The sequence below is a fragment of the Atractosteus spatula genome, chromosome 1 (assembly GCF_055471065.1).
Source record: "Atractosteus spatula isolate fAtrSpa1 chromosome 1, fAtrSpa1.hap1, whole genome shotgun sequence".
In the NCBI taxonomy this organism is placed as follows: Eukaryota; Metazoa; Chordata; class Actinopteri; order Semionotiformes; family Lepisosteidae; genus Atractosteus; species Atractosteus spatula.
Window position 1 is genome coordinate 59,949,140 of NC_142706.1, and position 70,396 is coordinate 60,019,535.

A 70,396-nucleotide genomic window follows, 5' to 3' on the forward strand; every position below is an offset into this window, starting at 1 on the left:
CCAGAGTATCTGTCACAGTGCAGTAGGAAGTGCACCTCTGTCTCTATTTCTCCCCGCTGGCAGTGGGAGCACAGCCTGTCCTCTCTGGACAGCCAGGTCTGCCTGTGTCGCCCAGTTTCTATGGCCAGGTTGTGGTCACTGAGCCTGTACTTCGTCAGGGTCTGTTTCTGTTTGTTATTTTTTATTTTGGTCAAATATTCAGCTAGTGTGTATTGTCTGTTTAAGGTTCTGTAACATTCCAGTTTATGTTGTGTCTGTGTGTGACACACTCTGACAGACACCTTGACACGCCTCTCACAGATGCATTGATACACACTCTCAGACACACAGATACACACTCACAGACACACTGACACACTCTCACAGACACACAGACACACACACACACTCTGACAGTCACACTGACACACTCTGACAGACACCTTGACACGCCTCTCAACGATGCACTGATACACACTCTCAGACACAGATACACACTCACAGACACACTGACGCAAACTCTTGCAGACACACTGACACACACACTCTCTCGGACACACTGACACACACACTCTCTCAGACACACTGACACACACACTCTCTCAGACACTCTGACACACACACTCTCTCAGACACACTGACACACACACTCTCTCGGAGACACTCTGACACACACACTCACAAAATGCACTTTATGAACAGGCTGACAGGGAAACTGTCACCACTTGACACTCTGCACTGCGAAGATATTTCCCTCTCTCCTCTCTCTGCCTGTGTGTCTCCCTCTCTCCTCTGGCCCTGTCTCTCCCATTCCTCCTGCCAGTGAGGAAAGAGGGAGTGGAACGAGGGATGAGTGGAATGGGGCCAAGGACACGGCTGAAGTGGCAGAGGGAGAGGGAGAGGGAGAGGAGGACAGAGGAAGTAAGAGAGGAGGAGCGGTGTGTTATTAGCTCTATTATACATGTATAAATATTACATTTTCACTGTGTGCTAATGTGTCTTGAAAATTGTATGCAGTTCTGGGGAAAAAAAGCTATCTGGAATATCAACACCACTCTGCACAGCGCTGATCAATTATTAACCAGCACTGATTAAAAACTCATCTGCAATTAACCTGTTCACCTCCCTAGCCTGCTGGGTCATCAATATCCCTCTATGTCCTTGACGGTAGTCTCACCTCCACACCAGTCCCATCCTACTCTGTCTGTCTGTCTGACTGATCGTCCCTCTCTCTCTCTCACTGTCTGTCTCTCTCACTTATCTTATTGTCAGCTGGGTGTGTGTGTGACGTTGGGCTGTGTATGCATGGATAGATAGATACTTTATTGATTCTGTGAGGGAAATTGCAGAAAGCTCCTTGTCAGGAGTAGGATTCGAACCCACGACTCCAAGGGAGACTGTGACCTGAACTTAGCATCTTAGACCGCGAGCCAGCTGGTCCGATGAGCCACTGTGACTCCAGAGGCACTGCATGCCTCTACCTGTACAATCTGTGTGTCTATGTGCTGCTGTGTGTGTCTCTGTGTGTGTGTGTGCTCTGGCATGCATGTCATGGTGTGTGTGCAGTTTAATTGGCGTGACGAGGTAAGATGTTGGGAAGTCATTAGTGCGTGGAGGATAATCGCTTGAGCGCTCTGGGGACTGGGCCTTCTGAGAGAGAGACGGAGGAGAGGGAGAGAGGGGGACAGAGAGGGAGAGACAGGAAGAAGGAGGGACAAGAGAAAAAGAGACAGAGGGACAGAGAGGGAGAGACAGGAAGAAGGAGGGATAAGAGAGGAAGAGACAGAGGGACAGAGGGAGAGACAAGGAGAGGGAGAGTCAGAGGGACAGAGAGGGACAGAGGGACAGAGGGAGAGACAGGGGGACTGAGAGGGACAGAGGGAGAGACAGAGGCACGGAAAGGGAGAAAGGGACAGAGTGGGAGAGAGGGAGAGAGAGGAACAGATGAAGAGAGAGAGTGACAGGTATGGAAAAAGAGGGGAAGAAAAGCAAACAGGATTGAAAAGCTGTGTGACCGACAGAGAGAAGAAATATGAGAGAAAGAGGCAGATTGTTATCAATGTCAAACACTGGTTCCTAACCTGGAATATTGCAGTAACAACCGTACAGCAACCCCAGGTGTTACTGGCTCCAGCTGAGCTGAGACCAGGACCTCGGCAGCGATTTCAACTTCCCACAATTCCCCACACTACCCCAGACGCTAACTGCAGAGATGAAAGGCACGTTTGGGCACGTTGGTCCCGGTCCGACCACAGGCTGTGGAGGGAAACGGGATCGAGGGGTCAGGAGGGAGGAATCCTGGAAGGAAGCGTGTGTGCTGGGAGAGGGGCTGGAAGAGGCAAGGAGAAGGAGACAGGGATCTGGAAGTGTTACTTGGGAGAGAGCCTAATGGGGGATTTGGGGAAAGAGAGACAGAGAAAGCAGGGGAGAGGGACTGGATTGGGCGAGCAGTGGAGCGGTTGGAATCTTGCCTGTCAAGGGGAGGAGGGAGGGAGAGAGTGAGGAAGGCAGGAGGAGATGGAGGAGGGGATGTCTCTCCTAGGGATTGTTAGTTTGGAGCATCTGTCAAAGACAGAAAGAGAGCAAGAGAAAGACTGCACACAGCACACACTGCACACTGACAGCACTCAGCACACTGCTGGACATTACAGGACCGGACAGGACAGACCAGGGTAACACAGGACAGGACCGGACAGGACAGACCAGGGTAACACAGGACAGGACCAGACAGGACAGACCAGGGTAACACAGCACTGGAGAGGACTGAACAGACCAGGGTAACACAGGACATAATTGGACAGGACAGACCAGGGTAACACAGGACAGGACTGGACAGAACAAGGTAACATAGAAGAGGAGTGGACAGAACAGACCAGGGCAATGGGACAGAGAATGGGACAGTAGAGGATGAGACAGGCCAGTAGAGAATGAGACAGGACAGTATGGGGTGGGATAGGACAGGACAGGATGAGATGGCACAGGACAGTATGGGATGAGACAGGATAGAATGGGATGAGAGGACAGGACAGTAGAGAAGGAGACAGGACAGTATGGGATGAGACGGGACAGGAGAGTATGGGATTAGATGGGACAGTATGGGATGAGACTGGGCATTATGGGATGAGATGGGACAGGACAATACGCTCAGACAACAGCTTTTTTTAACCCAGTGTGTGAATAATAAAGGCCACTTGTCGTTGTTTAAGAAAGAAAGGATCAACCGAGGGCTATTAATTCAAAATTCATGAAGAAAAAACAGTACGAAAGAGGAGAGAGTGACAGACAGTGACAGTGGGTACAAGATGTGACCTTTATGTTGAGCACAGAAGCACTTCCAAAAACTCTCAGTAATGAGAACATGAGCGAACCAGGGAGAGGAAGAGGCAACAAGGGAGAGGAAGAGGGGATCAGACAGCAGGGAAGAGGAGTGAAGAGAGAGAGGAGAGAGGGAATGAGGGAGAGGAGAGGGGATCAGACAGCAGGGAAGAGGAGTGAAGAGAGAGAGGAGAGAGGGAATGAGGGAGAGGAGAGGGGATCAGACAGCAGGGAAGAGGAGTGAAGAGAGAGAGGAGAGAGGGAACGAGGGAGAGGAGAGAGGATCAGACAGCAGGGAAGAGGAGTGAAGAGAGAGAGGAGAGAGGGAATGAGGGAGAGGAGAGAGAGGGAGAGGAGAGAGGATCAGACAGCAGGGAAGAGGAGTGAAGAGAGAGAGGAGAGAGGGAATGAGGGAGAGGAGAGGGGATCAGACAGCAGGGAAGAGGAGTGAAGAGAGAGAGGAGAGAGGGAACAAAGGAGAGGAGAGAGAGGGAGAGGAGAGAGGATCAGACAGCAGGGAAGAGGAGTAAACAGAGAGAGAGGAGAGAGGGAACGAGGGAGAGGAGAGAGGGAGGAGAGAGAGAGAGGAGAGAGGGAACGAGGGAGAGGAGAGAGGGAGGGAAGGCAGAGATGATACAGTGCGTGTGAGATGCATGCACATTTCTGTCTGAGTGAGTGCGAGTCCCCCAGCCTTCCCTTAATTAATTAGGCGGAATATTTTAATTGTTCTCGGCTGCAGTTGATGAGCCTGTAATTAATAAACAGCATGTTGCGTCTCTGTAAACATGGCAGGATGACATTTACCAGGCGCCGGCGCTCTCTCTGCTGACTGGCTCAGCGCAGTGCCAAAGCACAGGGGCTGCCCCCCGCCCCAGAGCGCCAGATCTCACTGGGGCAGAGAAACATCCAGACTTTCCAGATAACCCACTCTGGTAACAGCGCCAGCCCTGCTCATGGAGATCCCTGATCCTGCAATACAGCCCACCCGTCTCGAAGGATTACAGTCCTAACGGGTTCAATTAAATCATTGAGCGATGAGCTGGGATGAAAACTAGACGTATCTCTCTAGGGGGGCAGGACGTATCCATCTAGGACATACAACACTGATAAAATCCATTTCAAATCCAACCAAATCCACTCCAGATGTTTGCTACAGCCCTGTGCTCAATTATAAAACTGGAACATTGTAATGTAATCCAACCCATTAATGGTGGTGGCTGAGCCAAAAAAATAATTCAGGTGGGGAGCTGCGTCAGCATGCACAGGCTGCAAAGGAACAAGTAAAGGTCTATTCCATGCTGAAAAGAGAAGAAAAGAAACACAATGTTTCCGAAATGTTGTGTTTCCTTTCTTCTCTTGTCAGCATGGAATAGACCTTTCCTTGTTCCCAAAAAAATAATATTGCACTGCTTTTAAAAGACATTGCTAGAAGTTGAGAATCCTGGTGCTTTTTTTCATCGCTTTCGAATTGTTTCGGGGCCGATCTGTCATAATGAGAAGGGATGTGTGGAGAGCCAGTGTCTCTCCTGTTCCACACTCAGCTGGTGTCCCTGCAGGGGGCGCTCTGAGCCGCCCCAGGTCTCTGTTTCCGAAGAGTGGGAACGCTAGTGAGCAATGGCTCTATTTTTACAAGCGAGCACGTGCAGTAGTGGGAGCTCTGCTCTTTGAGTGCTGTTGGACTGGGGCTCTATGGAACCGGGCCTGGGCCCTGGAGGACTGTTCCTCCCTGACCCGATCCAGCTATGTGGCATGAGCACGACAAGCCTGGGGTTCCGGACCTCGCCCCCTGCTCCCTACAGTCCACAGCGCTGCACATTGAGAGTCCCACTTGCTTGGGCCCGGACCCCTGGTCCGGTCCTGCAGGGCTCATGGGAACCCAACTCACTGAGCAGCTGTGAGGCTGGCAGCTCAGCACGGCCTCTCGTTCTGCTTAGGACTCCGGTGCTCGAGGGGGGTCCGGCAGGGTTCATAACCTTCTCCAGGAAGAGGACAGACTTCATCTTGTCCAGTTAAGTTTTTAAGCAGATCAGTGTGGCAATTTAGGCTCAGCTGGAAGGCAAACCAGAAACCTCCAGAATAGGAGACCACCTCTCCTCGTTCAGTGCCTTGTTTATTAATGACTGGGGAAAGTGGGCGGTTCGGAGTCGCTGGCCCATCCGGTCAGCAGTAAGACTGGTCATTTCTAGTCCTCAGAAGCCTATAGGTGGAGGTCTTCATCTTACCTGGCTCTTAGCTTCTTGTCTGAAGTACTGTAAATGCTTGTTTCGTGGGCTCTTGTGCGATTACTTTAGCCTTTGACAACTGAACCAGCAAGGACCTGTGGGTATTGTACAAGGCCTGGACTGGAGTGGACTGGATTCTCTCTGCTATAAACAATCACTAAGTGGAGACCCAGGACACATGTGAATCGGGTGGTGCACCATTCCGCAAAAGTTCACCATTCCACCTCTTAATTACCTTTTCAAACTAATTACCAGCTGTACCGGGCCAATTACACAGTTTTCAAAGGCCGTTAGCTTTAAGAGACAGGTGACCCCGCCACACCGTGTCAGCTGTCGAGACGCCGGGAAGACTGGCTGGGTCTCCAGATCACACCACGTCTTGACTAATTACGGCGGGGCTTGGTAATTAAGAGATCCTCTGACGAGGATGCCAAAAGACCCTGCTGCTCTCAGACACACGACTGGAGACCCATGCCTTTACACAGGGCCGGTGGGGGCCAGGCAGGGGGGGGCGTAAGGGGCTCGTTTTGGACTCACAGCGCCACCTGCTGGACATGCCCTTGGGCGTGAGTCTGTGCCTGAAGGAAAGAGGGTTTAACAAGCCGGTGGAGCGGGCAAGGGGGGAGCTACAGCGCTGATGAAGATGCAGGGAGGGAGTGAGAGAGAGAAAGGATCAGAAAAGGTGTATTCCCTGGCCTGCGGTTCAGACTGAGAGAGGCCCAGGGATTGCCCTGTCAATCAAACCCAACATAATTAATGCCCCCCACCGCTCCACCTCATCACTCCCCCCCCCCCCCCCCGTCCCCCCGCTCTCCTGTAGCCCCTGAGACTCACTCTTCAAAATCAGAGGCAGGTCTGTACTGGAGATGTTCAACAGAGCATCAGAGACAGGCAGGGAGAGGAGGAGGAAAGACGGATTAAGCAGGTATTTAAAAACCATGCAACATCGCTCTCCTCTCTGGAATCACGAAAGGCTCCCTCTGTCCCTCTTCAGCTCCCTCCATCTCTCCCCCCCTCCCTCCTCTTCTTCTTTTCTCCTTCTGTGAATCTCTCCTTCCTTCCCCTCCTCCTCCTCCTCCTCCTCTCATCCCTCTCTCTCTCTCTTCAGGGAGCCCGTGTTTGTCAGGCAGGCAGCAGAGCGAGCCGGAGGCTCAGCACCGTTCCTCTCCCTCTCTCTCCCTCTCTCTCTCCCTCTTTCATCCCGCTGTCGCTCGACAGCTCCAGCCCCTCGCACACACCGGAGAGAGGGCGGCCGGGGCTCCCGGAGCAGGGAGGCAGGGAGGCAGGGAGCGGGACAGGGCCAGCGGCGAGCGGGCGTGCAGGAGAAGGACGAGTGGAGAATTAATGGGCTGGGAGGGATGGAAGGTTCTGTGTCCGTAATCAGAGACTGAGAGGCCCGGCTGAATTCCAATCAGGGAGGGATGGAGGGAGAGAGGGAGGGAACAGAGTTACTGAGAGAGAGGGTGGGGGGGAAGGAGAGAAGAGAGAGACTGAGGGAGAGATGAAGGGAAGAGAGCGACTGAGAGGGAAGAGAGAGAGTGGCTGAGGGAGAGATGAAGGGAGAGAAAGAGAGAGGAGAGAGAGGAAGACAGCAAGAGTGAAAAACAGGGGGAGAGTTTCTTCTGCTACTTTCACCATCATCCAGCATTTCAAATCAGGCATTGAGGAAAAAAAGATTCTGAGAACCGATAACCAACAGATAACGTTAATTCATCGAGCTGCAAAACCACCCCTGTAGGCTGCTCCATACCAGGACCTGTGCAGCCTTGTCTTACCCCTAACCTAACCATCGCCGCAACCAGCTCGTGACCTCTCACCTCTGTCCTAACCTAACCAACGCTGCACACTGGCTCGTGACCTCTCACCTCTGTCCTAACCTAACCAATGCTGCACACTGGCTCGTGACCTCTCACCTCTGTCCTAACCTAACCAATGCTGCACACTGGCTCATGACCTCTAACCCCTGTCCTAACCTAACCAACGCTGCACACTGGCTCGTGACCTCTAACCCCTGTCCTAACCTAACAACACTGCACACCAATTCATGACCTCTCACCCCTGTCTTAACCTAACAATGCTACACACCAGTTCATAATTGAGTTTAAAAGACTTGAACTCAGGGAGATTACAGAGAGCTGGGGTTCTGTAACTGGCTCCAAGTTATGCCCTGGGTGCAAATACAGCTGCTGTCTGTCTGCCCTGTATCTGGGTGAAAATTTCTCACTCCTAACTGCTAGCAGCTGGCACTGTGTCAGTGGAGCTAGAACTGGAGCTGGAATTGTGATGGATATTGGATTTGGAAAGAGGAAAAGAGGGCTAGGAGTAACAGCAGGGATAATAATAATAATAAAAATAATTTATATAGCACCTTTAAAGGCAGCATCTCAAAGCGCTTTAGAGTAGGTGTACAGAAAAGTTAAGAAAAGAGGTTAAAAGAAAACTTACAAAGATAAAAAATGACAGAATAAGAACATATAAGGAAATGAGTGGTTAGAGGCCCAGCAGAAGACACTTGGTCATTAGAAAATGGAGCAGACGCATCTGTGATATTCCTGGGGATAGAATTCCAGAGATGTGGCAAGAGAAGAAAGAGAGCAGTGCATGAAGGGGTGGAGAGATGGAGTAACAGGGAGAGGGAGAGGTCTGGGCCTCCAGCAGGAGAGCTGGCCAGCAGGGGGCAGCCACGAGTCCTCACACAGCTGCAGACTGCCCTGTTGCAGGTGTTGTTGGCTCACAGAGGGGCTCTTATCCAGACCCATCACAGAGGGGCGCAGGGAGGCTCAGAAACTCTCGGGGACCCCAGGAACCCTGTGACAGTGAGGACTCTGCTTTGCCCCCCAGCCCGCTCTCAAAGCCAGCCAGAGGTCTAAGACAAAGATGGAGCTGAGACATCAGTTTCCCCAGGATGCCTCTGTCCAGCCATCATTGCAGCTCCCAAGAAGGGACTAACGAGATCAACTGCAGCTTAATTGTTCTTATTTGGCCCTGTTTGAACCTCTTGCACTGCCGGAGAGCCCCAGGGGCTGGAGAGAGCGCGAGATTCTCCCTGCGCCGCAGCCCAGCTCCCAGACAGCTGCCCGAGTCTCAGACGAGCGGCGGTGTTCCTCCAGCGCACAGCTGTGTGTGAGGGAGCGAGAGACCGCTCCTCTCCCTGGAGGAGAGATTCTGAAGGCGAGAGACAGACAGCCTGAGTGCGGAGAGATGGGGGAGTATCTGTGCGGTGTGTGTGAGTGGTGTGTGTGGTGTGTGTGTGTGTGGTGTGTGGTGTGTGGTGTATGGTGTGTTGTTTGTGTCTGGTGTGTGAGTGGTGTGTGTGTTGTGTGTGTGTGTGAGTGGTGTGTGGTGTGTGTGTGTGGTGTGTGTATGGTGTGTGTGGTGTGTGGTGTGTGAGTGGTGTGTGTGTGTAGTGTGTTGTTTGTGTCTGGTGTGTGAGTGGTGTGTGTGTGTGAGTGGTGTGTGGTGTGTATGTGGTGTGTGTGTATGTGGTGTGTGTGTGTGTGGTGTGTGGTGTGTGGTGTGTGGTGTGGTGTGTGTGTGGTGTGTGGTGTGTGGTGTGGTGTGTGTGGTGTGGTGTGTGTGTGTGTGGTGGGGGATGCTGGAGGGTGCAATTGGAACCTTGTCACAGATCCTAAAATACTTCACCCTCTACATACACCCCCACACCCCCACACCACACCTCCCCTCTGGGGCTACTCAGCTTGTCCCTGTCACTCCCCAGCATGCTCACTGAGACTCCCCACTCCACTGGAGCATGTAGAGACAGGAGAGAGGAGGAGAGAGAGGGGAGAGGGGAGAGGAGAGAGAGAGGGGAGAGGGGACAGAGGAGGGACAGAGAGAGAGGAACAAAGAGGAGAGAAGGAGAGGGGAGACAGGAGAGAAGAGAGACGAACAGAGGAGAGAAGGGACAGGAGAGAGAGGAGACAGGAGAGAAGGAGAGAGGGGAGAAAGGAACAGAGGAGGAGAGAGAGAGGAGAGAGGGGGACAGAGAGGAGAAGGCACTCAGATCTTTCTAATCCATAAGAAGGAGGTTCTGCAATATCAACAATTTTCGAAAGCATAATCAATCCCATTGTCCTATAAGGCCATGAGGTGTGGGGTCCAGGCACAGACAGGACTGCACTAAACAAGACCCCTAGAAGCCCTGCATGCAGAGTTCTCCATGTGCAGAGAAACACACCTAACAACACGTCCAGGGCTGAATTAGGCCAATACTCATTGCTCACACACATACTGTACAGAAGAAACCAATCAGATATTGATTCCTCCCACCACAAGGCCCTGCTGAGCCGAAGGCTGAGCCCACCCAGAGAAGAGCCACCTTAGACAGCTGGCCCTGTCGCTCACTGACACCAGCCAGCCTCAGGACAATACAACTAATGCAACACAAATCAAAGTCAACCATACCTCCCACACTGCTAGCATTCCAGTCTGTGTGTGTGTCCAATACACCCTACGCAGATGAAGGACAGGCTGGTGACCACAGCCTGGACACAGACCTGGCTGCCCGGAGGGAACACTGTAATCGCTCTGTAAGTCTTCGGTCAGGCTGATGTCCCTCTAGAGAGGAGAGGAGGAGAGAGAGGCCCAGAAGGAGGGCAGAAGCCCTCTCTACTCTCCCTCTCTTTGAGAAAGTTAACAGAACGCCAGCGTCAGCAGAATAACAACACCAGTGGAGAGAGGAAAAAACCAGACAATTACCGGAACAAATTTCCTGCGATTTGTTTGTGTAACGAGGCTCTGTGGCGTGTGCGTTTAACGAGCGAGACGAGGAGCTCGTTAATAATGAATCCTGGGAACGAGGTAGGCAGAACATGGCACAGGAGTCTGGGCATTGGTTCCTAGCACACACAACCAAACACACACACACACAATCACACACACCCATATACTCACACACACTCGTAAACTCACACACACTCATATATTCACATTTACCCACATAATTACACACACCCATATACTCACACACAATCACACACACTCGTAAACTCACAATCACACACACTCATGCACTCACATTTGCACACACAATCACACATATACAGACCTACTCTTTAACCTCACACTCATACATTTACATACACTCACACATACTCATCCTCATAAACTCTGTCCCTATCACACATATCCTCACACACAGTCACTGTCACACACACACACCATCACACACAGTCCCTATCACACACATATCCTCACTCACACAGTCCCTGTCACACAAACACATCTTCACACACAGTCACTGTCACACACACACACATCTTCACACACAGTCCCTAACACACACGTATCCTCACTCACACAGTCCTTGTCACACAAACACATCTTCACACACAGTCACTGTCACACACACACATCCTCACACACACACACACACACACCCTCACACACAGTCCCTGTCACACACACACATATCCAACACACTATCACACACACACATAGTGACAACCCCCACCACATTCTGTCACACACACACACACACACATACATCCTCACACATAGTCTCATCACACACACACATCCACACACACTCTCTATCACACACACACAGCCTCTGTCCTCTCAGGCTGCCAATCAGAGAACTACAGTATCTCTTTTGATCCCTCTGTTCACCCATCTTCCAGTACAGACTCCCTCAGCCCCCCTGTCTCTGTACCCAACCGCCTCTCCCTCTTCTTCAGCCCCTTCTCTCTTCCTCCACCCTCTGCTTCACAACTGGTCTCTCCTCTGCGTCCCCGCTGTCGACTTTTCTCCTCCCGGGATCACTCCATTACAGGAGGCGAGCACACAGCTCCCTCTGGTGGCTGGAACACACTACTGCACCCCGTGAGCCCACCTCGGCGCCTCCTGCCATTTTCTGCACAAGCTCTCCCCCTAATGTTCAATACGCGCAGTACTATTCACGGTGTAAAAACGTGTGATCTTTTTAAAGAAAACGACCGGGATGTGCGAACGTCTTCCACATAAGTAGAAATTAAATTTAATTTTAAAAAAGGCACCGTCCTTCGGATGAGACGTAAAACCGAAGGCATTTCTCGGAAAGAGTAGGGGTGTATAAGAGATAAGATCACTTTATTACCCATATACAATTTCTTGCATTAGGAATTTGTCTTTTTCACATACCCCAGCTTGCTCTCCATGAGACACACAGACAGGGAGAGACGCTTGGGGTCAGAGCACAGGGTCAGCCATTGTACAGCACCCCTGGAGCAGTTGGGGTTAAGGACCTTGCTCAGGGGCCCAACAGAGTAGGATTAACACAGTAACACAGGGGCACCTCAAGGGACAGTTCTTTCTCCATTCCTCTTCACCCTCTATACTTCGGACTTTAAGTACAACTCAAAGTCATGCCACCTGCAGAAGTTCTCAGATGACTCTGCAATTGTGGGATGTATCAAGGGTGAGCAGGAGGAGGAGTACAGAGGACTGGTCAGCAGCTTTGTGGAGTGGTGTGGGGTGAACCACTTGGAACTGAATGTTACAAAGACAAAGGAACTGGTGGTAGATTTCAGGAGGAAAAAGGTCAAACCTACTCCTGTCTACATCCATGGGAGTGGCGTGGAGATGGTGGACTCGTACAAGTACCTGGGAGTGCACATCGACGATAGACTGGAATGGTCTAAGAACACCGAGGCCATCTACAAGAAGGGTCAGAGCCGACTCTACTTCTTGAGGAGGCTCAGGTCCTTCAATGTGTGTAGTAAGATGCTACACATGTTCTATCAGTCGGTGGTAGCGAGTGCCATTTTCTACGCAGTGGTGTGCTGGGGCTCTGGGATTAGAGCAGTGGATTCCAAAAGGCTGAACAAGCTCATCAGGAGAGCAAGCTCTGTCATTGGGTTTGACCTGGACTCCTTGGAGGTAGTGGCTGAGAGGAGAATGATGTCCAAACTAGAGGCCATCATGGACAACTTCTCCCATCCCCTCTATGACAGGCTTGCAGGAATGAAGAGCACGTTCAGCAATAGACTGATTCATCCACAGTGCGACAGGGAGCGCTACAGGAGGTCATTCTTGCCTTCTGCCATAAGACTGTACAACGCATCCACCTTGCGTCTTGGCAGAGGCAACATCGACAGTGACCTGTTTCTGGACTAAACGCATCTACACATCTACTGCTACATCTGTTCTCTTTCTTTTTCTTTTTCTTTTTCCCGTTTACAACCACTTTTTGTGCAATATATGCCAGGGACCTGTGCAATACATTTATATTTATATTTATATCTATAGTTACTCTGTGTTCTGTGTACTGTTCTGTTCTAGTTTGTTCTTGTGCATCCGGACTGTGAGTAACTCTTGTATTGTATTGTATGTATTGTACCATTATTATATAATTCGTTACACTGTGGCTGTGTTGTGTGTGTTAAGCTGCTGTTGCACTGCAATTTCCCTCACGGGATCAATAAAGTATCTATCTATCTATTCCTCTGCCAGCCATGGGATTTGAGCCAGCAACCTTCCAGCTACAGGCACAGACCCTTAGCCACAGAGCCACCACTCCACCCCAATCCCCATGAATCCCCATGTCATGGTCAAATTTCCCCCTGTCCTTTACCAGTCATGGCCTCCTAATAATCCCCATCTCTGAACTGGCTCCATCACTCTGTTCTCCCCACTGACAGCTGGTGTGTAGGGAGTGTACTGGTGCACTATGGCTGCCGTCTCATCATCCAGGTGTGGCTGCACACTGGTGATGGTGGAGGAGAGTCCCCATTACCTGTCCAGCTTTTTGAGTGGAGTGTCCACAAAAACACTATATAACTATGGATTTTTTTTTTTATTTGAATATAGTTATCAAAGTGATATTATTATTATTTAATTATCTAATCCATTCATCCATTTTCAAACCGCTGCAGTCAATTCTGGGCCGCAAAAGCTTTACTGCCCGGTCCCGTGTTTGTGCTGCTCAAGCGTGCGCTGCGCTGGTCCGGAGCGCACAGTCCGGACCGCCAGACGAGCACACTCACCGCTCTGCCTGACCCGCTCCCACGACCCCCCGCAGCCTGCAGCAGGGCAGAGGAGAGAAGATCTCTGAAGAAGAGGAGTGAACCAGACCTGTTACAAACGAGAAGAAGTAGCTCATTGAGCTGAGGATGTCATCATCCAGCTGCTTCCTGAAAGAAGCCAGGAAATTAGGGTCAACAACATGGCTGGACAGCTTGTTCCATACGCTCTACACAAAGGGTTGTGGGAGTGTGGAACAAGCGACCCAGCCATGTGGTTGAAGCTGATTCCCTGGGTTCTTTCAAGAAACAGCCGGATGAGATCCTCATATCAAGTGGCTAATAACTGCCACACGGACCAGGTGCGTGGATCTCCTCTCATTTGGAACTGGTCACATTCCACTATAGACACTACCCAGATCTGAGCATTAACCCCTCGTCTTAGTAAACCAGTTCCAAATCCAGACACACATTTCCCTGAAAGCCTGATGCCCTAATCTGGAAATTAATATTTAATGATGGAACTTAATCGAAAGCCTTCTGAAAGTCTAAATACACTCTTTCCTAAGCTCTGTGTGTATCCAGTTCTGCTGTTGCTTGATCAGAGAACTGTAACAACTGAGTCACGCAAGGCCTCCCTTGTCTAAGTCCTGTTGTCTGTTCCCATGGGTATTATTACCACATACTGCAGGCGAACCTGTACTTTGGGTCTGTTCTATATTCTTCTTCTGTATCTTTGTAGGTAATAGAGGTCAGACTTATTGGTCCATATTTACCTACAGGGCTCAGTCACCCTTCTTAATGAGGGGCGCTATATTGGCAGCTCTCCAGTGCCTGGGTGCGACCCCTCGCTTGATTGAGTGAGTGTCCGAAGAGTTGTGTCAGCAGCTTCTGAACAACATTTCTCATTTCCTTGAGTGAAATTGGTAAAATACCACTGAGTCCTGGGGATTTATTCATCTTTAGTCATTCTGGTACTAAAAAACACTTCTGCCTCTTCTGGAGGAAGACACCCACCCACTTTCTACCCACTTCATGAGGCGGGGTACACCCTGGACGGGACACCAGTCCATCACAGACACACACACCCACACCAGGGCCAGTCATGCCACAAGCCAATGCACCCACCCGCATAGCCTTGGACTGTGGGAGGAAACTGGAGCACCTGGAGGAAACCTACAGGAACACAAAGGAAACATGCAGACTCCACACAGACAGCACCCCAGGTCTGGAATTGAACCAGGACCCCAGTGCCACAAGGCAGCAATTCTGACCAGTGCACCAGCAAGCCACCCTGTACTGATTGAATTTAATAAAACTGTGTTCTTCCTCACTGTGTTACTGAGGCATACTGTTGACTGCTTCCTTCTTTAGGAGCCCGTTGGTGCAGCAGATGTCAACAGATGTTCTGTCTAGACGATTCAGGTTCCATACCGGCTTACGCCATAAGTTTTGGGTGGTGTGGTGGCTCTGCGCCTGTGGCTGGAAGGTTGCTGGTTCAAATCCTGCAGCTGGCCCTTAACCCCAGCTGCTCCAGGGATGCTGTACAATGGCTGACCCTGCGCTCTGACCCCAAGCTTCTCTCCCTGTCTGTTTGTCTCATGGAGAGCAAGCTGGGGTATGCATAAAGACAAATTCCTAATACAAGAAATTATATAGGGCTAATAAAGTGATCTTGTCTTGGCACATCAGCTATTTCCCTTGTGCTGTCAACTGTCCATTATTGTCCCTGATAACATATTACTTCATCCTTAATAGTTCTGTTACTGCTCTTCTGCATTCAAGGGGGACTATTGTATTTTTCACTGTTGTGCATCCACAGTCAATCATGTTCAGTCAATTATTTAAATGAAGACTGTCCTTTTCTAACCTTAAAACTGCAAGTCTGTCACACACTCACTTACACATGGCAAAAAAATAAATAGTGCTAAAAAGCTCGTCTTTCCTCCTCGTTCTGTTTATGATACCAGCAATCATTTTTTTTTGCCTATGATAAAATCCTCTATGACGAATTAATAAAGACGGTATTTCACGAGGAGAGACGACTTATGTGAGAAACTGCGCGGCAGAATGCGCCATATTGGATCTAACTCCTTCCTTTTTCCCTGTGGGGGACTGGCCGCGGTTCCGGAGCCAAGATGGCGCCAGTTTCGCCTCGACCTCCTCTCCCTGGACGCGGCTGGCCGCAAACCCGCAGTGCCGCCGAGCAGCCACCAGGTGGCGCCCGATCCCCCTCCCCCTGTTCTGTCTACAGGCGACCCAGCAAAGATGGCGGTGCGGAAGAAAGACGGCGGCCCGAATGTTAAATATTTCGAGGCGTCCGATACGGTTTCGCAGTTCGACAATGTCCGCATTTGGTTGGGCAAGAATTACAAAAAGGTACCTCTTCATTTTCCCCCCTTTTTCAATGCCATGTCTGAGTGTTTTTTGAAAAAGAGCTCCGGAGACCAGGGGGCTGGGTGAGGCGGGGGGAATTCTTGAATCCGGCTGAGCGATTCAGCCCAGACACAATGAGAGCCGCCCAGAAAACAAAAGAGACCCCGATGTTATTCTCCCCGTCATCCCGGCTGCAGGGGTGCGACCCCTCGGGCTGCCGGTCCGGGCGCGCGGAACGAATCGTCGTGCACAGCAGGGGCAACCTGTCGCGTTTGAGCCACGGCGTGTGTTTAGTGTGTTTGCGTGCGTGTCATTTCTTGATTTTGTCTGTTTTCGCAATTTAACTGGCAGGCGGAGATTTTCGCCAGCTGTTAACATCTGGCAGCCCCTGGCGTGTAGCGAGCGGTACTGCACGGCGCCAGAGGGAGCCGTGCGTGTTCAGAGATAACGGTTCTGACAGCCGGGGCCTCCTCCCCTCGCCCCGTCAACACTGCGGGGTCGTGTGGTGCGGGAGCTTCGCGTTTCGATGTTGCGCGACAAAACCTCAGCGCTGTCACGGACACACACACACACGCGCGCGCGCGCGCCCCCTCCCACGCGAACAGCGCCCAGCCCCACTCAGCCCCCGGCTTGGAGCGCGAGGTTGCCGAGCGGCCAGATGTGCTGCTGTATCGCAGCGCGTGTGGGCTGCGTGAAGTGATTCACGCGCAACGCGAAGTGGAGAAACGCACGAGAGGTCAGTGCTGTACTCTGCTATACAGTGCAACCCACTGCACACTGACAGACTGATATTGAAGATTGATCCAGAATGTGCTGTAGTGTTCAATCAGTGCCTCTGTACTGTAACTGTACTGTGTAGTAATGCGCTAAACTACAGTGTCCGTTAACATACTAGAGTATTTTTGAAGTATCCCATTGTATGACACTATAGGGTGATGTACTGTATAGTGCTGCGTATTGCTTTACGCAGTCAGTGTGTCTGTGTTAACCCCTCTCTGTCAGTGCAGTGTTAGTGTACTGGAGTGTCCAGTCAGTGTGTCTGTATTAACCTCTCTCTCTCAGTGCAGTGTTAATGTACTGGAGTGTCCAGTCAGTGTGTCTGTGTTAACCCCTCTCTCTCAGTGCAGTGTTAATGTACTGGAGTGTCCAGTCAGTGTGTCTGTGTTAACCCCTCTCTCTCAGTGCAGTGTTAATGTACTGGAGTGTCCAGTCAGTGTGTCTGTGTTAACCCCTCTCTCTCAGTGCAGTGTTAATGTACTGGAGTGACCAGTCAGTCAGTGTGTCTGTATTAACCCCTCTCTCTCAGTGCAGTGTTAGTGTACTGTAGTGTCCAGTCAGTGTGTCTGTATTAACCCCTCTCTCTCAGTGCAGTGTTAATGTACTGGAGTGACCAGTCAGTCAGTGTGTCTGTATTAACCCCTCTCTCTCAGTGCAGTGTTAGTGTACTGTAGTGTCCAGTCAGTCAGTGTGTCTGTATTAACCCCTCTCTCTCAGTGCAGTGTTAGTGTACTATAGTGTCCAGTCAGTGTGTCTGTGTTAACCCCTCTCTCTCAGTGCAGTGTTAATGTACTGAAGTGTCCAGTCAGTGTGTCTGTGTTAACCCCTCCCTCTCAGTGCAGTGTTAATGTACTGGAGTGTCCAGTCAGTGTGTCTCTATTAACCCCTCCCTCTCAGTGCAGTGTTAATGTACTGGAGTGTCCAGTCAGTGTGTCTGTGTTAACCCCTCTCTCTCAGTGCAGTGTTAATGTACTGGAGTGTCCAGTCAGTGTGTCTGTATTAACCCCTCCCTCTCAGTGCAGTGTTAATGTACTGAAGTGTCCAGTCAGTGTGTCTGTGTTAACCCCTCTCTCTCAGTGCAGTGTTAATGTACTGGAGTATCCAGTCAGTGTGTCTGTATTAACCCCTCTCTCTCAGTGCAGTGTTAATGTACTGGAGTGTCCAGTCAGTGTGTCTGAGTTAACCCCTCTCTCTCAGTGCAGTGTTAATGTACTGGAGTGTCCAGTCAGTGTGTCTGTGTTAACCCCTCTCTCTCAGTGCAGTGTTAATGTACTGGAGTGTCCAGTCAGTGTGTCTGTATTAACCCCTCTCTCTCAGTGCAGTGTTAGTGTACTGAAGTGTCCAGTCAGTGTGTCTGTATTAACCCCTCTCTCTCAGTGTACTGTTAGTGTACTGGAGTGTCCAGTCAGTGTGTCTGTATTAACCCCTCTCTGTCAGTGCAGTGTTAATGTACTGGAGTGTCCAGTCAGTGTGTCTGTATTAACCCCTCTCTCTCAGTGCAGTGTTAATGTACTAGAGTGTCCAGTCAGTCAGTGTGTCTGTATTAACCCCTCTCTCTCAGTGCAGTGTTAGTGTACTATAGTGTCCAGTCAGTGTGTCTGTATTAACCCCTCTCTCTCAGTGCAGTGTTAATGTACTGGAGTGTCCAGTCAGTGTGTCTGTATTAACCCCTCTCTCTCAGTGCAGTGTTAATGTACTGGAGTGTCCAGTCAGTCAGTGTGTCTGTATTAACCCCTCTCTCTCAGTGCAGTGTTAATGTACTGGAGTGTCCAGTCAGTCAGTGTGTCTGTATTAACCCCTCTCTCTCAGTGCAGTGTTAGTGTACTATAGTGTCCAGTCAGTCAGTGTGTCTGTATTAACCCCTCTCTCTCAGTGCAGTGTTAATGTACTGGAGTGTCCAGTCAGTGTGTGTGTATGAACCCCTCTCTCTCAGTGCAGTGTTAATGTACTGGAGTGTCCAGTCAGTGTGTCTGTATTAACCCCTCTCTCTCAGTGCAGTATTAATGTACTGTAGTGTCCAGTCAGTGTGTCTGTATTAACCCCTCTCTCTCAGTGCAGTGTTAATGTACTGGAGTGTCCAGTCAGTCAGTGTGTCTGTATGAACCCCTCTCTCTCAGTGCAGTGTTAATGTACTGGAGTGTCCAGTCAGTGTGTCTGTATTAACCCATTTCTCTCTCCCACACTGTCTCTCAGTATATCCAGGCAGAGCCGCCCACTAACAAGTCCCTGTCCAGCCTGGTTGTCCAGCTGCTACAGTTCCAGGAGGAGGTGTTTGGGAAACATGTCAGCAACCCTCCTCTCACCAAACTGCCGGTATTGACCCACACAGAACACAGAGGAACACACAGTAATACCACACTAATCACACAGTAATACCACACTAATCACACAGTAATACAACACTAATCACACAGCTCTAGGGTAGAGCATGCTCTGTATTGTTGATCACATTATTGGTAGAAGAGAATGTGCAGATTTACATTGTGTATGTTTGGGAGATAACAGTAGGTACTAATAGAACCACTGGATTGCACTGACACAATGGTAAATTACTATCATGTCTTATCCTGGACTCCAGAGTCAACTCATTTGACTTTTAGTTCATTGTTAATGTACATTGTGATTACGCTGATTGGTAGTTTCACAGCTCATGTGCTAATCATAAGCACCTGACAGCTGATCTAACTGTGCAAGACAGCGGGTGTCTTGGCTCTGATCTGTGTTCATCTTCCCTGCCCCTCTCCTCTGCCTCTACCTTGCTCCTGCCCCTCTCCCACCCTCCTGCTCTCTTCATCTCCTCCCCTCCCCCTCTCCTGCTCTTTATGTAGATGAAATGTTTCTTGGACTTCAAGTCAGGGGGCGCTCTCTGCCACATCCTGGCTGCAGCATACAAATTCAAGAGTGACCAGGGCTGGTGAGTCACACTGACGGACAGCAGAGTGGGCAGTATAGAGGCTGTACACAGAGGGTACACTGGGCAGTATAGAGGCCGTACACAGAGGATACACTGGGCAGTATAGAGGCCGTACACAGAGGGTACACTGGGCAGTATAGAGAAAGACCATACAGAGACAGCACACTGGGCAGTATAGAGGCCGTACACAGAGGGTACACTGGGCAGTATAGAGGCTGTACACAGAGGGTACACTGGGCAGTATAGAGGCCGTACACAGAGGGTACACTGGGCAGTATAGAGGCCGTACACAGAGGATACACTGGGCAGTGTAGAGACCGTACACAGAGGGTACACTGGGCAGTATAGAGGCCGTACACAGAGGGTACACTGGGCAGTATAGAGGCCGTACACAGAGGGTACACTGGGCAGTATAGAGGCCGTACACAGAGGGTACACTGGGCAGTATAGAGGCCGTACACAGAGGGTACACTGGGCAGTATAGAGAAAGACCATACAGAGATGGCACACTGGGCAGTATAGAGACTGTACAGAGATGGCACACTGGGCAGTATAGAGACCGTATACAGAGGATACACTGGGCAGTATAGAGGCTGTACACAGAGGGTACACTGGGCAGTATAGAGGCTGTACACAGAGGGTACACTGGGCAGTATAGAGGCTGTACACAGAAGGTACACTGGGCAGTATAGAGGCCGTACACAGAGGGTACACTGGGCAGTATAGAGGCCGTACACAGAAGGTACACTGGGCAGTATAGAGGCCGTACACAGAGGGTACACTGGGCAGTATAGAGGCCGTACACAGAGGGTACACTGGGCAGTATAGAGGCCGTACACAGAAGGTACACTGGGCAGTATAGAGAAAGACCGTACAGTGATGGCACACTGGGCAGTATAGAGACTGTACAGAGATGGCACACTGGGCAGTATAGAGACCGTACACAGAGGATACACTGGGCAGTGTAGAGACCGTACACAGAGGATACACTGGGCAGTGTAGAGACCGTACACAGAAGATACACTGGGCAGTGTAGAGACCGTACACAGAGGGTACACTGGGCAGTATAGAGGCCGTACACAGAGGGTACACTGGGCAGTATACAGAAAGACCGTACACAGACGGCACACTGGGCAGTATAGAGACCGTACAGAGACAGCACACTGGGCAGTATAGAGGCCGTACACAGAGGGTACACTGGGCAGTATAGAGACCGTACACAGAGGATACACTGGGCAGTATAGAGGCCGTACACAGAGGATACACTGGGCAGTATAGAGGCCGTACACAGAGGGTACACTGGGCAGTATAGAGAAAGACCGTACACAGACGGCACACTGGGCAGTATAGAGACCGTACAGAGACAGCACACTGGGCAGTATAGAGGCCGTACACAGAAGGTACACTGGGCAGTATAGAGGCCGTACACAGAGGGTACACTGGGCAGTATAGAGGCCGTACACAGAGGGTACACTGGGTAGTATAGAGAAAGACCGTACACAGACGGCACACTGGGCAGTATAGAGACCGTACAGAGACAGCACACTGGGCAGTATAGAGGCCGTACACAGAGGGTACACTGGGCAGTATAGAGGCCGTACACAGAGGATACACTGGGCAGTGTAGAGACCGTACACAGAGGGTACACTGGGCAGTATAGAGGCCGTACACAGAGGGTACACTGGGCAGTATAGAGGCCGTACACAGAGGGTACACTGGGCAGTATAGAGGCCGTACACAGAGGGTACACTGGGCAGTATAGAGAAAGACCATACAGAGATGGCACACTGGGCAGTATAGAGACTGTACAGAGATGGCACACTGGGCAGTATAGAGACCGTATACAGAGGATACACTGGGCAGTATAGAGGCTGTACACAGAGGGTACACTGGGCAGTATAGAGGCTGTACACAGAGGGTACACTGGGCAGTATAGAGGCTGTACACAGAAGGTACACTGGGCAGTATAGAGGCCGTACACAGAGGGTACACTGGGCAGTATAGAGGCCGTACACAGAAGGTACACTGGGCAGTATAGAGGCCGTACACAGAGGGTACACTGGGCAGTATAGAGGCCGTACACAGAGGGTACACTGGGCAGTATAGAGGCCGTACACAGAAGGTACACTGGGCAGTATAGAGAAAGACCGTACAGTGATGGCACACTGGGCAGTATAGAGACTGTACAGAGATGGCACACTGGGCAGTATAGAGACCGTACACAGAGGATACACTGGGCAGTGTAGAGACCGTACACAGAGGATACACTGGGCAGTGTAGAGACCGTACACAGAGGATACACTGGGCAGTGTAGAGACCGTACACAGAGGGTACACTGGGCAGTATAGAGGCCGTACACAGAGGGTACACTGGGCAGTATACAGAAAGACCGTACACAGACGGCACACTGGGCAGTATAGAGACCGTACAGAGACAGCACACTGGGCAGTATAGAGGCCGTACACAGAGGGTACACTGGGCAGTATAGAGACCGTACACAGAGGATACACTGGGCAGTATAGAGGCCGTACACAGAGGATACACTGGGCAGTATAGAGGCCGTACACAGAGGGTACACTGGGCAGTATAGAGAAAGACCGTACACAGACGGCACACTGGGCAGTATAGAGACCGTACAGAGACAGCACACTGGGCAGTATAGAGGCCGTACACAGAAGGTACACTGGGCAGTATAGAGGCCGTACACAGAGGGTACACTGGGCAGTATAGAGGCCGTACACAGAGGGTACACTGGGTAGTATAGAGAAAGACCGTACACAGACGGCACACTGGGCAGTATAGAGACCGTACAGAGACAGCACACTGGGCAGTATAGAGGCCGTACACAGAGGGTACACTGGGCAGTATAGAGGCCGTACACAGAGGGTACACTGGGCAGTATAGAGGCCGTACACAGAGGGTACACTGGGCAGTATAGAGAAAGACCGTACACAGACGGCACACTGGGCAGTATAGAGACCGTACAGAGACAGCACACTGGGCAGCATAGAGACCTTATAGAGACAGAAAAGACACAGCACAGGGACAGTATAGAGACCGTACACTGGGCGGTATAGAGAGTGTACAGGGACAGTGTAAAAACTGCACAAAGGCAATATAGAGACATCAAAGAGGCAGTATAGAGACTGTATACAGACCATACAGAGATAGCAGAGAGGCAGCGTAAAGAGTTTATGTTTAGTGTTGTACAGTATCATGCCTTTCTAGAATTAGTTTGGTAGCTGTATCTTGTTAATGCGCAGCCTGAATAGAGGAGATATGCGGTCAGTATAGAGCTCGAGTGATTGTAAAGCTGATGTAGGTTGGAGCAAAGGCAGACGCAGGCAGTGTGGAGCCTCTATACTGTCAGCAAAGAGGGTGAAAAACTACTATAGTGTTAGTACAGAAGCTACATGCAGCAGTAGAGCTTCATAGCAGAGTGCAGACTTTGCAGAGCTTTTACAGAGTTAATACAGTATCTTTATAGATTTGATTTATAACGTGTGGAGTTAGTACAGAGCTATTACTGAATCAAAGTCAAGCTTGTTCAGCTACGTACAATATTGAAGTATCGTACAATGAGTCTCTGTGACTCAATACCGGACCTGTACAGTGCAAGGGCAATATAGCCGTGGCCTGTCTAGATCTAGTGAATAAGCATCTGTGCTGTTAAATAGTGTCCATTGTAAAATAACAGAGAATATTGAAATAGCAGCTATACTGCAATCCCGCCTTGTCCTCCTCTCTCAGGAGGAGGTTTGACTTCCAGAACCCGTCTCGAATGGACCGGAATGTGGAGATGTTCATGACCATCGAGAAGTCCCTGGTCCAGGTGAGCTCACCTGCCTGTCCGTTTCTCCGAGTCGCTGCGTTCATGCTTCTCGGAGGAGTAACTGTCCCTCCCTCTCGCTCCGACAGAACAACTGTCTCAGTCGGCCCGTGATCTTCCTCAGCTCCGACATTGAGCCCAAGCTGCTGGGAAAACTGAAGGACATCATCAAACGTCATCAGGTACCCAACTGTCTCTCCCTCTGTACCTGCCTGGTCTCTGTCGCTCTCCTGACCAGTGTCTCTCTATACCTGGTGTGTCTCCCTGTGCTTGGTCTGTCTTTCTGTAGCTGTCCTGTCCCGTGTCCCTCTGTAGCTGGTCTGTCTCTCTGTAGCTGTCCTGTCCTGTGTCTCCCTGTGCTCGGTTTGTGTCTCTCTGTAGCTGGTGTGTCTCTCTGCACCTGGTCTGTGTCTCTGTATAGCTGTCCTGTCCCTCTAATCTCTGTACCTGGTCTGTGTCTCCCTGTGCTCGGTCTGTGTCTCTCTGTAGCTGGTGTGTCTCTCTGTACCTGGTCTATGTCTCCCTGTGCTCGGTCTGTGTCTCTCTGTAGCTGTCCTGTCCCTCTCCTCTCTGTACCTGGTCTGTGTCTCCCTGTGCTTGGTCTGTGTCTCTCTGTAGCTGGTGTGTCTCTCTGTACCTGGTCTATGTCTCCCTGTAGCTGTCCTGTCCCTCTCCTCTCTGTACCTGGTCTGTGTCTCCCTGTGCCTGGTCTATGTCTCTCTGTAGCTGTCCTGTCCCGTGTCTCCCTGTGCTCGGTCTGTGTCTCTCTGTAGCTGGTGTGTCTCTCTGTACCTGGTCTGTGTCTTCCTGTGCTCGGTCTGTGTCTCTCTGTAGCTGGTGTGTCTCTCTATAGCTGTCCTGTCTCTTTTTCTCACTGTACCTGGTTTGTGTCTCCCTGTGCCTGGTCTGTGTCTCTCTGTAGCTGTCCTGTCCCGTGTCTCTCTGTAGCTGTCCTGTCCCGTGTCTCCCTGTGCCTGGTCTTTGTCTCCCTGTGCCTAGTCTTTGTCTCCCTGTGCCTGGTCTGTGTCTCTCTGTAGCTGTCCTGTCCCGTGTCTCTCTGTAGCTGTCCTGTCCCATGTCTCCCTGTGCCTGGTCTGTGTCTCCCTGTGCCTGGTCTGTGTCTCTCTGTAGCTGTCCTGTCCCGTGTCTCCCTGTGCCTGGTCTGTGTCTCCCTGTGCCTGGTCTGTGTCTCTCTGTAGCTGTCCTGTCCCATGTCTCCCTGTGCCTGGTCTGTGTCTCTCTGTAGCTGTCCTGTCCCGTGTCTCTCTGTAGCTGTCCTACCCCGTGTCTCCTTGTGCCTGGTCTGTGTCTCTGTATAGCTGTCCTGTCCCATGTCTCTCTGTACCTGGTCTGTGTCTCTCTGTAGCTGTCCTGTCCCGTGTCTCTCTGTACATGTTTATTTCTGTGTGTGCCACTTTGACCCCTGACACTGTGTTCTGACCCCAGGGCTCTGTGACGGAGGACCGGGCAGCCAGCTCCCACATTGTGGTGCCCATCCCTGCCAGCCTGGAGGAGGGTGAGGGGCAGAAATCCGTCATACTGGGGGTGTTGGGCTTCAATACGAGGGGGAAAGAGAGCAATACTGAATGTGGCTGTTTGGGGAGGGGAGGTACTGTGAAACCAGTCCCAGAAGCAGAGTGTGCAGAGTGAGAATAGAGGGTGTAAAGTTTCTTTAGTGTGTGCTAATTGGTGTATGTATGTGTCAGTCTTATTCTTAGTGTGTGAACGTGACTGTGTGCTGGTCAGACAGCAGCAGTGAGGGTGTGTGAGGGTCAGACAGCAGCAGTGAGGGTGTGTGAGGGTGAGTGAGGGTCAGACAGCAGCAGTGAGGGTGCGAGGGTGAGACAGCAGCAGTGAGGGTGTGTGAGGGTCAGACAGCAGCAGTGAGGGTGTGTGTGAGGGTGTGTGAGGGTGTGTGAGGGTCAGACAGCAGCAGTAAGGCTGTGTGAGGGTCAGACAGCAGCAGTGAGGCTGTGTGAGGGTCAGACAGCAGCGGTGAGGGTGTGTGAGGGTCAGACAGCAGCAGTGAGGGTGTGTGAGGGTGCGTGAGGGTCAGACAGCAGCAGTGAGGGTGCGTGAGGGTCAGACAGCAGCAGTGAGGGTGCGTGAGGGTCAGACAGCAGCAGTGAGGGTGTGTGAGGGTGAGTGAGGGTCAGACAGCAGCAGTGAGGGTGTGTGAGGTTCAGACAGCAGCAGTGAGGGTGCGTGAGGGTCAGACAGCAGCAGTGAGGGTGTGTGAGGGTCAGACAGCAGCAGTGAGGGTGTGTGAGGGTGTGTGAGGGTCAGACAGCAGCAGTGAGGGTGTGTGAGGGTGTGTGAGGGTCAGACAGCAGCAGTGAGGGTGTGTGAGGGTCAGACAGCAGCAGTGAGGGTGTGTGAGGGTCAGACAGCAGCGGTGAGGGTGTGTGAGGGTGAGTGAGGGTCAGACAGCAGCAGTGAGGGTGTGTGAGGGTCAGACAGCAGCAGTGAGGGTGTGTGAGGGTGAGTGAGGGTCAGACAGCAGCAGTGAGGGTGTGTGAGGGTCAGACAGCAGCGGTGAGGGTGTGTGAGGGTCAGACAGCAGCAGTGAGGGTGTGTGAGGGTGAGTGAGGGTCAGACAGCAGCAGTGAGGGTGCGAGGGTGAGACAGCAGCAGTGAGGGTGCGTGAGGGTCAGACAGCAGCGGTGAGGGTGTGTGAGGGTGAGTGAGGGTCAGACAGCAGCAGTGAGGGTGCGAGGGTGAGACAGCAGCAGTGAGGGTGCGTGAGGGTCAGACAGCAGCAGTGAGGGTGCGTGAGGGTCAGACAGCAGCGGTGAGGGTGTGTGAGGGTGAGTGAGGGTCAGACAGCAGCAGTGAGGGTGCGAGGGTGAGACAGCAGCAGTGAGGGTGTGTGAGGGTCAGACAGCAGCAGTGAGGGTGTGTGAGGGTCAGAGAGCAGCAGTGAGGGTGTGTGAGGGTGAGTGAGGGTCAGACAGCAGCAGTGAGGGTGCGAGGGTGAGACAGCAGCAGTGAGGGTGTGTGAGGGTCAGAGAGCAGCAGTGAGGGTGTGTGAGGGTGAGTGAGGGTCAGACAGCAGCGGTGAGGGTGTGTGAGGGTCAGATAACAGCAGTGAGGATGTGTGAGGGTGTGTGAGGTTCAGACAGCAGCAGTGAGGGTGCGTGAGGGTCAGACAGCAGCAGTGAGGGTGTGTGAGGGTCAGACAGCAGCAGTGAGGGTGTGTGAGGGTCAGACAGCAGCAGTGAGGGTGCGTGAGGGTCAGACAGCAGCAGTGAGGGTGTGTGAGGGTCAGACAGCAGCAGTGAGGGTGCGTGAGGGTCAGACAGCAGCAGTGAGGCTGTGTGAGGGTCAGACAGCAGCAGTGAGGGTGCGTGTGTTGGTCAGACAGCAGCAGTGAGGGTGTGTGAGGCTGCGTGTGTTGGTCAGACAGAGGGTGTGTGAGGCTGCGTGTGTTGGTCAGACAGAGGGTGTGTGAGGCTGTGTGTGTTGGTCAGACAGTAACAGTGTGTCTCTCTCCAGAGGAGTGGGTTCGCCCGGTGATGAAGAGAGACAAGCAGGTGTTGCTACACTGGGGCTACTCTCCTGACAGGTACGCTGCCAGCTGCGTCCCTTCCTCTTCTCCCTTCCCTTCATCCCATCTGTAGCTGCTGCCCTGATTTTCTGTCCTGTGCTCTACCCCGTGTTTCATATCCAGTAGGATACCGTTTACCACACTCAGCCCGGGGTTTACCGCGTTCGGCCCCGTGTTTACCACGCTGTGCTGGGGGCTCGGCCCCGCATTTACCACTCTGCGCCCCGTCTTTACCGCACTGTGCCCTGTTTACCACGCCGTGCTGTGTGCTGTGCCCTGTCTTTACCACCCCATGGTGTGCCCTGTCTTTACCATACTGTGCTGTGCCCTATCTTTACCACGCCGTGCTGTGTGTTGTGCCCTGTCTTTACCACGCTGTGCTGTGTGCTGTGCCCTGTCTTTACCACGCTGTGCTGTGCCCTGTCTTTACCACGCCGTGCTGTGTGTTGTGCCCTGTCTTTACCACGCTGTGCTGTGCCCTGTCTTTACCACGCCGTGCTGTGCGTTGTGCCCTGTCTTTACCATGCTGTGCTATGCGTTGTGCCCTGTCTTTACCACGCCGTGCTGTGCTGTGCCCTGTCTTTACCACGCTGTGCTGTGCCCTGTCTTTACCACGCCGTGCTGTGCGTTGTGCCCTGTCTTTACCACGCTGTGCTATGCGTTGTGCCCTGTCTTTACCACGCCGTGCTGTGTGCTGTGCCCTGTCTTTACCACGCTGTGCTGTGCCCTGTCTTTACCACGCCGTGCTGTGCGTTGTGCCCTGTCTTTACCACACTGTGCTGTGTGCTGCGCCCCGTCTTTACCGCGCTGTGCTGTTTTCCAGTTATGACACTTGGATCCCAGCCAGTGAAGTGGAGGCTGCAGTGGAGGACCCACCCACTCCCGAGAAACCCCGCAAGGTACCGACACCCCCAAACACTGATACCCCAAACCGTCGCTTGATATCCCAGCAAACCGCTGCTCTGCCCTGAATGCCGACAGCCCGAAGCGGCGATGCACGACACCGTGCTGACGCGCGCCCTGCCCTCCCACTCTCCAGGTCCACGCCAAGTGGATCCTGGACCTGGACTCCTTCAACGAGTGGATGAACGAGGAGGACTACGAGGTGGGGGAGGGGCCGCGCCGCAAGCGCATCTCCGCCAAGACGCTGACGGACGAGGTCAGCCCCCCCGACGGCGAGCGCCGCGACAGGAAGCCGGGCAACGCCAAGAAGAGGAAGCGCTCGCCCTCCCCTTCGCCCACCCCCACGCCCGAGACCAAGAAGAAGAACGCCAAGAAAGGGTGCGGGGGGGGGGGGTGCGAGGGGGGGCGCTGGCGGTCTGGCGTCTCGGCCAGTTACACCACTGGTGGCGTTAATCCAGCAGTCCGTGTTCGGTGACTCATTCAAAGAGACACTATGCGGCAGTCAGGTGTGTCTGACAGAACACTAGGTGGCGCTCCATCAGCTCAGTGTGGCTGCAGTATTGGCCTGTGGTGGATTGTGGGTGTGGGGGGACATGGCGCTGGCCGGTGTCCAGTGGCTAGTGGCCAGTGTCCGGTGGCCACACAGGCTCTTTTCACGGGGGACCAGAGCTGACGGCTCTGTGCTGCACAGTCTCCAGACTGTAGGTCGTTATGCGAACTGGTGAGCTGACAGGATCAGCCCCGTTTCTGTCAGGGTGTGTCAGGGCGAGGGCTGGGGTCAGTGTTTATCCATACGTACTGGAGTGTCAGCATGTGTATTAGCATGATTAACATGTCAGTGCCTGTATTAGCAGGTGTGTCGCTGTCAGTGTGTATACGTGTGTCCGTCAGTATTGTTGTGGGAGTGACCCCTGCACCCCTCTCTCCCCAGCCCGACAGCCCCCTATGCCAAGTCGAAACGCGGGCACCGCGAGGAGGAACAGGAGGACCTGACCAAGGATCTGGATGAGCCCTCACCCGTGCCCGCAGTGGAAGAGGTCACTCTGCCCAAGAACGGTACTGCGTCCCCTGGTGTTTGCACCGGGAAGCACACTGAGATGCATCAACCATCTGTCCCTGCATTGCTGCAGAGGTGTCAGTCATCAAACTGAGCGATGTTAGATCAGCTGTATCCCCATGGGGCAGATCAGTTTCCCTTTGTACTGATAGCTGTGTTACCGTAGTGGCCAATCAGTTATAATACTGATATAAAGTTCTACATGAGCAGAGGGTATTCAAGTCTCCATTACCTCTAACGAGCTTTGGGTGGAGTGTCTAGGAAAGCACTATATAAGTGTATGTAGTTATTATTATAAGCCTGATCTGTTAACAGGTATTCAGTTGGGCTTTGCTTTTAACGATTCAGGGTTCAGAGTTTGGGATACAGATGTCCATGCCTCTCACCCTTCCTCTCTGTCCCCCACAGTCAATACGAAGAAAGACTCCGAGTCGGCCCCAGTAAAGGGAGGAACCATGACTGACCTGGGTGAGTGATGCCCCTCCTCTCTCCTGCCTCTTCCTGTTGCTCTCCCTGTAGCATGAGGTTACAGGAATCGCCACAGCATCTGGGATCACGATTGCAGCCCAGTGCAGTTCTGAACAACAGAGCCCAGCCCAGTGCAGTTCTGCACAACAGAGCCCAGCCCAGTGCAGTACTGCACAACAGAGCCCAGCCCAGTGCAGTTCTGCGCAACAGAGCCCAGCCCAGTGCAGTTCTGCACAACAGAGCCCAGCCCAGTACAGTACAGCACAGCTCAGCCTAGTGGCATTCAGGACACGACAGCACAGCCCAGCCCAGTGCAATATAGGACAGTATAGCCAAGCACAGTGTGGCGCAGTGCAGTACAGTAGAGGACAGTCCAGCCCAGCACAGTACAGTGCAGTACAGGACTGTCCAACCCAGACCAGAGCAGTAAAGTACAGTACAGGACTGTCCAACCCAGCCCAGAGCAGTACAGTACAGTACAGGACTGTCCAACCCAGCCCAGAGCAGTACAGTACAGTACAGGACTGTCCAACCCAGACCAGAGCAGTAAAGTACAGTACAGGACTGTCCAACCCAGCCCAGAGCAGTACAGTACAGTACAGGACTGTCCAACCCAGACCAGAGCAGTAAAGTACAGTACAGGACTGTCCAACCCAGCCCAGAGCAGTAAAGTACAGTACAGGACTGTCCAACCCAGCCCAGAGCAGTACAGTACAGTACAGGACTGCCCAACCCAGACCAGAGCAGTAAAGTACAGTACAGGACTGTCCAACCCAGCCCAGAGCAGTACAGTACAGTACAGGACTGTCCAACCCAGCCCAGAGCAGTACAGTACAGTACAGGACTGTCCAGTCCAGTTTGGCCTAGCGCAGTGCAGTGTGGGACAGGACAGCGCAGCCCAACGCAATAAAGGACAACATAGCCAAGCACAGTGTGGCACAGTACAGTCCAGTGCAGTCAAGTCCAGTCCAGTCCAGCCTGGCCTAGCACAGTGCAGTGTGGGACAGGACAGTCCAGCCCAACGCAATAAAGGACAACATAGCCAAGCACAGTGTTGCGCAGTGCAGTGCAGTACAGTGCAGTCCAGTCCAGAGCAGTCCAGTCCAGTCCAGCCTGACCTAGCACAGTGCAGTACAGTCCAGTCCAGTACAGTCCAGCACAGTGCAGTGTGGGACAGGACAGCCCAGCCCAGCACAGTGCAATGTGGGACAGGACAGCCCAGCCCAGCACAATAAAGGACAACATAGCAAACACAGTGTGGCGCAGTGCAGTACAGGACAGCGGAGCCCTACCCGTCACAGTGTGGTATACAGTATGTCCATACCAGACAGTAGTCCCCTCACTCTTGTGGAAAAGCACTGGATCACAGTGTTCCACCCTCTCCCCATCTCCCCCTGTTCCTCTGCCCCCGTGTCCACATGCTTCTGGAGCTGCTGGCAGTGTCCGTTCCCATCCTGTAAGACACCTGGACGTTCTGTCCGGTTTAACCCCTGAGATTCTTCTCAAAGCCAAAGAGCTTCATCGGTGTGGCCACTGAGTTAGAGCTGCCAGCGCAGTAGCGCTGAGTAGGACACACAGTTTGACATGATGTGGTGTGACAGTTGTTGCGTGATTAGACCTGTTATTTCAGGGAGGAATGGCGGTCTAACGCTCTCTCTCTCCTTCTTCACCAGACGAGCAGGAGGATGAGTCGATGGAGGCAGTGGGGAAGGTAACTCACTGGTTTCTCTGTTAGTCTTCACACTTGCACTTCAGACACAGGCATCGCTTGGATTTGCTCAAAGGACCTACAATTGTGTCACCTGGTCACTGTCCTTCCTCACCGTCCCACCATCCCTCCCTGCTGACCCCCCCTCTATATCTCCCCTTCTCCCCCCGACCCCGTACCCCAACCCTCCCTCTCACTCTCTCCCCCGTACCCCCTACCCGACCCTCCTGCTCTGTCCCAGGAGGAAGAGGAGGGCTCTCCCAGTGTGAAGGGGGAGCCGGTGAAGGGGGCTGATCTTCATGAGGACAACGTCACTGAGCAAACTCACCACATTATCATCCCCAGCTACGCCGCCTGGTTCGACTACAACAGGTACGGCTACACAACTACACAACCCACTGCCTCGCACTCGCCACATCACCATCATCATCCCCGGCTACAACAGGTACAGCTACACAGCTACACAACCCACTGCCTCGCACTCGCCACATCACCATCATCATCCCCGGCTACAACAGGTACAGCTACACAACTACACAACCCACTGCCTCGCACTCGCCACATCACCATCATCATCCCCGGCTACAACAGGTACAGCTACACAACTACACAACCCACTGCCTCGCACTCGCCACATCACCATCATCATCCCTGGCTACAACAGGTACAGCTACACAACTACACAACCCACTGCCTCGCACTCGCCACATCACTATCATCATCCCCGGCTACAACAGGTACAGCTACACAACTACACAACCCACTGCCTCGCACTTGCTACACTCTTTCTACGACCCCCGCCGGACCCTGACCTCTCCCCCTCTCCCCGTGTCTTGTAGCGTCCACGCGATCGAGCGCCGGGCTCTCCCGGAATTCTTCAACGGCAAGAATAAGTCCAAGACCCCCGAGATGTGAGTCCAGACACAAGGCTGTGCGAAACGTGCCGCGTGCGCCACCTGCTGGAGGATCCCGCAACCCATTAACACATCCCAACTCCCCCCCCTCCTCTCTCTCTCTCCGCAGATACCTGGCCTACAGGAACTTCATGATCGACACGTACCGCCTGAACCCCCAGGAGTACCTCACTTCCACCGCCTGCCGACGTAACCTGGCCGGGGACGTGTGCGCCATCATGAGGTCTGGAGGACCCGCTGCGCTCGGCCCTTCCTCAGTGCTCTTCTGTGTCTCCTCCGTGTCGGTCGGCCCGTGTCTCTGTCCGCGGCTGTGTCTGCTCTCGAACCTCTCCGTCCCCGTCTTCCTCCCTCTCTGTACTCCGGCCCGTGACCCCCTCTCTCGCTCTGCAGGGTCCACGCATTCCTGGAGCAGTGGGGGCTCATCAATTACCAGGTGGACGCGGAGAGCCGCCCCACCCCCATGGGGCCCCCTCCCACTTCGCACTTCCACGTCCTGGCTGACACCCCCTCCGGACTGGTGCCCTTGCAGCCCAAGACGTCCCAGGTAACAGAGTCGGGGAGGGAGGGGCTGGGGGTCCTGATTTCTCCGATTGGCTGATCCCCCTCTCTCCCTCCTTGTCGGCCTGTCTAGACCCCCGCCTCCCAGCAGATGCTCAGTTTCCCGGAGAAGGTCAAGGAGAAGCCAGCGGACCTGCAGAACTTCGGCCTGAGGACGGACATGTACAGCAAGAAGAGCGGGCCGGCCAAGGTAGGGAGAGCGAGGGAAGCAGCAAGGAGCGGAGGAGAGGGGCTAGGAGCAGGGTGGAGGGGGGACACACCTGTCTGTGGGAGTGGGAGTAAGAGAGGAGGAGGAGGAGGGAGTGGGAGCGAGAGAGGATGGAGAGGAAAGAGATCTGGAGTCAGCAGGGCCCCAGTGCCCTCGTGGTCAGAGATCATGGGTGTGGTCCTGTGTTGTTGCAGAGCAAGAGTGCTGCCAGCGCCACCCGGGAGTGGACAGAGCAAGAGACCCTGCTGCTGCTGGAGGTGAGTGTGTCACCCTCGCCCCGCCCTCTCCGCGTCCCCCACCCTCGCCACGCCCTCCCTGTAACCCCCACCCTCGCCCCATCCTCTCTGCGTCCCCCCAACCCTCACCTGCCCCCTCTGCACCCCAAAACCCTCGCCCCGCCCTCTCCGCGTCCCCCAACCTCGCCATGCCCCTTCTGCACCCCCCGCCTGCCCTCTCTGCACCCCCACCCTCACCCTGCCCCTTCTGCACCCCCACCCTTGTCCCGCCCCCTCTGCACCCCTCACCCTCACCCCGCCCCCTCTGCACCCCTCACCCTCGCCCCGCCCTACTCTGTGTCCCCCGACCCTCACCCGCCCCATCTGCACCCTCCACCCTTGCCCCACCCTCCCCGCGTCCCCCACCCTCGCCCTGTCCCCTCTGTATCCCCCCCACCCTTGTCCCACCCCAGCCCCCCTGCCCTCTCTGTGTTCATCGTTAGCCCTCACGCCCTGCCCCCCCAGGCGCTGGAGATGTACAAGGACGACTGGAACAAGGTGTCGGAGCACGTGGGCAGCCGCACGCAGGACGAGTGTATCCTGCACTTCCTGCGCCTCCCCATCGAGGACCCCTACCTGGAGGACAGCCAGGCCTCCCTGGGACCCCTGGCCTTCCAGCCTGTCCCCTTCAGCCAGGCGGGGAACCCCGTCATGAGCACCGTGGCCTTCCTGGCCTCCGTGGTGGACCCCCGAGTCGCCTCTGCAGCCGCCAAGTCTGCCCTGGGTGAGAGAAAGAGGGGGAGAGAGAGGAGGAGACTGAGGAGACAGTGTGAGAGAGGGGCACTGGGGAGGACAGTGTCAGAGGTGGAGACTGGGAAGGACAGTGTCAGAGGTGGAAACTGGGGAGGACAGTGTGAGAGGGGGAGACTGGGGAGGACAGTGTGAGAGAGGGGCAAGACTGGGGAGGACAGTGTGAGAGAGGGGCAAGACTGGGGAGGACAGTGTGAGAAGGGGAGACTGGGGAGGACAGTGTGAGAAGGGGAGACTGGGGAGGACAGTGTGAGAGGGGGAGACTGGGGAGGACAGTATGAGAGGGGGAGACTGGGGAGGACAGTGTGAGAGAGGGGCAAGACTGGGGAGGACAGTGTGAGAGAGGGGCAAGACTGGGGAGGACAGTGTGAGAAGGGGAGACTGGGGAGGACAGTGTGAGAGGGGGAGACTGGGGAGGACAGTATGAGAGGGGGAGACTGGGGAGGACAGTGTGAGAGAGGGGCAAGACTGGGGAGGACAGTGTGAGAGAGGAAGACTGGGGAGGACAGTGTGAGAGGGGGAGACTGGGGAGGACAGTGTGAGAGAGGGGCAAGACTGGGGAGGACAGTGTGAGAAGGGGAGACTGGGGAGGACAGTGTGAGAGGGCGAGACTGGGGAGGACAGTGTCAAAGGGGGAGACTGGGGAGGACAGTGTCAGAGGGGGAGACTGGGGAGGACAGTGTGAGAGAGGGAGCCTGGGGAGGACAGTGTGAGAGGAGGGAGCCTGGGGAGGACAGTGTGAGAGGAGGGAGACTGGGGAGGACAGTGTGAGAGGGGGAGACTGGGGAGGACAGTGTGAGAGGGGCAGTGGGGTGACAGGGAAAGAGACAGACACTGTGAGAAAGTTTGGGACAGAGGAAGAGAGAGATGGACAGGGGTGCAGAGTGGGTCTGATCTGGAGAGAGAGGGGACAGACGAGGTGGGGAACAGCGAGAGGTGGAAGGTGTGATCTGCTCTCTGATGTTCCCCTTTCTGTGCCAGAGGAGTTCTCCCGGATGAGGGAGGAGGTGCCGTCGGCCCTGGTGGAGGCCCACGTGCGGCGCGTGGAGGAGGCGGCGCGGGCCAGCGGCCGGCAGGACCCCTTGTATGGCCTGGACAGCAGCGGCATCGCCGGCACTGCCCTGGAGGAGACAGAGCGCACTGGTGAGACTGCCTGGCACACCACAGAGAGCACACAGAGACACTCCCACTGTCAGAGAGCACACAGACACACTCCCACTGTCAGAGAGCACACAGACACACTCCCACTGTCAGAGAGCACACAGAGACACTCCCACTGTCAGAGAGCACACAGACACACTCCCACTGTCAGAGAGCACACAGACACTCCCACTGTCAGAGAGCACACGGAGACACTCCCACTGTCAGAGAGCACACGGACACTCCCACTGTCAGAGAGCACACAAGAGACACTCCCACTGTCAGAGAGCACAGAGACACTCCCACTGTCAGAGAGCACAGAGACACTTCCACTGTCAGAGAGCACAGAGACACTCCCACTGTCAGAGAGCACACAGAGACCCTCCCACTGTCAGAGAGCACACAGACACTCCCACTGTCAGAGAGCACACAGAGACACTCCCACTGTCAGAGAGCACACAGACACTTCCACTGTCAGAGAGCACAGAGACACTCCCACTGTCAGAGAGCACACAGAGACCCTCCCACTGTCAGAGAGCACACAGACACTCCCACTGTCAGAGAGCACACAGACACTCCCACTGTCAGAGAGCACACAGAGACACTCCCACTGTCAGAGAGCACACAGAGACCCTCCCACTGTCAGAGAGCACACAGACACTCCCACTGTCAGAGAGCACACAAGAGACACTCCCACTGTCAGAGAGCACACGGAGACACTCCCACTGTCAGAGAGCACACAGACACTCCCACTGTCAGAGAGCACACAGAGACACTCCCACTGTCAGAGAGCACACAGAGACACTCCCACTGTCAGAGAGCACACAGACACTCCCACTGTCAGAGAGCACACAAGAGACACTCCCACTGTCAGAGAGCACACAGACACACTCCCACTGTCGGAGATCACACGGACACTCCCACTGTCAGAGAGCACACAAGAGACACTCCCACTGTCTGAGAGCACACAGACACTCCCACTGTCGGAGAGCACCCAGAGACTCCCACTGTCAGAGAGCACACAGACACTCCCACTGTCAGAGAGCACACGGAGACACTCCCACTGTCAGAGAGCACACAAGAGACACTCCCACTGTCAGAGAGCACACAGACACTCCCACTGTCAGAGAGCACACAAGAGACACTCCCACTGTCAGAGAGCACACAGAGACACTCCCACTGCCGGAGAGCACACAGAGACACTCCCACTGTCAGAGAGCACACAGACACTCCCACTGTCAGAGAGCACACGGAGACACTCCCACTGTCAGAGAGCACACAAGAGACACTCCCACTGTCAGAGAGCACAGAGACACTCCCACTGTCAGAGAGCACAGAGACACTCCCACTGTCAGAGAGCACACAGACACTCCCACTGTCAGAGAGCACACAGACACTCCCACTGTCAGAGAGCACACAGAGACACTCCCACTGTCAGAGAGCACACGGACACTCCCACTGTCAGAGAGCACACAGACACTCCCACTGTCAGAGAGCACACAGAGACACTCCCACTGTCAGAGAGCACACAGAGACACTCCCACTGTCAGAGAGCACACAGACACTCCCACTGTCAGAGAGCACACTGAGACACTCCCACTGTCAGAGAGCACACAGACACTCCCACTGTCAGAGAGCACACAAGAGACACTCCCACTGTCAGAGAGCACACAAGAGACACTCCCACTGTCAGAGAGCACACAGACACTCCCAGTGTCAGAGAGCACACAGAGACACTCCCACTGTCAGAGAGCACACAGACACTCCCACTGTCAGAGAGCACACAGACACACTCCCACTGTCAGAGAGCACACAGACACTCCCACTGTCAGAGAGCACACTGAGACACTCCCACTGTCAGAGAGCACACGGACACTCCCACTGTCAGAGAGCACACAAGAGACACTCCCACTGTCTGAGAGCACACAGACACTCCCACTGTCGGAGAGCACCCAGAGACTCCCACTGTCAGAGAGCACACAGACACTCCCACTGTCAGAGAGCACACGGAGACACTCCCACTGTCAGAGAGCACACAAGAGACACTCCCACTGTCAGAGAGCACACAGACACTCCCACTGTCAGAGAGCATGACCGATGGGTACAATCAGTGTTGCCAAAGCAAATGAAAGTAATGATATTTACATGAAACAAAACAAAAATAGAAGTAAAATAAAATCTACTCTCACTCACTGTCTCATTGTCTCTTTGTGTTCCAGAAGAGAACAGCGAGGAAAATAAGAGCGACAGCCAGCCCAGCGAGGAGAAAAGAGAGAGCAAAGTACTCTTTCCCCCGTCCCTCTGTATTTCATGTCTGTGTGTCCGTCTGTCCGCCTCTGTCCCCGAGCCTGCCTGCCTGTCTGTGTGTGATGGCGGCCTGGCCGTCCTTGGTCCCCTTCACTCTGTCTGCATGTGCGTCTCTCCTGCTCCCCCCTAATGCCCTGCTGATCTGCCCCATCCTGCACCTGTGTTACACCTGCCCTGGGCCCTTTGTGATTCCACGTTTGTCCGTGCCTCAGGAGAGTAAGGAAGGGTCCCTGGAGGAGGAGGAGAAGCCAGCGGAGATGGGAAAGAAGGACGAGGAGCGCGGGAGAGAGGGAGACGGAGACAGGGAGGCGGAGAAGGCCGACTCGGAGATGGGTGAGTCTCCGGTTGAGGCCCAGGCAGGGCAGGGCTGGGGGTGGGCGTGGCGAGTGTCTGACCGCTCTCCGGCCTCGTTCCCAGGTGATGGGGAGAAGGAGAAGGAGGGGAAGGAGAGCTCGGAGGGGGAGAGCGAGGGAGAGAGGAGGGCCAAGGTGGAGAGAGACGTGGGAGAAGGGAACCTGGCCACTGCGGCCGCGTCTGCGCTGGCGGCTGCTGCTGTCAAGGCCAAGGTATGTCTCCCTGCCCACCCTGCTGTCCAGCAGACACTGTCCATGCAGCTGTCTGGCAGTCTCTCTGTCCGTGCCCCTGTCGGTCCAGCCTTGTGACCGGCCATCTCTCTCTCTGTCCACCTGTCGGTCCAGCCTTGTGACCAGAAGGCCATCTCTCTGTTCATGCCCCTGTCGGTCCAGCCTTGTGACCGTCCATCTCTCTGTCCATCCACCTGTCGGTCCAGCCTTGTGACCGTCCATCTCTCTGTCCATCCACCTGTCGGTCCAGCCTTGTGACCAGAAGGCCATCTCTCTGTTCATGCCCCTGTCGGTCTAGCCTTGTGACCGTCCATCTCTCTGTCCATCCACCTGTCGGTCCAGCCTTGTGACCGTCCATCTCTCTGTCCGTCCATTTCCATGACTGGATATCTCTTCCCATTTGTCCACTTCTCTGTTCACCTGTCCATCCGTCTCCCTGTCCATGTGCAGCAATGCCAGCCCCTTCACTACTATAATCCCACCCTGCTTGCACGTTGCCTTTGTTTGCCATGTTCTGTTGGCCTGTCCTTCATCCTCGCAGATGGGACCCCTCCGGGGCGCCTGGGTTGATCCCCTCTCGGGGAAGTCTGCGGAGTGTTTGACCAATCGCTCTTCATTACTGGATGTTATTAACTGAGGAACAACAAGAAGTCAGTTTCACACAGCTGTACCTAATCACTGTCATTACAAAATCAGCTCTTGAATACAAACCCCTCCCTTTGCATTCATCTCAAGGATCCCTCCTCCACCCAGTCTCCTCCTTGCAGCTGCCCCTGGGTCCACTCTGTCTGAATGAGGCTCAGGTCTCCTCGTCCTGTGGCCAGGAGGTGGCCCATTAACCAAGCACAGTAAGCCACACCAGTCTCACCAATGGGTTCCAAGCATTCAGTTCTTGGATGTTGTCGTCCCTGGTGATATACAATTAACCCTTCGGGTATTCTACCCAACTCACTCCGACTTACCCCAGTAAGGGAATCGGAGAAGAGACTGATCTAAATCTTCACTTTGACGCAGTCAGCTCTTCACCAAGCACATGAATTTTCATCAGCCACTCTTCCCATCTGACTGTACCAGCTGATCCTGTTTGGCCAGGGACGACCCCCTGTCCTCACAAGACACCGTGTAGGCTTTCCCCGATGACTGCAGCCGGCCTGTTGCTCTTTCACACCTCTCATCCTTCCTCCCCACCGAGACCACAGATCCGTCTGTTAGTGGGATAGCCAGGGAGTGCTGAGGACTCCAGCTGTGCCAGTGTCTCGCCAGGCGCTGCCCCACTCCTCCAGGCGACAACTGCTGCCTCCAGCCCTAAGCCAGCTGGCCAGCCCTGTTCCTCAGCGGAGCACTTCAGCCCCTTTGTGCCTAGCAAACGAGCAGTCCACCACACAGCCCAAGTGTCCAGCACTTGTGATGCCCAGTGTAGGCCAAGCTCTATTTTCTCAAGCATCCCTTGCTCAGCGAGTCCCAAGCCAGCTCAGTCTATTGCTGTTTATTACTCACGTCTCCCAAGTCAAGCCCCAGACTGAAGGCCTTGTCCTCCTGGCTGCTCTTGGACTCGTTCCCATTTAGCCCAGGCCTGTTCCACTCAGAGTCCTGTCTGCTCCTCCATCTCATGTGGAATCTCACTCCCTCAATTAGCCCAGGTGTGTCTCATTTTCTCCTTCTTTACAGGTGGCTGTCTCTTAAAGCCACCTCTCACTCCCTTACGCCATGCACTCCTCTGTCTGTCTGACGGTCTCTCCATCTCTCTCTCGCTCTTCAGCCCTTTGTCTTGTCTGCGTCGGTGTTGGTGTGTGGCCTAGAGTGTAGCCATGCGTGTTTCACGGTGTCAGAGCGAAGTGGCACACATACCCAGCCATTCACTTTCTAACCACTTCATCCAACTCAGGCTCTCAGGGGAGCCGGAGCCTATCCCAGCAAGCAACAGGCACAAGGCAGGGTACACCCCAGACCATCGCAGGGCACACACAGTCGCACACGCGCGCTCACACAAGGTGCCAGTTATCCTATTAGCGTGTCTTCGGACTGTGAGAGGAAACCAGAGCACCTAGAGGAAACCCATGTAAACACAGGGAGAGCATATAGACTCCACACAGATAGCACCCCTGGTCCAGAATTGAAACCAGAGCCCCAGCACTGAACAGCAACAATGCTAACCACTGTACCACTGTGGTGGGACACATACATCAGCACGTATTCAAGGTTATAGCGTTAGTGCTTAATTATTCTGTGGGATGTCTGGAAAAATTGCTGGAACATGTTTATTTAGCACTGCAGCTCCGTACCAGTCACCAGACTCCTCAAGGTCAAATGGTCAAAGTACAACAAGAACTGGCTTTGTAAAAACAACAGTAATTGGTTTTCTCCTAATGAAGTCGTTAGGAGAAGGAGCGATCAACTTCATAGAACAGGACAAAAACGACCTGAGGCTGAAACGCACTAACCTGTCTCGTACTTTATGAGGCCGTACTGTATAAAAAGGGGTAAGCGTTGTCAGTCTGTCCATGCTGTGTGTGTTGAGCTCAATAAAGGCTGAATCTGCACGAGGCTGTCTCCTGCTCCCCTGCTGAAGAATTTCCACCAGTCCCGAGTGTGACGGTGCTGTCTGTCCTCTCAGCACCTGGCCGCAGTGGAGGAGAGGAAGATCAAGTCTCTGGTGGCCCTGCTGGTGGAGACGCAGATGAAGAAGCTGGAGATCAAACTGAGGCACTTCGAGGAGCTGGAGACCATCATGGACAGAGAGAGAGAGGCGGTGAGCCAGAGAGAGGGAGGGAGAGAGGAGGAGACAGGAAGAGGCTGTGGGATAGAGGGAGGGAGAGGGGGAGACAGGGAGAGGCTGTGGGATAGAGGGAGGGAGAGGGGGGAGACAGGGAGAGGCTGTGGGATAGAGGGAGGGAGAGGGGGAGACAGGGAGAGGCTGTGGGATAGAGGGAGGGAGAGAGGGGGAGACAGGGAGAGGCTGTGGGATAGAGGGAGAGAGAGGGTCAGACAGATGGAGAGAGGGAGAGAGGGAGAGTTGGGACAGAGGGGGAGAGGAGGAGACAGAGAGAGAGGCGGTGGGATAGAGGGAGGGAGACAGGGGCAGACAGATGGAGAGAGGGAGAGTCCTGCGGGCTGTGCTGACAGCGTGTCCTCCCCCCTGGCCAGCTGGAGTACCAGAGGCAGCAGCTGCTGGCGGACCGGCAGTCCTTCCACATGGAGCAGCTCAAGTACGCCGAGATGAGGGCCCGGCAGCAGCACTTCCAGCACATCCAGCACCAGCAGCACAGCCAGGGCCCGGCCCAGCCCCCGCCGCCCAGCGGCCCGCCCGCGGTCGCCTTGGCCCCCACCCCTGGGGCCGCCGCCACGCCCCCTGCCCCCAGCCCGGCCCCGCCGGCTGCCCCCCCCTCTTCCTCCTCCTCCTCCTCCTCCAACTCCAACTCCTCCTCCTCCTCGCAGCCCAGCGAGGCCCCGCCCGGCCCGCCACCCCCGCCGGGCCAGCGCACTCCTCCCCCAGCCCCCTGCGGCCCCCCCAGCCAGGCCCCCCCAGGCCAGCCCTCCCTGGGGGTCCCCCAGCACCACGGTGAGTACAGCTGGGGGTCAGGGTCAGAGACTATTATCATTATTGTTGTTGTTGGAGATCTGTGCTCACTCTTTCTGTGCCTGAGCCTGTCCTCTCTGGACAGCCAGGTCTGTCTGTATCCAGTTTCTGTCCAGGCTGTGGTCACGGAGCCTGTCCTCTCTGGACAGCCAGGTCTGTCTGTATCCAGTTTCTGTCCAGGCTGTGGTCACTGAGCCTGTCCTCTCTGTACAGCTAGATCTGCCTGTGTCCAGTGTCTATGTCCAGGCTGTGGTCACTGAGCCTGTCCTCTCTGTACAGCTAGATCTGCCTGTGTCCAGTTTCTATGTCCAGCCTGTGGACACTGAGCCTCTCCTCTCTGTACAGTCAGGTCTGTCTGTGTCCAGTGTCTATGTCCAGGCTGTGGACACTGAGCCTGTCCTCTCTGTACAGTCAGGTCTGTCTGTGTCCAGTGTCTATGTCCAGGCTGTGGTCACTGAGCCTGTCCTCTCTGTACAGTCAGGTCTGTCTGTGTCCAGTGTCTATGTCCAGGCTGTGAGTCTTTGGCTCTAAAGGTCATTCTGGTGTGTGGAGTCTTGGCAATGGCTAAGTGGCCCTCTGATCTGCGGTGAGCATTTCTTGCAGGTTCACATCCCAGCCTGAAGGGGGAGACACAGGATCATGTATTTAACTCAAGACACTAAAAACATCTTGTAAGATTGCAAAGGAACAAGTAATAGATTTATTCCATACCGAAAAGAGAGGATTGTAAGAAAAATCAGGCCCATCTACCTCATTTACCTGCTAGTAATTCATCCCAGTACAGGCAGTTCTCGATTTACAGGCTTTTATTTTGTGGATTAATCTGTGTCCTCTGGTTTGTGTTTCACTGCTGATCCAGTAGAGCCCAGAGGGCTGACTTTGTGAAAATCTCCTCTGCTCAGCGTTGAAAAGGCCCTTCTGTTACTTTCTCTGCGAGGGCAGAAGTGGACTCTATGTGGAATTTCATTTAAAACTGAGAACAAGAAGCACTACTTTACACAGAGGGAGGTGGGAGTGTGGAGCAAGCTGCTTAACCATATTGTTGAAGCTGAGACCCCGGCGGCTGAGAAGACACAGCTGGATCAGACCCTCTGATCGATCACCGGCTCACCGACAGATGGGCTGAACGTTTCCGACTGTCCTTTTCTTCTTATCCCTCCTTCTCTCTTGTTTTGGTTGACAGAGTCCACCGCTCCACTGCCTCCTGAGTCCCTGCCCTCAGCCCTGGCCACGGGGCCTCCAGTGCCCCCCCAGCCGTGAGGGGGGGAGAGAGAGGGGTGGAGGGGGGGCTGAGGGTGAGAGCGAGATACCCGCCGCAGTGTGGCCACCGACTGAAGGGGTGTCCAGTCTCTGCTGCTGACCTGTCCCCCTGCTCCCTGCGAGCCCCCCCACCTCCGGCTGCAGAGGCAGAGCGACGCCGAGGCCAGACGAGCTCCCTAAACGATGGACAAGCGCAGACGAGCGAACCTCTGAAGGCAGTGACCGAAGAGAGTGTTTTCTGTTTGGAGCGCCTCGCTGACGTCCTCCTCCCACCCCTCCACCCCCCACGTCCCACGACATGAAGGAAGACCTGGGGCAGCCTGTGCTGACTGTCCAGTTTGGGCCGGAACCGGGCCGCTCCGGCGCCACATCCCCAGAGCTCTCTCAGCCAGGCCTGTCATCTCTAGAGACTGTCGAATCCAGCCGACTGGATCCCCAGAGGTTTCTGGGGTGTGGACCCTCCCCCCACCCCAACCCCATCTCCCCATATCTGTCAGTCAGCACAGTCGGCAGCCCCTGACCGCAGTAGGGGTCAGAGATCGCCGCGGGCAGGAAACACACCTGGCACCTGCGCACGTCCGCAAGGTGTGAGAGGGGGGAGTGAACTGCACTAGATTACAAAACGAAAGAGCGAGACGATCTTTTTTTTTGTTTTGGTGGTATGCACAAAGGGTTTAAACTTCAGAAGCGACTGGACATCATATGTTCCTGGATATTTGCAGTTCGGTAGGAACAGAAGAAGACTGTGGAAGTGGGATGAAAAACATTAAGTTTACATTTTAATCATTTAAACCCCTTATGTGCATCAGAAAGTGTTTAAAACACATCTATACACCCATATCTATGTATGTGCGAGTGTATAATATGGACTCCTTTAACCTGAAGAAGCACTTAGAAGTTTTTTATACATGTTGCTATTGTTGCAAGTATTATTGTTAATATTGATGTCATTGTTAGTGTTCCTGTGGTATGGTCCTGTCCTTAGGTGAAGTAGCTGATTCTTTATTGTGCTCTGAAAAGCTTGTCAGCAGCGTGGCAGGATGGGATGGGCAGTTGTAATTAGACGCGTCAGTTCCTTACTGCTGTGTCGTCTCAGTGCTCCCAGGGGTCACTGGGAGCCTCTACTAGATCCGGGTCAGAGGGCAGCTGTGAGCAGTGATTTCCCCCTCCTCCCTGAGCAGGCTGTGGCGTTACTCCCTGTCCCCCCATTGCGGGGGGCTGCCTTTCTGACTGAGCCCCCCAAAGGGGTTCTGTCTGTCTGCCTCCGTCACATTTCAGTGGTGTGTGTGTTTGTCACAGGCCCTAACCAAGCGTCCAGGTAGTGTGGACAGACAGGGTGGACACGTCCCAAGCCAGTGTCCAGGCAGTGTGGACAAGCCCTAACCCAGTGGATAAACAGAGCAAAAAAGCCCTGACCCAGTGTCCAGGCAGTGTGGACAGACAGGGTGGACAAGCCCTAACCCAGTGTCCAGACAGTGTTGACACATGTGGTGGACAAGCCCTAACCCAGTGTCCAGACAGTGTGTCCGGACTGTGTTAGGGCTTTTCCGCCCTGTGTCCTGTCATTGTGGACGGACGGGGCAGACAAGCTCTGACCCAGTGTTCAGAGCAGAGTATCCAGTGTTAAGGTAACAGAGTCCATCCAGACGGTGTGGGCAGTGAAGAAACAGCCCGCCGGCCAGCCCTGCCCTCTCTGCCTGCTCCAGAAGGACGTGACACTGGGCACCAAACATAGTGGTTTACTTTTTACTGTAAATGACCTTTTATACTTCGACTGCTCGTTTATAATTACTGTTACATTGCTCTTGCTGTTATTGTTTAATTCTGTGTATCTGTTCGTGTCTGTCCAGATATATATATTCCCAAATATCTCTTCTGTCTCCACTTCCGTAGTGTTCCAATGCTCTTGTGTAGGTCTGACCTTTCACCTCTGACCTGCAGCCCAGCCCACCCCAGCCCTCTCACAGGATCTGCAGTCAGACCAGCGTCCACTCTGTCTCAGCCTCCGAAGTGACGACCTTGATCTAACTGACAGTTTCCTGTCCCGGGACGCGTTGGATGTTTTTTTTTTTCCTTCTCCCTGTTGATGCTGTCCAGGGTGCGAATTTAGGGGCTCACTCTCACACGCCAGGCACGCAGCGCACCTAAGCAGTATTCCAGAATTCGGGATAGCGAGGCGGCCACAGGCGTCTCAATCGAAGTGTTCCTGAGTTTCTGCGCAAGGGAGAGTAAGGGGCGTCTGCGCGGTGTCGCCGAGGATGCTGGGAAGCAGTAGGACTGTGCTTCTCCGTTGTTCCGGTACATCTGCTCTGGTGTGAAGCTCAGTGCAGGTGTACTTATATACAGAAGTAAGGTTTAAAAAAAAATCGAACAGCAAACTTGACAAAAATATGTGCAAAGCAGAAAAGTTATTTACAATGAAAAAAAAAACTGAGAAACTCAGTATAAAGTCAGTTTAAAGTCACCCTGTGTCCTGTGTTGTTTGAATCTGACTGTGTGTTTAACTGCTGGTTCTGGGGGGTCAGTGTGTCTGCAGGGTGACCAGTCCTGGTCCTGGGGGGGTCAGTGTGTCTGCAGGGTGTCCGGTCCTGGTCCTGGGGGGGTCAGTGTGTCTGCAGGGTGTCCGGTCCTGGTCCTGGGGGGGTCAGTGTGTCTGCAGGGTGTCCAGTCCTGGTTCCTCCACCATCCCTCAGAGGAGTCTCTCTCCTGCTTGTTCTCTTCTCACAAAAGATTGTCTCTCATGTTTCTGTTTCCAAATGTAATTCTCTCCTCTCTGGAAGCCTCTGCCCTTTTTTTTAAACCAGTGGTTCTCAAACTGTGGTACGCATACCGGCAGTGGTACGTGGAGTGCCGCCAGGTGGTACGCCAAATGACCCTGGAACTGTGTCGTGTGCGCTGAAAAATCGGGACGGGTTTTCATATTTTGTATTTTAAACGTGTCGAATACGCAGCCTACGTACTGCGATACAGTGCGCGCTAATACTTCAGTGGACACAAGAGAAACTCTGTAATTCTATACCACTCTAGAGGAATGAGTGCTACGGATGCAAGTGACCAATTGTATTTAAAAAAGCCACTGTATCTCCAGCAAATAGGGAGGAAGGAGAATGTGCGTGATTTTGGAACAATGCCAATGTTGTAAACACAGGAATGCATAGAAATGCGTGCTACGAACGCTGGTAATCTTGTGAGCACAGGAAAGCGTGATAGATAAAAAAACATTGTAACGCAACGGGGGCTCAGGCGGGCGCCCTTGCCGCATTAGGTCGGCCCCCCACCGTCGGGGGCTCGAACCTGGGACTCCCGCGTCACTCAGCAGGGACCCAGCCCGGTGAGCTAAAGAGAGATCTCTCTACAGCCCGTAGCTGTAGTCCTGCTATCACAGGAAAGGGCGGTGACGTCACCTGCTCTGGTAAGCCGGCTCTTACACAGTACCTGTCGGCCGTAAGCGTTACAATATTTAAGAACTGTTCTAAGATAATTTGAGAAAAATACACCGAGCGTCTCTGTTTCGCTCCCATGCGCATGAAATAAAAACTTTAAATAAATACGGAAATAAAAAACGGAAACGCGGAAAAATGCAAGCTTGCGGATTGCTAAAGCAGGTAAGCCACACTATTTTTGAAGAACCGTATTTCCCGTTGGCAAAAGAGCTGACACGTATTATGTGTGGAGAAAAAAGCAGCTAATCAGCTCGACCTGCTGCCCCCCTCCCCCTGAAAGACACAGTCACTCATAGAATTATTGAAATGAAGGATTATATCAAAAGTACACTGATAGAGCGCGTTAAGATGAACAGATGTTTTTCACTGCAATTAGATGAGTCTGTAGTCGATTTGGCCAATTTGCTCGTTTACGTTAGATACGAGTTTGAGGGTACGTCCCGTGAGGACTTTCTGGTCTGTAAGCCGTTACCAACAGGAACTACAGGAGAGCACATATTTCAGCTTCTGAATGAATTTATCGAAGAGAATAGCATCGACTGGATAAAATGTGTCGGAGTTTGTAGAGACGGTGCTAGAGCAATGACAAGCCGACACAGCGGTGTAGTTGCACGAATTAGAGAGGTTGCTCCAGAAATTAATGGACGCATTGCAACATCCACCGCGAGACCTTTGCCGTCAAGAAAATGCCTGACGATTTAAAATCTGTTAGACTCTGTTGTGAATTGTATCAAGGCTCGAAAAATTAATTCACATCTGCTTTGCTCGACTAAACAGGCTCACCCCTCTCACTGAAATGGTGCTTTTTTATTAGTTGTTGTTACTGTTGTTTTTCTGTAAAACACTTTGAGAAGCCACCTTTAAAGGCGCTATATGAAGTTTATTATTATAATATTTATTATATGTATGTGTGAGTGCGTGTGCACGCGCGCTCATGTTGGTCATTGAGATTTCTGGGGTTCCTATGAGATGATGACTTGTAGGTGGTATTTGGATGCTTTGGTTGGATTAGGGGTGGTACTTGTTCCAAAAAGTTTGAGAACCATCCCCTGGCCCATTCTGAGCTGGCAACTGATCATGTGACTTAGGGCCACAGGAGTGCCCCCCCCCCCCCCCACACACACACAAAGATGTCTGGGAAATGTAGTTCAGGTCAGAATTGCCATTTTGCCTGAACTTGCTGTCCAAATTAGCCCTCTTTTGATGTGTCACACACATAACTAAAAATAAAAGTAGATGTCAAAAATGATTTAAGGCAGATTTTGCACCATTTAATGACAACCCGATGGTGAAAACTACAAGTTTGTGCAACATTTTTTCCACAAATCCAGGGCATTTTGAAAAAGTTCAATGTCTCTCACTTTAAATGGTTAATGTTGCAGAAGAGAGCTGCTCACCTAGAGCAGAGTATCTGCGTTAACCATATATGCTACTAGGGCGATTATTGCCAGACCAAACAGCCCCTTTCTGAAGCACTGCCCCAATATGGTAGTGGCAGTGCTGGCATGTACTGTACACTGTAGAGGTGCTTGTTTGGAAATCGCCAAACAATAGAAGACAGATGGCAGGAATTCTGAGCCGATTCCAGAAGACAAGACAACCCCAAGTTTGGTAGTGAATCTGCAAGGGCAATTGAGGTATGACATTCCTCAATTGCTCCACGGTTTCTTATAAATTACTCAGGTTCAGGCTTTGCCCAGGCCCATAATGAGCTAAACAATATCCAGAAATAAGATGAAAAAATAATAATTTCCTCAGTCCCACTAGAGGAAAGGAGCTGGGGATGCATTTCAGTGCTGTACAACCACTTAAACACCAGTGTTACAATAAACATCCTCCCCCTTCAGATTCACCAGCAGTGATGTCGGAGGTCTTATCGCAACTGAGATTTATACAACACGGAGCCAACACAGAGCCCGGGATTCAGGCTCTATTGTACCTCGATAACCAGCAGCCACCAAAACCCCTGAATGTTTAATTCTTCCAGGCATTTGGGGCAAATTAGGATTCGTTTTGGGCCATGAGACCACAATAAGAGAGGGCACTGTGGGGCAAAATGGAAACCCACTTTCCATACATCGAGGGCACTTCAGCAAAGCAAACTATACAAGATAAGTGCAGAAGAATTTAACTTTAAAAAAAATAACACTCAACTTTCTCAATTTCTGGAAATTTGAAATGTTTTATTGTGTGAATGACACAGGAATGCAGAAGGAGGAAAAACAAAAATTCCAAAACTTGACATCCAGGTTTCGTCCAAAAGGATGAACTGGCTGGCTCGTGGAGTAACAGCCCCATGGCCGAATCCTGCAATTGGACAGGTAGGGAGGAGGCGGGTACCATCGAAACGGACTCGGCCGACCCCTTTGCCAGCTTCCCAGAACCCCGCCCCTGCAGCCCACCAATCACAGGGTGGACACGGACACGAGTTTGAGTATTGCCCAAATTGCTGCTAGTGTAATAAATAGGGTCTTGCAATTCTGTCAGCGTCTAATCCATGCATGTCTGAACAAGGGAAGGGGGAAGGGAAGGAATTTGCCATCCGTACAGATGGGTTTATACTGGAGGAAGGATAGCGGGGGAGGGGATTCTACAGATAAAGGCACTTCTGAAAAGAAACACTGAATGTTGACAAAGATGGGGGCTGCTGATGGGGGGGGGGGGGTGGGAGTGAATGCAGACGAGAGCCAGGGGCAAAAAAGTTGTATATAAACAGAATATGCAATGAATTAAAAATAGATGTGGGGTGCTCCTCGAATCTTCAACCGCTCATAACCATCCGGACAAGCTCTGTTTGAGAGGGGAGAGAGAGAGAGAGAAAGAAGAGAGAGAAGGGTTAGTGTTTCTGTGTTCCTCACCACAGGGGAACTGGACACCAGCTACAGCAAGGGGGCCTGCAGTGCCATCGATTCAAACCCAGGGGGCGCCCTCAGCACACTCTGCCATCTGCTACTTACTATTGGAAATAACCTCAGCAGGATATAACGACAGGGAGGTTCTACAGTAATGGAGCTCCTGCACCATTAAAAAAAAATGCAGATTGTAGGTTCTTCAAGAAAACTGTGAAACAGAAGAACCGATGGGCCTCAACAGGTACTAAAAGCCAGTACTGAAGGCGGCTCGCTCATTAATGCAAAACGTGCTCTTGCAGTACTTGCATTACAGAGCACCACCAACCTACACTCTGCTTGAGACAGGAGGCTGCCATCTTGAAATCGTGCTCTCCTGCTACAGAAGAGCAGCTGCTCTCCTCCCAGTGCTGTGCTGTAGCCAGCGTCCAGCCCGCCTGTCTGCCCGTCCAGCAGTCAGTCTGTCCGTCAGCAGCCAAGGGGCGGGAGCTGGGATTAGAAGGAAGGGCTGGGCCAGGGAGGGACAGCTCTACTTCCTACTCAGCCAGAGCAGCAGGCTGACCCGGGACCCCGCCCGGGTCACGGTTAGAGAGCTGCCCGTCGGTCAGTCAGTCTGTCCTTCCACCCCGTCCGACTCGAGAATCTGCAGCTACAAAAGGAGCGGAGCCCAGAGAGAAAAGCTGCCAAACTCAAGGCCCAGCAGACTACGAGCTCCAGGTACAGAAGAAGTACGAATTCAAGTTGGAAATCGAGAGGAATACCAGCAAGATTCTATTCGCTGCAATTCCAGGTTAGTAAAGGACAGCTGTTCTTAAGGAGAGCTGGGGAGACTGCGTTATTGCCATGATCGGTTCATATAAAAGAATGATCTTTAATTTCTACATAACATCTTTTCCTACTTAAATACAGATTTTTCTATACGTCTACACACACTCGCTGGGGTTGTTTGAATGCTGACAGTCTGATCTGACATTACCCCAAGGAGACTGGCTGATCCCGATCCCAGTCCCTCCCTGCCTGTGCAGAGCTCAGCGCCCGCTCACTGGCTGATCCCGATCCCAGTCCCTGCCTGCCTGTGCAGAGCTCAGCGCCCGCTCACTGGCCGATCCCAGTCCCTGCCTGCCTGTGCAGAGCTCAGCGCCCGCTCACTGGCCGATCCCGATCCCAGTCCCTGCCTGCCTGTGCAGAGCTCAGCGCCCGCTCACTGGCCGATCCCAGTCCCTGCCTGCCTGTGCAGAGCTCAGCGCCCGCTCACTGGCCGATCCCAGTCCCTGCCTGCCTGTGCAGAGCTCAGCGCCCGCTCACTGGCTGATCCCAGTCCCTGCCTGCCTGTGCAGAGCTCAGCGCCCGCTCACTGGCCGATCCCAGTCCCTGCCTGCCTGTGCAGAGCTCAGCGCCCGCTCACTGGCCGATCCCAGTCCCTGTCTGCCTGTGCAGAGCTCAGCGCCCGCTCACTGGCCGATCCCAGTCCCTCCCTGCCTGTGCAGAGCTCAGCGCCCGCTCACTGGCCGATCCCAGTCCCTCCCTGCCTGTGCAGAGCTCAGCGCCCGCTCACTGGCCGATCCCAGTCCCTCCCTGCCTGTGCAGAGCTCAGCGCCCGCTCACTGGCTGATCCCAGTCCCTCCCTGCCTGTGCAGAGCTCAGCGCCCGCTCACTGGCTGATCCCAGTCCCTCCCTGCCTGTGCAGAGCTCAGCGCCCGCTCACTGGCTGATCCCAGTCCCTCCCTGCCTGTGCAGAGCTCAGCGCCCGCTCACTGGCTGATCCCAGTCCCTCCCTGCCTGTGCAGAGCTCAGCGCCCGCTGGCCGATCCCAGTCCCTGCTTGTGAACAGCAAGAATCTAGGAGCCATAGTACTTCGGGCAGATGACATCTGGCCAGGTGTTAAGATTCTGTAGGTATTACTCATGACACACCAGCTCTCTGAGTACAACAGCGTTCCTCTTGCTAGCGTCTACGAAAGTCTGCCCCTGCCCCTCCCTGCCCCCCTCATCACAGAGCCCTGGGTTCCTACATCGGCAGCAGGAGAGACACCCAGACACATGCAGAGGAGCATGCTGCAGACAGGGGGCGCTGCAGAGACAAGGGTCATTCATCAACAGCAAAATGAAACAGGAGGATTTTGAAACAAACAGAACGATGGAGAGAGACGGCTGGATGCCTTTCCGAAAAACACCCAGGCAGGGGAGCGCAGTCGCCATGGCAACCATCCCAAAGGCGGGGGGGGGCTTCTAAGTATCTGGACACAGATCAGATCACTCATGTATATACGCTGCATACATGCCCATATACACAAACACACAGAGATGTGTATATGCACAAAGACATAGATGTATGCATAAATACAAACACAATCCAGGTACTTATTGAAGCCTCTAAAGGGTGTGGTGTTTGTCTGGATATGAAAGAACGATGGGGCTATTGGCCAATTTCTAAAACAAACGAGACCAGGACAAACATGTCTGCACTGTCATTCAGCGGGGTCTCCCCCAGTGCACCGTATTGTGCACAGGTAAAACTTCACACCTCCGCAGTTCTTAAAGCACAGCCCCTTGTACTCGGTGCTCTAGTCTGCAGAAACAGTCAGACAGGCAGAGCTCTCGCTGAAGATCCTGCCGAAAAGATCAAGATGGAGGATCAACCAGGAAGGCCTGGTTCGGGGCCAGTGGGCGTTTTCAGCTCGGCTGGGGAGGGGGGGAAGGGGGCGACTGCGAGCCCCTGCCCGTGGGCGTGTCGGCAGGCCCGGCGGGGGTCTCTCCCGGGGGTATACGTGCTGGAGTGCCGTACCGACGCACGCTCAGCCAGACATGATGTGGCGCACAAAGACTGCGGGAGAGGAACAACAGTTACACACTGTGACCACAGGGGCGGCGACAGACAGCAGCGTTCCTACTGCACACAACCCCGCCGCTCGCCGGCTAGCATCAGCCCGAGGAGAGAAGCCTCTACACCAGTGTCCGTTTGTTTTTTTTCTGCCGTGACAGTTGTACCCAGGTTTTACTGCACTGGACAACAAGAGCACGCCGAAGAAAATGTGACTCACAGCCCCATGAGCTACAGCAGGCCGCATCAGTTCCCCCTCACTAAACCGCTCAGTTCCTCGGACGCGTCTTCACCGGGAGCTGACAGAGGAGGTGCAGTAGGCAGACTCCCGGGATCGTGATCCCAGAAGGACGGTGCGCAGCGTTAACCCTGACCGCCTGACCCGCGGATCTCGCGCACGCCGGCCCGGTTCCGCACAGGGGACCCCCGAGACGGACCGCAAGTGCAAAAAACGGGATTCAGGTTTGCTGTAAACCAGACGGGCCAGCTGTGGCCCGCAGGGGCGATTCTGGCTGGTCAAGCTCCCAGCGAAGGCCGGCCCGTGTCGGGGGCTCGGGCAGCATCGTCGCCCCTACCCGCCGGCCCAGCGGGGCCCGGAGCGGCTCAGCCTGCCCCGCCCTCGCCACCGGCAACCAGGGCGCCCGGCACGAATCTCATCGGACCCGCGGGGGAGCCTGGAGGGGCGTCTCACTGCAACCCCCGTTCCTAACAGTCGGGCAGGTCAGGGTTAAGAAGCTGGATAGACAACAGGCCAACCAATTCTTAAGAAAAAAAAAACATTCACAGCGGTCAATATTTTTTCACGTATTTGCGCTCCTTTTGCAGAGGACAAAAAAAAAAACACACAGCATACACAAACAATCACAGGTGACATGCTTTGTGCGGTTTTGATTTGGAGCACAGAATGTGAGCTGCTCTCCGAAAAACAAAAGCCGTGTCTGACGTCTTTTTGAGGAGTTCATTCGTCAATTTCATATTGCATGTTTTTATCTGGGCAAACATTTTCTCTCCTATTTCTCCGACTCCATCAGGATCTAGAGAACTTCGATAGGAAGGAACAGGGATGCTCCCTCCCCCCCCCCACAGACTGCTTGCCGGTGGAGACACGAGGCAGGCAGAGCTGAGGACACAGTCGATGCCCAAGTGAAGACGTCTACTCCAAACACCCAGGACAACAACACAGACACTGCAGCCCAGGAGCAGAGCGAGCTCCCCCCTTGCAGAGAAGCCAGAGCTGCAGCAGGATCACCCCTGTCCTGGCGATTGCATGGGCCCCTACAGTACGTGCACTGGGAATCACTCTTCCACCAGACAGAATTCTACCTGCAGCCCCCCCCCATCACCCTCCACGCCTGACTCACCACCTCCAAAACAGGATGTGGGAAGATGCACCAGTGCACCGTGGGACTTGTAGTTCCCAAGACATCACACTTTGCAGATCACCCTTGCAGTCCTCAACAGCATTACAAGCCCTCAGTACGCCATCTGACTCTCGTTTGGCTGAGGGTATTTCTTGTTTGTCGGACACGTGTTGCGTGACACACAATAGAATTACGTTGCTGCTCCTGTCCGGTGCTCAGGTGTGCAATGCAATCAGGGCGGGCAATCGCCAGGAGTCAGCACCTTCCACTGTTCCGCACAGTCCTCGTCAGCACACACACTCGGATCCAGGGCCAGGAACCTTCAAGCTCTCAGAGGGCCCCCCCAGCTTCTGTCCGAGGGGGGGGTCATCTGGGTGCTGCAGGACTGCCTACAAACTCCTGTCCACTGCAGACGACCAGGAGACCCTCACCGTCCCCCACTCCCCCACACCCTCTCCTACCTTCATAGTTGATGCAACCGTTGGCGTCCTCATGTCCTGCCAGCAGCGTCTCTACCTCCTCCTCTGTCATCTTCTCTCCTGCAGTGCAGAGCACACAGCCCCAGTCAGCACCCGGCCCACTCGGCACGGACCGCACAGCCCCACAGTCAGCACCCGGCCCGCTCGGCACGGACCGCACAGCCCCACAGTCAGCACCCGGCCCACTCGGCACGGACCGCACAGCCCCACAGTCAGCACCCGGCCCGTGCGGCAAGTCAAGGTACACCCAGGACAGGACACGCACACACAACAGGGTCTGTTTTCCCCAGAATCCAATTTACATCCCAGCATGTCTTTCTGTAACTGTGGGAGGCAACTGGTTTTCCTCCAGGAGCTCTGCACGAATGCGGGGTGAGCATGTGAACTCCACACAGAGAGCACTCCAAGTCCAGAAGCAGACCCCAGCACTGCGAGGAGCCATGGGACACCGTGCTGCCCTGCATTACATTTGAGGTCTAAAACTGTATTGAGAGCACGGGCGAGGAGCGGCGTACCCAGCGTGGTGAGGACGTGGCGCAGCTCGGCGCCCATCACGGTGCCGTTGCCCTCCTTGTCGAAGACGCGCAGCCCCTCCACGAAGTCCTCGAAGGAGCCCTGGTCCTTGTTCTTGGCGATGGCCTGCAGCATGGGTAGGAACTGCTCGAAGTCCAGCATCTTGTGGTTCATCTCTGCAAGGAAGATCAGGGTCACGCTGGACACCCTCTGCGCCCACAGACCCCACTCCCATGCTCACACCCCACATACATACTCCACTCTGCACCCACAGACCCACAGCATGGACCCCACTCCCACACACCTCACTCTGCACCCTCGGAACCCACTCCTTCACTTGCAGATCAGTTTGCAACTGTCCTATTGCTGCAGGTTTTCCAGAGGATTTAATCCTGTCACTTTTCTACTGAAGAATCCCAGGTAATTGGCTTCCAACACCATTGCAGGGCTGTCTGTTCCAAACACCCACCACCCTTTGAGTAAACACGAAGAGGCCCACTACACTACAGGGACTGATGTCTACACACCGAGCCAGGGCACTGCCACCCACCTTGCACTGTATACAGACTACACACACTGCACATTTACCCTTGCGTTACTCAAACGTGTACCCCGCAACCCCAGGACTCTCACCCTCGGCTTTGGGGTTCCCCAGCACCTTCAGCACCTCAGCGTTGACGGGGTTCTGCCCCAGCGCCCTCATCACGTCCCCACACTGGCTGTAGCTGATCTTGCCATCGCCTGTCCGGTCAAACAGCATAAAGGCCTCCTTGAACTCTGCCAGGGGGACAGCAGGAGGGGTGGAGGGAGAGGGAGAGAGGGGCAGGAGGAGAAAGACAAGAGAAAGCAAAATGGAGGGGTAGAGAGAGAGGGTGCACTGTGGTTAGTTCATAACGTTTCACCAATAGGACTGTGGCGCAACACAGATTTCCCAGAGAGCAGGAAGTGGCCAGCCCTGGCCTGGAAAGGGCCCAGTCCTGCAGATCTTACAAACAAGCTCCTTCCGATCGAGTAAAACTATTTGTCCAACTAAGTCGTCCCGAGCTCAACTTGAAACAAAACCCCAGGAACTGCAACCCGGGACCAATCCTGGACATCCGCATGTGAAACAGCTCATTAATACCTTTTTCCATCTTAGAAATATTGCCCAGATTAGGCATTTTCCATCAGTATCCGATTCTGAATGCTTCATTCACTCAATTATAACATTTAGGCGTGATTTCTGAATCTCTCTATGGGCTCCCTAACACTTCTTGTCAACAAGCTGCAATATGTCCAAAACTCAGCAGGAAGACGACGAACGCACACCAGACCCTGGTGGTATTTCACTCCTACACCTAAACCAGTTGCCTATGAAGTCACATATTCAATATAAGATCTTGTCACTGCCTTTCAGGACTAAATCCAGCTCAAACATACATCTCTGAACTCCTCCATCGTTACCGTGACTGACAGAGGCTGGTCCTCCGCTCACTGTACCCAGGACTAAGTGTCAGACTTGTGGTGACTGTGCCTTTTCCGTCTCAGCTACTTTGTTATGGAACGCCCTTCCTCCGACTCCACGAGAGAAATTCTTTGTCTCTCGTCAAATCAAAACTCAAAACTCACCTTTTTTTAGCCAGGGCCTGTCTGATTGCCCTACATTCTAGCTGTATAAACCTGCACGCTTGTTTGTTTTTCTTTTTATTGTACTTTTGTTTACTTTGTCACTACCTACAGAGAAAAGCGTCCTTGGGTTTGGAAAGGTCCCCTAAAATTAAAAGATAATAATAATAATGATGATATAATTATAATAATAATAATATCATCCCCTGCCTTTACCAAATCCATCCAATTCAGGGACACAGTGGCCCAGAGCCAAACCTGGCAAGCAAGAGCCACAAGGCAGGGTACAACCTGGACAGGACGTCAGTCCATCACAGGGCAGAAACACACGTGCACTCCAGGGCCTGTTCTCCCACAATCCAACTTACCCACCAGCATCTCTCCAGACTGCGGGAGGAAACCGGAGCCGTACTTGGGAACTGCATTCTGTTTTGGTTTCCCTAGCGGAAAGGCTTAACCAGACCAGCCCAGCAGGCAAGACTGCTGTCACCCAGAGACACCAGAGCGCAACACATGCACAACAGCAGGCTAGAGGTCGGGTGTGGGATACACAGAGCACGAGGGGTCTCACTGCCACCCCGACTCCCTCACGCTCGCCCCGGGCTCTCCTCACCCCACCCCTCCCAGTATTATTCCCACTTTAATATTTCAGCGGCGCTTGGCAGACGCCCCGGGGCGCAGAGTGCTGTTAGGGTGCAGCGAGGCGTGCCCACCGAACAGTGCTGACACGCACGCTATTGTCACAATCCCTGGATGCCACTCCGACACCGCGACACTGCTCCTGCAAAAAGCATCTGGAAATACCGGCCTTGAATCTCTTTGATCTGTTGTTCCATTCAATTTGTGTCCTTTGCATTAGCATTACAGATTGAATACCTATTGCAGCAAAAAAAAAAACTCTAAGGACAATGAAAGGTGACATCTACTGTACTTTTAACCCTTTATTTCTGGAGTTCCCAAATCAAACCTAAAAGTTTCAGCCTTTGAGAACACTTAAAAAAACACTAATTAAAAGGTGACCTCTGACATGTTCAGGGATTGAAACCAATTAAAGGGGCTTAAAATGAATGCAGATAGGAGGTCAGTCTCTGGTTCAACTGTATAATGGATCAGATGGCAAGATGGAAAGTAGACACGAGGGTTCAAAGGACCAAGGCAGGGAACTCGACTTTAAGCTGCCTGGTATTGTAATTCTTACAGTCAATGGCATACAAATTGAGACTACATCTGTATACTATAAGGCAGCAATCCAAGAGATGGGTCAAACCCAGGACGTGAACCTACAGCCCCTGACCTCCGCTCCAACATCTCAAAAAGAGCAAAAAACAGAACTAGGAGAAGTACTGGGTCACAGACTCTCCCGGTTTGTACTCCACTCCATGAACATCTACATTACACCAGAAAGGGCACAGGTCTCAAGGAGAACAAGAAGCCTCTCGAGTTTTCGTTTTAAATCTTGTGCAAAAGCTCCCGCTGACTGGGAATTTATGATAAAGAGATGAAAAAAAGAACCAGACAAACGCTGAAATTCAAAAACAGGATCATCAGGCGAGGACCATCTCCGCAAGGGAGAGGGTCGGCAACTGCTAAAACGCCAATTAAGGAATATCCCGGGGAACGCGCAAGGGACTGTTTGGGATTTGGGAGGGAGAGAGTCTGGAAAGACGCTGCGGAATTTCCTGACGTTGCCGCGTAATGGTGTTCGTTTTTCCTGCCGGCAGGAATGCGGGCTCTTCCCGGGAGCAGCCAGGACTCTCTTCACCATATAAGGCGCGGAGAGACGGAGGGAGGCAGGCAGGGGTGTTATCAGTCACCATCGCGGCTTCAGCACACCAGAGAGGAAACCGGCCGAGAGCCGTCCAGGAAACCAAAAAAGGAGATGGCCGTTTAGACCACCCCCAACACACACCAAAAAACAGATACTAGCCTTAAAAAAAGCAGCTTTCAGGCAGAAGGACTCGCCATCAACTTTAATCTCCGACCCGAGCAAGAAATTCACATTTCACCGGATACTCGAAACACTTTCTTAACCATTTCCTGTTCTGTCTTTCTTGTCGACGGCGAAACACGCTAACGGGACTTCGGAAGAAAAGAGAACGATACAGGGGCATAAAAGCGCTCAAACAATCGTTTTCGGAGCTTTAACCCGAGTTTCAAGCGCAAAACAAGCCCCATGACACGCTTTTCACACAGCATTTTACAGCTCCGTACTACAACAACTTTACCGTTGCCAAGTACTTCCGGTTTAACTCTTCGCGTCTCTCTCCCGATTCTTCTGACAAGATGTTGGGGGGGAATTACAGACCAACAAAACAGACAAGCTTATTTCAGAAACGACCGCCATCTGTATATTTCAACGCACTGCTCGGGATAGTAACAGATTAGTCCATATCCAGCGCATTTCCTCCCCAAGAGTAATCCACCGAAGGGAGGGATTGATAGACGGCCATTTCCTCACACTGCTGCAGAGTCGATCATTACACATGCGGGCTAGCAGTTCACCTCTATAAGGACATCTCAAGATTTACACATCTGACATTCACAGCCTCCTGGCCTCAGTCTGACACCGTGCCTTTCTATTGAAAGGTGGGACATTGCGCACACTCAGTCACACACAAGCCTGGTAGTAGCCAGTGCGGAATAGTAGCAGGAGTCACAACACGTTAATCGATTCGCGCATGCAAAACCCAGGAAAAAATATTTCACAGTCGCCCTATTGTTAGTTAACACTTCAACCCCATCAAACGTCACGCCAGGATTTAATTCAGCAAAGCCACACACACCAGACCCGACTTCTGCGCTTCCTGTGCAGTGAGAGCACTCCTGCATGATTAAAGGCGACGTTCCCGTGTCGGGCATGAACACATTCGCCGGCCTGTACTTATTATTTCTAACCTCAGTCTGATCACAACGCACGGCAATGCATTGACAACTTACCGTAGATCTGTTCTGGTTTAAACTCAATCTGCAAGTTGTTTTTTTTTAAAAAAAAAAGAAGAGAGAGAGAAGGAAAGGTGAAAAGAGGAAGATGTGATAGGACTCAACAGACAGATGAAGCAGTAAGCCGGTGTCCAGAAGCTGAAGATGAGACAAGAGAACCGTCTGTCCTGACGGAAAAAAAATGACTTTCAGATCCACAAAACCCCGAAGCTCTTTCGAAAAGAAACATGTAAAAGGTAAAAGACTTACCAAGAATCTGGTCTTCCGAGAAGTCAGACTGTTTTATTAAAACAAAAACGGAGAGAAAACAGAGACACAAATCAAACACGAATACCAAATGATAGAAGCACTCGCGTCACCTCCATTACGGATACAAGGCTAATTTCGGATATAAGACTCCCGGTCACTGATCACAGAGGGAGGCTGTGGGGTGAGGGGTGTTATTAAGCTGTACAGAACAACTTCACACCCCCGGATGCCTCACCTATCTACCTCAAACGCAACTGAACGAACTTACGAGATGTATCCGGGACAGATCCGCCTCATCCCGCTTCAAATCATATTCAATCCCCAGGCCCGGCGAGACGAGCGGTATTTTATTAATCGTGCCCCAGACAAGGGTAGCCAACAGCGAGCATTCCTGATAGAAAAGGCCCTCCCACAGACAGCTAGGGCAATACTGTCACTTCAGCACCCTTCAACGCAAAAACAGAAGAGCCTATGCTTCTGCTTAACATTGCATCCCGATATACCCCTGTAATATCCTGATCCGCCTGTGTAAGGCACAATAAGAAAACACCCACCATTTTCGGTGCCCGGGCTGCTGGAGTTCGGAGTCTGGCGGTCGACGGCAGGAATGTGGGCCGGTCCAGGGCGGCGGGCCTGTAATACCTACTCCTTGCGTCACTGTTTACTGAAGCCGAGCGCCGCCAACCAATCGCAGCCCGGCTCAGCGGGCGTTGTCTTCATTGGGTTTACCGTAGTACCCCATAGTGAGGCGCACACAAAATTATAACGGGGGGGGGAAGGGGACGAAGATTCAAGAGGAGACGCTGTAGTTTGTAAACTTCAGCAGCCGCTGTCAACATATTTCTGCGGCTTACAAAACGGTCGCACAACGTATCTAAAATGCATATTACCCATATATGAATATCGGCCTTTGTGCAATATATGCCAGGGACCCGTGCAATACATTTATATTTATATCTATATCTATATTATATTCATATGTGTGATACGATTTTTCTGCGTACTGTTCTGTTCTAGTTTGTCCTTTGAGTGTCCGGACTGTGAGTAACTCTTTTAGTGCACCCCTCACTGTACTGATTGTATTGTATGTATTGTACTATTATTATTATTGTATCATTCGTTACACTGTGGCTGTGTTGTCTGTGTAAAGCTGCTGTTGCACTGCAATTTCCCTCAGGGGATCAATAAAATATCTATCTATCTTTATTATCCTCAATGATTATTTCTCAAAATCATTTAGAATTTCGTTGCACCCATGGATTCATATTTACGGTACGGAAGAGGTCGGAGGCTGATGAATGACCTCTGCTGACTGAACCGAAGGGGTCCCCTAGTGTATACCAGCTTCAACTACACGACAATAAAGGGAGAAATTTTAATAAGAAGAATTCCTTATATATATATATGTTGAAGTAGTTCAGGTGGGTAGCTGCGTCAGCATGCGTAGGCTGCAAATGAACAAGTCATAGGTTTATTCCATTCTGAAAAGAGAAGAAAGAAAACACAACGTTTCGGCTGTGGGGGCTTCTTCAGGTGTCAGAGTGATAAATCACACCTGAAGAAGGCTCCACGGCCGAAATGTTGTGTTTTCTTTCTTCTCTTTTCAGCATGGAATAAACCTATGACTTTTTCCTATATATATTACACTTATTTTCTGGACACTCCACTTAAAGCACTGTACAGGTAATGGGGATCCCCTCCACCACCACCAATGTAGTGACAGCAGGTGGGGCTGCAAATTGGTGGTGGTGGAGGGGATCCCCATTACTAGTACAGCGATTTGAGTGGAGTGTCCAGAAAAGCACTATATAAGTGTAAGCAATTATTCCTTAGGGATTATTCATGTGCAGCCCCCCTGGATGATGCACCAGTCTGCTCACCACACACCAGCTATCAGTGGGGAAGAGAGCAGAGTGATGAAGCCAGGGATTATTAAGAGGTCATGATTGGTAAGGGGCAATGGGAAATTTGCAGGGGATAACACCCCCTATGTTTTAGAAATGACCTGGGATTTTTAATGACCACAGAGAGTCAGGACCTCGGTTTTACACCTCTTTTGAAGGACGGCGCCTGTTTACAGTATAGTGTCCCCGTCACTATACTGGGGCATTAGGACCCACACAGATGGCAAGGTGAGCGCCCCCTGCTGGCCCCACTAACACCTCTTCCAGCAGCAACCTTAGTTTTTCCCAGGAGGTCTCCTATCCAGGTACTGACCAGGCTCAGACCCGCAGAGCTGCACTGGTTGGTTTAGCTTTGTTTTTAAGTACTATTTAAACTATTTTTACATATTTTTTAAATTATTCTCTTTTTAAAAATAGCCTGGTTAGCACCAAGTATTACTTACGGCAGTAACAACAATAAATGGGATTGGAAGAGCCATAGTTTCAGTGTTTCATAGAAAGGGCTGGAGGGCAGAGTGGTGGCACTGTAGCTAAGGATCTGCACCTATGGTTCAAATCCTGCGGCCAGCAGAGGAATCCTACTCCGTTGGGCCCCAGAGCAAGGTCGTTAACAACAACTGCACTAGGGGCGCTGTACAAATGGCTGACCCTGCACTCGGACCTCAAGCTTCTCTCCCTGTCTGTGTGTCTCATGGAGAGCAAGCTGGGGTGTGTGAAAAAGACAGATTCCTAATGCAAGAAATTGTATATGGCCAATAAAGTGATCTTATCTTATCTAAATATAGGTACAAGTTTCATCCATCTGTATCCGTTGGGAAAAAAGGATCTCAAACGTTTTTAATTAGCGCTGAATATTAATTTAAAAGCAATCAACTTTCTTTTCTGAGAATTCATTGAATGCCACTGCGATCAGATCGTCCCTGATGCCCTGTGCCGAATCAGAACGCGCAGGACCTGCCTGCCACCCTCCGGGCCTGAAGCAGGGGAGGACTGGCAGGGAAACAGAGACAGCCCGACGCACGCAGACAGAGATGCGGCAGATGCACTGCAGGACAGACAGGCAGGAGTCACGCACACAGGCACAGAGAGCCCCGCGGGCCGAGCGTCAGCACCTGCCTGCCCACGGCTGGTTGTCCTCCAGGCAGCCGTGTGAAGGCGGTGTGAAGCCATACCCCGAGCGAGAGAGGGCCGCAGCAGCGACAATGGCGTGACGGTGGCAATGGTACTGGGGGTGGTGTGGGGCTTGGGGGGGCCCCAGGCTGGCAGGGATGCAGCCCTGAGCCCCAGTACCCCAGTACCCCAGTGCCCCAGTGCCAGGGCTACTGCTCAGTGAGGGGAGCGGGGCGGAGCAGAGGGGCGTGTCCCACGACAGACCCATTGAGAGACCCTACCCAGAACCACAGCCCCCGTCCGATTGGACACGCCAGCCTCGGGCGCCTCACTCATCACCGCAGCCAAACGGGATTGGCCCCCGGGCAGCGCTGGGCGGCGGTTCAGACTGGTGAGGAGCTCCCGCATGGCTCACCTACTGTCTCCTCGGCCAGGTTGCCGAAGGCCCTCGTGCGAGCTGAAATGGCGGACATGCAGCCCAGGGAGCCAGCAGTCGGCTGGTGATGTCATAGTCTACCCTCTAGTCTAAGGGTCTTTGTATGATGACATCATTCTGTGATCAGGGAGCTGAGCGCAGTACCGGCTGGACGGTTCCGTGCAGACAGAGCAGTGCATAGTGCACAGTACAGACTGACAGTGGAGTGTAGCCAGTCTGTCCATAAGCAAAGGAATGTTAGTTTTTGAGTCTAAGTGTACAAAACAGCATTTGTTTCAGGACCAGGAGAAATGTAGCCACAGTGCAGCAGACCTGCTGGTTCAGACCTCTGTGCTTCATGCCTTGATGATGTCGTGATGTTGTGATGATGTCATGATGTTGTCAGAATAGAAAGGCTCTTCCACAGTTACCATTTCACCAGAAGGAAAGTACAGAAAATCATACAAGAGGCACAATTCTGCAACAAGGCCCATTCACCCTTCACCCCATGCAGCTGGGATGCTATCTATGTGGAGTTTGCATGTTCTCCCTGTGTAAATTGCAGAGCAAAGAAAATAGGAAAGTCTGCTTATGACCCCTCCCACCCAGGTTACTGTTTCATAAATGTCCCTCAGGAAGACGTTACGTCTACTGAAACCAGAACCAAACAGCATCTTTCCAAGGGCTGTCTTTATGCTTATCCAGAACCCTAGCTCTATGTGCGGTGTCTTAACGCTGTCTATTCTCTTGTTTGCGTATGGCTTATGTAGAATGTTTTTGCAGCAACAAGGTACACCGGAGTAAATTCCTTGTACATGAATTGTGCTGGGTGAATAAAGGTGACTCGGATTCGGATGTTCATGTGGAGCATATGTGTGTATCCTGCCTCGTGCCTGTCGCTCGCTGGGATAGGCTCCAGCTCCCCTCCTGAACTGGAAGAAGCAGGTAGAATATGGATGGATGAAGAAGCTGTCAGAATACCCCGTGCCCTAGACTAGTGGTGCCCAGCCCTGGTCCTGGTGCCCCACACACCTGCTGGCTCTCAGCAGATCACTGAGCCTCGCTTCATCTGAGAAGCTGCTTCACTGGGACATTCGCCTTTTGTTTCCACTCACAAGCTTGGGATCTTATTTCACTTACACAATACAAAGGGTTAGAGCTGCAACATGTTTAAGAGCCGAGAACAAACAGCTCACGTTACTCTTATCATCATTATCAAGTCAGTGAAGCAGTCAGAAAAACCAGCAGGGGTGTGGGTCACCAGTATCAGGATTGGAAACCCCTGCCATAGACTAAGCTATACCACCTCCATTCAGCATGTTTCAATCCTTACTGAGATCAGACAGCCTAAATCCTCCCTCTTCACCCACCAGCTCCAGCTGCAGCCTGAGAGACAGTTCACTGACTGACTGTACACTGGAGGAAGTGAACGACTTGTTAGCTGACTCCTCTGCACAGAATACAGGAGCCATCTGAGTTGATAGCAGTGTTTCCAATTGTCCAGCCTTCAGCCTGGAGCCTGGAGTATATCATACTGCTGTAGACATGATCGTCTGCAGAACAGGTCAGTCTAGCACAACAGACTAAATGATCTAGAGCTGGTTTTCACACCGGTACCTATTCAGTGACATAGTGCGGTGACATCATCACGAGATCATGACATCATCACATCACGCACTCATGTCTGAGCAGCAGATCTATAGCATCTACAGGAGGACTTTTGTCTGAAACTAATGCTTTTTTTCATCTTTTAGAACTTCCTTCTCTTTTTCAGCGTTTCACTTTTGTGTGCTGAGATCTCCTCTAAAGCTTTCTGTTGGAGACAGACATCGCCAAAGCTTGGTAGCCAGCGTAAAACTGATTCTGAGGAGCAGCGCTCTAACAATGTGCCAGAGGAAAACTCATCTCTGATTTTGATTTTCCATGTGGGACGCCCCTCCCCCCGACACGCCCCCCCGCAGCAGCACCCCACACAGATGTGGAGCTGTAGCCCCAGAGCTCTCTACTCACCACCACTGCAGCCGGGTCGAAGGGGCAGTCCGAGGGCTTCAGGAGCCGGGGTCGCAGCTGCGGCACGGGCCGGGGGAGCGCCGGGGCCGGGGCGGGGCGCGGGAAGGGGGGTCCCAGCCTGGCCGGGGCGGGGGGCGTGCCGGACACGGGCTTCTTCACGGAAGACTCTCTCTTGGGTGCCATGGCGGCGCGTTGGGTTCAGGAGCTGGTTTCTTTCCCGAGCCCCTCTGGCTGGAGCTGGTGCTGCTGTTGCAGGAAAGCCCGTTCTGAGCTGAGCCCAGCCCAGAGAAACTGTGTCAGCGCTGAGCGGAGACAGGGGAGGAAGAGAGGGGGGCGAGCGATTGGCCAGCGAGACCACCGGTGTGTGGGTGTGTCGATCAGCAGGCATCAGCCGGCATGTGTCTGTTCATCACTGCCGAGCTGCACTGATGCTCCAGTCCTGTGGATTCAATCCTGATTGTGTGTGTGAGAGAGAGAGAGCTGGCTAGGGAGCCTATATGTAGGTGATTCTATTTCAGGTTTTGAAATAATGGATGTCCTTCGTTTTTAATTCTCCAGACCCTTCCCCCTCTCTTTCTCAGCCCGAGTGTGAGCGTCTTAATCTTGTGAGCCCACCCCTCTCTTTGCAGACATCAGCGACCGTCCCAGCAGGGACACCCCTGACAATTTAAGCTGCAAACGTCTCTCTTTAAGGTAGGCAGGACTATTGCAATGCTTTTCTACAAATAGTTCATTGAACGTGCTTTGGCATACTGTCATGTGGGTTGCGCAACATCAGTAGCGTTAATCATAACAGGTTGGGAATGTTAGATAAGCATCAAAATCACTGGGGCAAATCAGATCAACCTAAATATGCTCCACAAACGGAGGGCTATAAAGAAGTTCAAGAGCATTATGGTGTCCGTGTGTGTCGCACCCCACCCATTGTGAATTCACACGACACCCATCTGGGAGACGCCTCAGGACTCCAGAAATCTTCCATCCCCTTTGCAATCCCACTCTCGAACAGTGCAAAATAACTCTCATCTCCATAAACACTGCTCTACTGTATTCTTGGGTGTTGACATTTGTCTGTTTTTTTGGACTGTGCTGTAAAACAAATGACCCCCAGGGTGTAATCAAGTTTGAATTCAATGGAATGTGGTTACCATTGCTGCCTTCCAGCCCTGGGGCCCTTTCTGGAGTGCTGTCTGTGTGGAGTTTGTACGCGCTCCCCAAATTCTCATAGGTTTCCTCCCACAGTCTGAAGACCTGCTGGTACATTATTCGGCTTCTGGGAAAACTGGCCCTGGTGTGAGCATGTGCGTCTGTGTGGGATGGACTGGTATCCCGTCCATGGGGTAGCCTGCCTTGCGCCCGTTGCTTGCTGGGACAGGCTCCGGCTCACCCGTGACCCTGTAGGGCACAGTTATAAAATCGATGGATGGATGGAATGGCATGGAATTGAACTGAAACACTAGGAGCTCTGCTGGGCACCGACAGCAGTGACCTGCTGGACGACGAAGACTGTTCTCTCTCTCGTTTGCATTTCCCAGAAGGCACTCAGAGAGACCGGGAGCAGGGAGATACACAGGGCAGGTATGGCAGCAGTGATAACGCACCTACACAATGGCATCTTTCTGTTCTGCACACCCAGCCCCTCCACTGCACAGTGTGCAAAGTCAACTTCATGTGTGAAAATGAAAGGCAGGCAGAACAGTATCACATAAAGGCATCGCCTATTACAGTCTTATTACTGTAGGAATCTGATGGTTCACCTTCAGTACACTGTCCTTGTTTTGCATAGTAAAAGCAGGCAGACAAATGCTCGTCTTTCACAATGCAGACCGATGTCTTTAACCAGTGGCAGCTCAGAATGGGATCTAGATGGTTCAATAAAATGTTTTGTTTTTCAGACCTGCTGTCTGTCCCTCTGTCTGTACTGACCCAGAGCCGGGCAGCAAGGCTCTGTCCACTTGCGGTCAGGTAATAGTAAAAGGTGGCGAGCCCACATGCCTTCTTTATTGGGTGTAGACAGTTCAAAGTAGCCAATCAAAGTGCTTGTCATAGGGAGGTGGGAGAAGACCCATGTGGACACAGGGAGAACATGCAAACTCCACACAGACAGGCTCCTCAAGCTGCAATCGAACCCAAGCCCCCCAGGGCTGCGAGGCAGCAGTGCTAAGCACACCTGCCAGTGCACATTAGTAAAGATAGTGTAGTAAAATAATCACTTAACCTCCTGGTGCTGCTGTGGTCCAACATCTCTGAGTTGCACCGGGTCTGGGTTTAACCTGCAGAGCAAATTCTGCTGGAAACAGGGAAACCCTTTCTCAGATCGCAGCACAGAGATGTGGTGCAGGTTAAGGGGACCCTAAATATTTAAGAATTAAGGTTGTCTTTTTTCCCCAAAAGTTTACCGAGGTTTCTCTTAGGCCCTTTTTTCATTTTGTGCTATCCACCACCATATTTGCGCTCACGTCGCACAGAAAACCCACAGCACCTCTCACTCACACACACACCAGCACAACTCCTGAGAGGTTCCCCACAAACACAGCTCACTGAACACATGTCTTCTTACGCCAGAATCCAGTCTTTCCATGGGCAGATGGGGCCTCAGTTAGGCATGGGAACCCCAGAACCCCACTCCTCCGAGATGCCAGAGGTCAGCAAGGCCCAAGCCCCGCAGAGACAACAGGCACTTTGCTCTTTATTCAGAAGTTATTTCAGAGGAATGACAGTCGTCTTTATTTCAGTGATTCAGTTACAAAGGGTCTGGCAGTCACTTTTACCCACCAGTTGAGGGCTTTATCCCTCAGGGCGCCCAGCAGGGGGCGCTCTAGGGCTTAGCCTCCCCGCACTCGAAGCGGACGAAGTCCAGGACGTGGGCGCCGTTCTCCTGCAGGTACTGGCCCACGGTGCGGTCCGGCTGGGACAGCAAGCTCTGCGCCAGCAGCCGCGTCTCGGTGTCCCCCCCGCCGGGCAGGTCCTCGGGCGTGCCCAGCGTCTCCGGCGCCTCGCCCACCACGTGCTGCGCCAGCCGCCGCCCCAGCTCCGCCCCGCCTCCGCGGCACGCCACCAGCGCCCCGTACCGGCCCAGCCGGGCACCCCCTTCCGCCGCGGGCCCGGGCGGCGAGCCGTGGACGTACGAGCCGATGTGGCAGTCGGAGGGCACCGCCATGATCACCGCCCGCTGCAGCGCGATGTTCTCGCCCAGCCTGCCTGGGAGGAGACCACACAGAGGGCGCGGCCCGGTCACCAGGGCGAGCCGGACCGCAGGGGAGCGGCCTGCCCGATCGCACGCCCGCCTCTTACCTACAGCCAGAGCCAACTCGTCCGAGAGGGGGGCACCGCCGGACCCCGCTTTCAGCAGGGACAGCTCCTCGGCTCCCAGGAGGCTCTGAGAGAGGTGGACAGCGGGACACAGTCAGCAGTAGGACACCAGCAAGCCACACAAACCCTGGGCAGGCCTGATGGGACAGCGTCAGTGCACCGAGCAAGCTGCAGAAGAGACGTCACCCCCCTCGAATCCGACACCGTGCAGAATTCTCTCGCGGCACGGAGCCCGGTCATTGGTACTGCACAGCTCGCCAGTGTCCAGTGAGCGGCGCCCTGTGGCTTCGAGTCTGTGACCAACTGTGATCGAATCCCAGAATTCCCAAATTCCCCCCGTAGCCCTGTGCACTCAGAAAGAGAGATTTCTAGCACCAGGAACCCCCATACAGCCGCACACAGAGAGAACGAGCCACACGCCGTCCACTCGTATCTCAAACACCGGGCCGCACGACGGGCGATACAGAAATCCACCGGAATTTCACTCGGGACCGAATTGCCCGCCTGGCGCACACCGGCTACAGCCGCAGTGGCCATGATGGTTTCTCGGCGAGGTCCCCTTCACCACCTCCCCATCCCCCCCACCTCCGAGGGGGTGCACACCTTGGTGTAGCCAGATCCGCTCCCCGCTGTGCTCTGGTGATGCCCCATGGTGGCCAGAGCCACTCTGTGCACCAGCTGCTGGAATGTCTCGTTTCGGGCGACGAAATCCGTCTCGCAGTTCACCTGAGATGAGAACGAGAGGCAGCAGGTCAGCAAGGAGAGGCGGCAGGCCATTATCAGGAGGCAGCCAGTCAGCTCCTTCAAATGTGCTCGATCCAAGTTTCTGATCCAGTTTCTTGGAAAGATCTATGGAAATCTAATTCAACAATACGACAACGCAGCTTCTTCCTAAATGTATTTCCTCCTAATTTCCACCTGGGTGGTTTTCAGTAAGCAAATACCAATTTTTTTGTTTTTTAATAAAACATTTCCACTAAACATCTTGGTACCGTGGTACTGGATCACATACATACGAACACCACACTGTCTCTCCTGACGTGCAAGAACGTCTTAAAACAGGGATCAGCTGATAATTATGGCCAGTCCTCTCATCAGTGTTACCTGAGAATAATCACCGCTCGCCCTCCAGTGGTGAATACACTACTGCCTGCTCTCCTGCAGGGGTGACCCTGCTCCTCGTCCCACCTCCACCAGGGGGTGACTGCTGCCTGCTCTCCTGCAGGGGTGACCCTGCCCCTTGTCCTACCTCCACTAGGGGGCGACTACTGTCCTGCAGGGGGGACCCTGCCCCTTGTCCTACCTCCACCATGACGGCGGTGCGGTCGCCCAGCAGCTGCCCGATCAGACCCTGCGAGGTGCGGCGACCCTGTAGCTTGTTGGCCTTGCTCCAGCCCTCCTTCTGTGCCTGTTCATGGAGCCAGCTCTCTGCCTGCACACACAGGGCCGGGTGAGGGAGGTTCACACACACAGGCAGCAATGCATTTGGCTAAGCACAACTTATCATTGCGCAGGTTCTACTAGAAGAGTCACTCAGTCAGATTGTCCATGCTTGCGAAATCTTTCTATCTGATGAAGAAATCCTTCAAATCCATTCTTGATAAGCGTAGATTCCGCCTCTGCTTTAACAAAAATCAGAGATTTGGGGGTGGCTGAGCACACAGCACGCACAGAGCTGGGCACCTAGACTAAGAACAAACCTCATTTTCAGGACCAGAGGTGACTACTTTAGAAACAGTTCAGGTGTGCAGCTGCATCAGCATGCATGGCTGCAAAGGAACAAGTAATAAGGTTTATTCCATGCTGAAAAGAGAAGAAAGAAAACACAACATTTCACAGACAAAACGTTGTGTTTTCTTCCTGCTCTTTTCAACATGGAATAAACCGATTACTTGTTCCTTTAGAAATACTTGTGAAGCAGACATGCTGAATGGTCTGTCTTTATTCTGTCTGCAATGTATTCAAACACGAACATCAGGGGTGCTGATCTGTGAAGGGGGACTGCCTGTGTTACAGTCCACGTCAGGATCAGCTCAATTTGGTTGGGTACAACAGCGAGACCTGCTGTGATCTGGTGTCAGTCAGTGGTTTCCCCTGGACAGGTGTTTTGCTGCAGGAGAGAGACCAGCCTCCACAGTTACCTGCGCAAAGTCGCCATCGAACTTTTCCAGAGCCTTCTTGCAGTTGACGAAGGAGTATCCGGTCACCTTGCGCAGTTTGACCAGCAGAGCCTTTTCCGTGGCCAGCAAGGGACAGCCCGAGTGGACAGACTGGACCGGCTGAGCCAAACAGACCTGGAGAACAGGTGCCCTTTAAGTGTGAGGATTCCAAACCCACTCAACCAAGACCATTCAACCTGTATCCCTTCCAATCTACCCTACTGCAGTGCTGATAATACCAGCTTATTAATTGCTATATTAATCCTGCAAATAATAATAATAATTGCTTACACTTGTATAGCGCTTTTCTGGACACTCCACTCAAAGTGCTGTACAGGTAATGGGGACTCCCCTCCACCACCACCAATGTGCAGCCCCACCTGGATGATGTGACAGCAGCCATAGTGCACCAGTACGCTCACCACACATCAGCTCATAGTGGGGGGGAGAACAGAGCGATGAAGCCAGTTCAGAGATGGGGATTTTTAGGAGGCCATGATTGGTAAAGGGAAATTTGCCCAGGATTCTGGGGTTACACCCCTACTTATTTCAGGAGACAACCTGGAAGGACAAAGGACAGCGCCTTTTTACAGTGCAGAGATTGCAGGGTGAGCGCCTC

The 70,396-nt window shown here is 53.0% G+C and overlaps 3 protein-coding genes across 3 annotated transcripts in view; 1 reads left to right on the forward strand and 2 right to left on the reverse strand.

The window, feature by feature from the left end:
• Window positions 1-15,707: 15,707 nt before the first annotated feature.
• smarcc2 (SWI/SNF related BAF chromatin remodeling complex subunit C2) lies at window positions 15,708-45,072 on the forward strand. Its single transcript, XM_088916236.1, has 26 exons — window positions 15,708-15,835; window positions 18,803-18,922; window positions 19,438-19,523; window positions 23,274-23,355; window positions 23,442-23,534; window positions 24,799-24,868; window positions 26,848-26,917; window positions 27,723-27,798; window positions 27,939-28,180; window positions 28,734-28,858; window positions 29,268-29,327; window positions 31,001-31,038; window positions 31,277-31,407; window positions 31,875-31,946; window positions 32,059-32,172; window positions 32,340-32,493; window positions 32,581-32,697; window positions 32,910-32,972; window positions 33,456-33,714; window positions 34,722-34,883; window positions 37,100-37,161; window positions 37,400-37,520; window positions 37,605-37,753; window positions 40,386-40,520; window positions 40,916-41,330; window positions 42,532-45,072. Exons 1-26 carry the CDS (start codon window positions 15,725-15,727, stop codon window positions 42,606-42,608), a joined length of 3,204 nt encoding a protein of 1,067 aa, XP_088772362.1. The 5' UTR covers window positions 15,708-15,724; the 3' UTR covers window positions 42,609-45,072.
• Window positions 45,073-48,213: 3,141 nt separating this feature from the next.
• LOC148841414 (myosin light polypeptide 6-like) lies at window positions 48,214-59,528 on the reverse strand (the record flags this gene model as incomplete). Its single annotated transcript, XM_088921110.1, has 7 exons — window positions 48,214-48,841; window positions 53,543-53,620; window positions 54,076-54,249; window positions 54,707-54,850; window positions 58,616-58,643; window positions 58,868-58,895; window positions 59,422-59,528. Coding segments are annotated over 7 exons (588 nt in total), but the record flags the coding sequence as incomplete, so codon positions are not given.
• A 7,474-nt stretch (window positions 59,529-67,002) lies between these two features.
• tsfm (Ts translation elongation factor, mitochondrial) overlaps window positions 67,003-70,396 on the reverse strand; it is a 4,394-nt gene continuing 1,000 nt past the window's right edge. Inside the window, exons 2-6 of the mRNA XM_088910646.1 lie at window positions 69,760-69,912; window positions 68,922-69,050; window positions 68,222-68,344; window positions 67,601-67,685; window positions 67,003-67,507 (exon numbers count right to left, since the gene is read on the reverse strand). Of these exons, the coding sequence (XP_088766772.1) occupies window positions 67,125-67,507; window positions 67,601-67,685; window positions 68,222-68,344; window positions 68,922-69,050; window positions 69,760-69,912 (873 nt within the window). The 3' untranslated portion in view covers window positions 67,003-67,124. The remainder of the gene's footprint in view (window positions 67,508-67,600; window positions 67,686-68,221; window positions 68,345-68,921; window positions 69,051-69,759; window positions 69,913-70,396) is intronic.

Bases quoted from the DNA above. Each gene is read 5' to 3' on its own strand.
- smarcc2 (XM_088916236.1), top strand. From the start codon at position 15,725: ATGGCGGTGCGGAAGAAAGACGGCGGCCCGAATGTTAAATATTTCGAG. The intron at 32,494-32,580 runs GTAACAGAGTCG...CGGCCTGTCTAG, and splicing joins TGCAGCCCAAGACGTCCCAG to ACCCCCGCCTCCCAGCAGAT. The intron at 32,698-32,909 runs GTAGGGAGAGCG...GTGTTGTTGCAG, and splicing joins AGAAGAGCGGGCCGGCCAAG to AGCAAGAGTGCTGCCAGCGC.